This window comes from Pyrus communis, chromosome 11 (genome assembly GCF_963583255.1).
Source record: "Pyrus communis chromosome 11, drPyrComm1.1, whole genome shotgun sequence".
NCBI classification, from domain to species: domain Eukaryota; kingdom Viridiplantae; phylum Streptophyta; class Magnoliopsida; order Rosales; family Rosaceae; genus Pyrus; species Pyrus communis.
The window spans coordinates 3,048,237-3,109,184 of record NC_084813.1 but is presented as its reverse complement, the minus strand read 5'-3'; the positions used below and the strand labels follow the sequence as shown (position 1 = coordinate 3,109,184).

The 60,948-nt window shown below is 36.7% G+C and overlaps 4 protein-coding genes across 4 annotated transcripts; 3 read left to right on the top strand and 1 right to left on the bottom strand.

Moving 5' to 3' along the window:
- The first annotated feature begins 7,213 nt into the window (after window positions 1–7,213).
- Window positions 7,214–8,568, top strand: LOC137707990 (F-box/kelch-repeat protein At3g06240-like). The gene has a single exon (XM_068446950.1). It carries the CDS (start codon window positions 7,214–7,216, stop codon window positions 8,396–8,398), a length of 1,185 nt encoding a protein of 394 aa, XP_068303051.1. The 3' UTR covers window positions 8,399–8,568.
- Window positions 8,569–17,978: 9,410 nt separating this feature from the next.
- On the top strand, window positions 17,979–18,383 carry LOC137707759 (uncharacterized). The gene has a single exon (XM_068446675.1). It carries the CDS (start codon window positions 17,979–17,981, stop codon window positions 18,381–18,383), a length of 405 nt encoding a protein of 134 aa, XP_068302776.1.
- A 3,825-nt stretch (window positions 18,384–22,208) lies between these two features.
- Window positions 22,209–23,797, bottom strand: LOC137707758 (uncharacterized). Its single transcript, XM_068446674.1, has 4 exons — window positions 23,699–23,797; window positions 22,642–23,639; window positions 22,568–22,583; window positions 22,209–22,367 (listed from the first exon to the last, which is right to left on the bottom strand). Exons 1-4 carry the CDS (start codon window positions 23,795–23,797, stop codon window positions 22,209–22,211), a joined length of 1,272 nt encoding a protein of 423 aa, XP_068302775.1.
- Window positions 23,798–45,437: 21,640 nt separating this feature from the next.
- Window positions 45,438–46,652, top strand: LOC137708091 (F-box/kelch-repeat protein At3g06240-like). The gene has a single exon (XM_068447082.1). The coding sequence runs from the start codon at window positions 45,438–45,440 to the stop codon at window positions 46,650–46,652; it is 1,215 nt and encodes a 404-aa protein (XP_068303183.1).
- The last annotated feature ends 14,296 nt before the right edge of the window (window positions 46,653–60,948 follow it).

The following is a 60,948-nucleotide window of genomic DNA, read 5'->3' as shown; positions in this document are numbered from 1 at the left end:
TCCTCACCTCTGAGGGTGCACTCCCAGCAAAGGCTTTCGAAATACTCAATTTTTTTCTTCTTCCCCAAAGATGATACCAGATGCCTGGAGTACAGATGACCCAGGAGGAAACGATAGATTGAAGCATGTGCTGATTCATTCACCGCTTCTTCAAAAGCAAAGGTATCTCATATCATCAAGGTCAAAAGCAAAAGTATCTCATATCATGCTCTTTCCCTGTCTTTTTCTTTGTCCTTGTTCTTACTCGCATGGCAAAGTGAAAAAAGCAATCAGCCGGCACTTGGAGTCAGTCTTCTGATCTGGAACCGACTGCCTGGAATCTATTCCCTGGTTGCTTACCTTGCGTTGCTCTCGAGTAGTCATCTTCAACGGTTGATACACTTCCAGAGAAGGGACCACTTCTGCAAAGGGGAGCAAGTAAGGCAAGTAAAAATGATACATTGAAGCATGTGGAGACAAGCAACAACTGCATATGCTGAGCTATCCTCTAACCCTCTTCAATACGAATTGGAGAGATTGAACAAAGAAACAGATAAAAGGAGTAAGCTCAGACCTTCGGGGGAGACCAAAAGAATCCTGCTGCCCAGTTCAAGAGTAGCACAAAGGAAAATCAATGATTGGAGGAAACCAGAAAATCTTCCAGTCGAACTCAAGATCAAGCCTCGATGGCCCTTGAAGAAATCTCCAGCCCAGTTCAAGAGTAGCACAAAGGAAAATCAACGATTGGAGGAAACCAGAAAATCTTCCAGTCGAACTCAAGATCAAGCCTTGATGGCCCTTGAAGAAATCTCCAGCCCAGTTCAAGATTAAGCCTGTGGAAAATCAACGATTGGGGGAAACCAGAAAATCTTCCAGTCGAACTCAAGATCAAGCCTCGATGGCACTTGAAGAAATCTCCAGCCCAGTTCAAGATTAAGCCTGTGGAAAATCAACGATTGGGGGAAACCAGAAAATCTTCCAGTCGAACTCAAGATCAAGCCTCGATGGCCCTTGAAGAAATTTCCAGCCCAATTCAAGATCAAGCCCCGACGGCCCTTGGGTTGACATCTACATTAAGGGACTTCAAAACGCATCTTCTACACGTGACAAGCACATATCTACGACGCGCCTTGAAGTGGGGGCATTTGTGGACATCGAAATTTCGGTGAAATGAATGTTGACCAATAATTAAAATTTCAACGCTCACGTGTTACATAAATTTTACATGTAGCGTGTGACTCAACGAAAAATCGAAATAAATTGGAAAAGTCATCAAATAGGACACGTGTCAATACCTGGCAGAAATGATTTATTTCATCTGATTATTTAAATCCAAAAATCAAGTTTTGGAATTCTATAAATAGGAAGCCAAGGCATTCATTTTGGAGGAAGAAGAAGAAAGAAAGAAGGAAATTTACATTACACCAAAACCTTGAAGCCTTGAAACTCTAAAGCTCTCAAGCAAATCTCGAAGGACCAAAAAAGCTATCTTCGTTCTTCGTCAAATCTGAAGAGAAGTGTTCATCATTCATCATCCGTTCATCCTAAGATCAAGCCCCAACGGCCATTTGGATCAACAACCTCAATAAATCCACACATCCAATCGTTCTTCAAGATTAAGCCCAAAAGCCCTTGAAGATCCGCTCATCCATCAACCTTCAAGATCAAGCCCAAAAGCCCTTGAAGAAATCCATACACCCAGTCTTCAAGATCAAGCCCAACGCCCCTTGAAGATCCGTTCATCAACTGTTCATCCCTAGATCAAGCCCCGACGACCCTTTGGATCAACAGCTCATCCACAAACCTACACCCTACGAAGATAGAATCAGAGGATCAAATTACAAAGAGATTGTAACCCCAAAATCATTAATACAAAATATATTTTGTACACGGTATTCTTGTTTCTTGTTGCAGGAACTTTTCGTGTTTACAATATAATGCTAGAGTTTGCAACTTTTCGTGTTTACAATATAATGCTAGAGTTTGCATTTTTTAGTTTTGGTTTGCGGCCTTTGGAATATATTTGCTTATCATGGGCTGCCTCCAGTTTTTTGGGTTTTCCACATTTTGTAATTTTATTCTATTTGACAGTATTTTACTATTTTTCTAGAGTTAATGAACACTGACAGTTCTCTTATGTTTTCCTTTGTTCTTCAAAATTCCCTTCTTAAAAACCTAATAGCTTTCAAGTTTTAAGGTTATTTTTGCAATTTTCAGAATTTAATGTTTTGCTTTCTTTTTGATACGAGAGGTTCTTCTCAAACTTCTGGTGTTACGTAACTATCATTAGGTGATCTTTCGTACTTTCGCTAAACTATAATTTCCGTTATTTTAAGAACATAATTAGTTGCAAGTAGCCATTTACTACAGCGGTAGAAAGATGTTGAGCCTTTACATGACGGTGTGGGTTCGAATCCCGTCGGTGGCTAATCTAACAAAATCTATCATTTACAACAAAAAAAAAAAAAAAAAAAAAAAAAAAGAGCATAATTAGTTATCAATTATAATCCAATCATAGGCACCAAATGAGGCTTTTGTTAACAACTTAACTTTAATCCCCATTTGAAAAGTGGAATGAAGTAATGATACGGGTAATTAATTTCATTTTGCTAGCTTCACTGCATCCAAATTGTCTTGGCTTACCTGACTTTTGATTTTCAAAATAGTGTGCATCTCGGCTTATAAGTCAATCTTTCTCTCATGATGTGTGATTTATTTATTTTTCCCCACTTTGTGTTTTGGTGTTTCAAAGCTTGCTTTCAGGTTTTTATGTTTTAGGTTTGTTTTAGAGGGGTTAGGTTATATGTATGAGAATGTGAAGGTAAAATAATTTCATCTTGGTGAAAGGAAAAACCTTGTAAGAGTTTATAAGAGGTTTGGCTACTTTCCTATATTTCCAATTGGTTTTATAGTGGAACCTCAACTTTCTTTATAATATCATAGCAAGTTGACCCATATGTAAAGTCTAACGGCTATACGTACTCCAATTCACCTAATTCGTGTTGGTCATGTTTGTTCTTTCCAGTCAAAATGTGTACTGAAATTTTGTTTTTGTCCCTATATTATACACAACATGTGGACCTGTTTTGTTTATATATGCATATACATATATACATATTATATATACATATATACATATTATATATATATATATACATATTATATATATATATATATATATATATATATATATATATATATATAGAATGGCAGGTAGCTGGTTAATTTTCCGGTCAACAGATTACGATGTTGTTGCCAGCACTAGCTGGATTAGGCTGTTGTAAATTTCCAAGGACAAGTCATTATGGACCTCTGAGTTAATTTTCCGGTCAACATATATATATATATATGTATATATAATGATCAAAATACCCCTATTTAGTGTCTTGAGTAATTATGGACCTCTGAATTAGATTCTTAATTAGGAAAACTAATGAAAAGAGTTTCAAAACTTTTAATTTTAACCAAAAACCATCCATTAGTTTTTTTTTTTAATGATAAGGACAAAAAAAAAAAAAAAACAAGGGAAAAAAAACCTAAAAAAAGTGCGTGCAACTCGAACCCACTTGTCAACTCGCTCCGTCTCCTCCCATCACTTTGTTTTGCATCTAACAAATTTCACAGCCGAGTTTCCTCTCTGGTGCGAAAATCAGGTGCGGCGCAATCCAAACGCACTTTTCAAGGCCTTTGTTGAGCACTACTACGTACATGTTTGATGCCAACTGCACAGCCATGGCTAATCTATACCAGGAAAGCTCAATGTTGAGCTCCGAAGGTCAGAAGATTCAAGGAAGGTACTTGGTTATATTTGTTTCAGTACAACATGGAATATATTTGATTTGATTTAGCTAATCTATAATTTAGTTAACCTATACCATGAAGGCTCAATGTTGAGCCTCGAAGGTCAGAAGATCCAAGGGTCACAAAAGCATAATGGCCAAGCTTACTAGCTTCCCCTTCCAGCAGTGCCAGCACTACTGTGATTTTGGCTATGGTTTTAGTAATTTTGGCTTTTGTGATCGAGGTTTAGTTGATTTGCTAGAAACTTGATTTTGGCTTTTTTGATTTGGGTATCTCATGAAGAGAAAGTGAAAAAGAAGGGAGGAACGACTGGGTATCTCATGCAGCATCCATAGGAGATCAAATAAATTGCATGGTTCTTGAGGCATTCCTTGTAGTAAATTTTCATAAACAGTGTTTTAAGTTTCATAAACAATGTCGTAAGTTTTCATAAACAGTGTAGTAAGTTTCATAAACAATGTCCTAAGTTTCATAAACAATGTGGTAAGTTTCATAAACAGTGTACCGTGAGTGTATGTCAGATTTTTTGTTCTTTTTATTAAAATTATGTCTTTTTCATTAAAATTTAAGGGTTTTTCATCAAAATTTAAGTCTTTTTAATTAGATAAAGTTATAGCATGATTTTTTATTAAAATAAACTTAGCCCAAGTACTTTTCATGAAAGTTCCCTTTTTCATTTTCATATTTTTCTATTTATTTAAATTATTTTTCAAACCCACGAGTGTGTGGGTGAAAGCGGGATTGAATTCGGGTTACGAGAGTCGAGTTATGAAATTAAATTAGTGAAGGGAACAATAGTAATTTCGTGTGGGAGGAATTTTAGTGGGACGTAACCTACTCCTGCTTTCTTCCTTCCCATTTTCTGAAACATTCTCCCTCTCTAACTCTCGGTCTCTCGCATCCTCTCTGTTGTGCTAGGATAACACCAAACCACGCGGAACCAAATCAAGCTAACCCACAGAAATTTATCAAATGAAATGCAAGAACAATATAGAAAATAACACCAAGATTTTAACGAGGTTCCTCCACAGTCAGTGTAACTGGAATACGTCCTCGAAGCAGTAGGAGCTCACCCAATAATCCACTATCAACCAAATGGAAGTTTACAAAGTGTTGGCAATCTCACAACCCAAAAGCCCAATACACCCAATAGCTCTCACACACCAAAGAAACAAATAGAGAAAGAAATATAATGTAATAATTTCTTCTCTATACATATAGCTCAAAGCTATTACAACAACAACTACTCAGGTGGATGATTACTAACCAATTGAAGCAGCAACTTCTTCTTCTTTTTGGGCTCTCAGCAACTCTCTAATTTTGCTCCCAAAACTGAAATGAGCTCCCTCACTTTTCTCTACTCTCGGTGCTCTCACAAAAGGAATGCTGAAAAACAAATGGTGCCCTTCCTTCTTTTTCTCTTCTCTCGGCTGCACCCTTCATTCCCTTTTAAAAAACAACCAAATACAAATAAAATAATAAGGCTACTTGCTAGCCTTTTCCCTTTCTCCTCAAAACAAGGAAAGCAACAATGATTTTGTCCACCTTATTATTTTATTAGCCAAAAGTGGATGTGAGTTGGCCACTTGGCCACATAATCCAACACTCTCTTTATCAGCACCGTGCACTACCACCCCAGACCACAACAATCCGTCTTGAATCTCACCTCAAAACCACCAAATTTAGAATCAGTGTAACCTGGGTAACTCAAACATGTCCTTGCATGTGTGTTTTGGTGGCGGGGAAAGGGAGAACTCGAGTTTGAGTTCTCGGTGGAATTTTTTTCTGCGAGTTTGACCATAGTTGTGCGGTATTCTTGGTCCACGAGTCGAATCTATACACTGGATGTTGCCTCTGAGTATACCCCGTATATCTATACACTAGATGCAAATGAAACATTTGAGAAGGTAACAGAGCCTAAAGTTCCACATCTTAGTGCGACTGGAGTTTGTTGTACTTAACACACCTTACTACACCACACGAGAGAAACATGGTTAAGAGTTCTTGTTGAGAATATTTGAAGTACCTGTTTTTCATCCATCGTTGAGTTCCAAAAACGATCTTTGAAGACAATGCCACATGTATCTACCAAATCATAACATGATGCATCCAAGAAGCAAACGCCAAGCATATTGCGTCTACATCAGCATGAGCACTAGAAGATTGAAATCAAGCAAATTCAATCCCAAGACAGCTTTGCCAACCTCTTCACGAAGTCGCTGCCGATGTTCACCTTCCAAAAGCTTGTCTGAGGAATTAGTATACGTAACTATCTCATTTGCAATGCTTGTAGTTTTCATTTGGAAGTTTTCTCAAACTCAACGGAGTATTCAAAAGTGTACTCACTTGACCATAATGTACTCTTTTTCCCTATGATTAAGAACATTTTCTTCACTGGGTTATTGCTACCTGGCTAGGTTTTAATAAGGCACACCGATCCTGACTTGGTCATACCCTTGTGAGCATTCTACTTACGTTTTACCATAACAAGGTTTTGTGAGTTTTATTACCTATGCATTCTTTTATTTTTTTTGAGATTCGCATTCGCTCATTGAGCCTACGAGACAATACTAATTCCATTTTTTTTTTTTGAAGATCTGATGTGTCAACTACTTGAGTACTACACACTCAAAGGGAGTGTTGAGAACATTATTAGCACATATGTGATTGTCAAAATCCTAAGTAGAGATCAATTAGGAATCCTTTGGGATCTAGCAAATCTTTCCTATTATACTTGTATTATTTGGAGAGAAAGTTATTTTGTCCTCCTTATTACTATAAATAAAGACACAAGGCATGAGAAATAACATACAAAATTCTTCAAGCCTTTTCTCCATCTCTTTTCTATGTCGTAGCTTCTCTTTCTCTCATTAAATTTAAGTCACAACATAAACAGAATTTTTCATTTTTATAATTTAATAATGCTTTTGTGTATTTAGTCTCAAAATGATTTTTGAGAAAGAAAAATATTGGAAATTTGTCTAATACCAATATCTAAATGGAAAAACTAGGTTCCCTTCATTAATTTTTTTTATTTCATTAATTTAATATAGAATTAAAAAGAAAATTTTGAATGGTTAATTTGGTATCAATAAAATTTTTAAAAATAGTTAAATTTGAACGTATGATCCTCCATAACACTCGAAATTGACTGGCTCGCCCTTGTTTTCATTCGAAAACTCAAAAAAGCCAAATCTGGATCACCCCTATTTTCTTTGATAGCTATATATGTTGCAGTAATGGAACTCCAAGTTTATTTAGTATTGTTGGATTTTGGCATCTTATGTGGTAATTAATAAGTTTAGTAATTGAACGTCAATCTATCAGGCCTTAGGGACTTGGAGTTTGATTTAGTTTGTCTCTCAAACTGGTGGTGTTATTTCCTGTGTATTTATAAATGTGAAGAATTCCTGTGGAAAAAAAAACTGCCGAAATGTCCAAGGTGCGTGAAACTGAAACTTCTGAAGATAGGTTGGTCGCAGTCATGTCCAAGTTGCCACCCAAGTCTCTGATGCGATTCAAATGCATACGCAAGTCTTGGTGCACTCTCATCAACAGTCCAAGTTTTGTGGCCAAACACCTTAGCAATGCTGTGGACAACAAATTCTCATCCTATACTTGTATCCTCCTCAACCGTTCTCAGGTTCACGTTTTCCCGGACAAGAGTTGGAAACATGAAGTTTTATGGTCCATGATTAATTTTTTTAATGATAGAGTTGCACGCACCCTTTATTATGATGTTGAGGACCTAAATATACCGTTTCCAAGGGATGACCATCAACATGTACTGATTCATGGTTATTGCAATGGAATTGTCTGTGTAATATCAGGGAAAAATATTCTTTTATGCAATCCTGCAACGAGGGAATTCAGGCAACTTCCTGATTCATTCCTTCTCCTACCTTCCCCTCTCGGTGGAAAATTCGAATTGGAGACCGATTTTGGAGGATTGGGATTTGGCTATGATTGCAAAGCTAAAGATTACAAGGTTGTGCGAATTATAGAAAATTGTGAGTATTCAGATGATGAGCGAACATATTATCATCGTATTCCTCTGCCTCACACGTCTGAGGTATACACCATGGCTACTAACTCTTGGAAAGAGAGCAAGATTGATATATCAAGTAAAACTTATCCCTGTTCTTGTTCAGTGTACTTGAAGGGATTTTGTTATTGGTTTACAAGGGATGGTGAGGAATTCATACTTTCATTTGATTTAGGCGATGAGAGATTTCATAGAATACAATTGCCTTCTAGGAGAGAATCCGGTTTTGAGTTTTATTATATTTTTCTGTGTAATGAATCCATTGCTTCTTTTTGCTCTCTTTATGATCGAAGTGAAGATTCTAAATTATGTGAAATATGGGTAATGGATGACTATGATGGAATCAAGAGTTCATGGACAAAACTCCTAGTCGCTGGACCCTTTAAAGGCATTGAGAAGCCATTGACACTTTGGAAATGTGATGAGCTTCTTATGATTGACACTGATGGAAGAGTTATCTCTTATAATTCTGGTATTGGATATCTCACCTATCTTCATATTCCTCCGATTATCAATAGGATTATAGATTCTCAAGCTCTTATTTATGTAAAAAGTATTGTTCCAGTCAAGTGAGTTGAGGGCAAAGTTAAGTTCATTTTCTCCTATTTAATTTGTATACATGATATAAGGCTTGAGTTTGCATCTTTTAATGTAATTTGCTTTGTGTCCCTTGTACTATGTTTGCTTATCATGGGATGCCTTTAGTTTGTGCATTCCACATTTTGCAATGTTATTCTATTTGAACGTTTATGCCAACTACTTTTCTGTAGAGTTACTTAATGATAACAATTCTCTTATGTTTTTCTTTTATTTATTTATTTGTTTTTTTTTTTTTTTTGGTTTCGGACTTTCCTTCTTAAAAATCTAATAAATATTTACTCATTTAACATAATCAAGTTAAACCTTCTACTATAGGGGTGCTAAAAAAATTTTGGCAACAAAGAATATTTATAGCCTTATTACCCCTAACCATAGTTCGTAAAATATGAAACAAGTATAGTATGTGAAAAATACGCATGTGTTATTCGACAACTTTGCTAAAACTTTAATTTGAAAAATTCAATCACTTTTTTTTTTTTGTATTTTAATATCTATTTATTTATTTAAATTAATTAATTATTTTATTTTAAAAATACTTGTTGGATTCGTGAATTTTACGTGTATTAAACATGAAAGTATGTACATATATGTTTAAAACGTGTATTCTACGTTGGACTTATAAAAAACATGCAATTTAACGAATCATTAAAACGAGTACAAAAACAGACGTATTTTTTTAAAACACGTAAATACTTGTATAATACACGAATTTACTAACTATATTAGTAACCTCTCATCAATAAAATAGTAAAAATTATAAGAAGCTAGATTTGATGGAAATAAATTTGTGAAAAATCTATCAATATCTTTATTAATTAAATTATCATGTGAACTACTATGTGACCACCTTTTTAAGGGTATTTTTTTTGTCAAATCAACACCTCCATTTAACGAGAATATTGAAAGATTTTTCATGGAAGAACTAAAATGATTTACGGTGGACAAATTAAGAACTACTTCTATAGATTTTCATTATCAAGGTCTAAAGTGGAGATGTTACAATCCTAGGATTATTTGACTAAACAAACCATTTGACTAAAAAGCTTGTGAATTTCAAAAGATCGTATTAGTTATCGCAATTAAGCACATAGTATCATGAGAGAGAGTGTATATTGTTCCCAACAAGATCCTTTCTAGATCCTTTTGGTGAGGATCTTGGAGATTCGTATATCGTGTCTGTTTATCGTACATCGTGCGATTAGTTTTTGTCAAGTAATATTTATGTTTATTTTTAAATAAAAATACTTAAAATGATTTCTGACCCCATGATGTATGATGAACGAACACAATTCACGAATTTCCAGGATCCTCACAAAGAGGATTCAAACTCATATTGTTCGTTGCCTACCAAAAGTTGTCATGTCTCTGAGCGTGGTCAAATCAAACTTTACAAAAACGTGATACCTCACAACACTGCTACATTTAACAGTTTTTGCGATGAAGTTCGTCGCACAAAGACAAATTTTGTCGTGCAAAGATAAACTCTTTTATTCTATCCAAGTATTCATCTGCACATCTGTTTAGATTCTATATCCACTGCCCATCCATTATGTCTGCAACCACAATAAAAATACAATGTTTACAACAACTTCAACAAGATTTTGTCATCTTATGCCTCCTGCAAAGGCCCTATTCCATTTGGGAATGCACAGTTATGTGACGTAATTTATGGCTTTTATCAGATTAGATATCGACATGGGAAAGTTCCAGCAACATCTCCTTGCAGTTTTTATAAATACCTATCTAGCACTTGAAGAACGAGAAAAATGTTACGAACTTCCCATGGTTGAAACCTAATCTATGAACCACAAACTACGACACATAACTATGCATGCCCAAACTGTCAAAAGAATGGGACAATTCAAGAATCAATTGGACCGTAGTCATGCTTTAGCATCCATTGTGAAATTCAACTAATTCTTGACGGGAAACTAAGTTTTTTTATTTATTTTTTATTTTTATTTTTTTTTAAAACAAAAGCGTACAAAGTTAAGCACTATTAACTATGTACAACCAAGGTACTAAAAATGTTAGGCACTAGTCAGGCGGCGAGTTGGAGCCGAGCACCTAAACGGCTAGGCAGGTGCCTAGGTGGACTAGTGAATTAAGTATATTTAATATATTGTATAAATAAGCGAGCATCTATACTTAAAGGAACACATAATTGTATTTGGATACGTACATTGCAAAATAAATTGACTAGAGATTATCAAGTATTAGAACATATTAAAAACATAAGGAAAAAGCATATAATGAGTGTTTATCTAAGTATTTAAAAAACTCTTACATTTTATTCAAAAAAATACAAAATGAGAGTTATTGATTTTCTGTCTAAGTGAAAGTCACAAGCTAGGCAGGTTTAGGGGGGTTAGGCAGGAGCTTAGGCGAGTTAGGCGGACGCCTAAGCGGATCTAGACGTACTTTCTTAATTTTCAAACACCTGGGAACTAAATATTTCGCACACAAATAAATTAAATCACAACAATTATGTCACCCGAACTCAGGGTCGGTATAACAAACTCAAACCCGTATCTGAAATGTGAGTTAAAAACTCAATAAATAAAGGAAAATTGAAATGGGTTGGGCTGGAAAATGAATTCCTCTTATAAAAATAACTCATGATTCTTAAAAAAAAATCAGGAACTTTTTACAATTTTACAGTAAATAGATGAATAACTTTCTATTCTCACATCTAATATGATCTCATCATGCTTATCCTTTTGGATGTCTAGTTCATAAATCTGCATAACAATAGAGGGATGAGCTTCTACAGCTCAGTAGGGACATAACCTTGCTACAGTAAATTGACAATATTAAATTAAGTGTCATGGCATCATCAATAATCAAACAACAAATCATTATTGATAACAATGCATGAATGCAACGCAACCTTTTTGACTACACCTGCTAATATATATAATAAAACACGCGGACCTGCTCGTTATTTTACCATTTGCAGTGGTGGTTCGAATATTCTATTATGCAAACTAACCCCCATATGGTATCCCAAGTTCATATACCTATTTTGATAGTCACCTTATCTACTTCATTGATTTCCAGCCCAAATCACCCACATTGACAATTTATCCCGCCGATACCTTATTCTAATGTGCACCAGGATTGGTCCTGAGATTTTTGAGGTTCGGGGCAATAGCAAAAAAAGTGCCTTAGTATAACTCCACGTAAGAAAAAAAAAATTAAATTGTTTTAGTGTGCATGCCGATGTAACTTTTCTTTGATAAGATGGTAGTGGGATGTGAGGGATTATGCTAAGCAACAAGATGGGTTAGTCATAATTTGGTATCCAACTTGTCATTTAAAAGACTCAAATTTAAGACCTGTTACTTATAAGTTGTAAGTGAAAAAAAAAAAATAGATTTCACATCTAAGCCATAACATTACACTTTAGTTTGTAATTAGATAAGGGTGCACAAATATTTCACAAGCAAAAATCAATTAAAGTATGACAGATGTTTTTGTACAAAACTTATAGTTATTGGGATAATTTTCTAATTTACTGTCCCTTGGGGCCTCATAAGAATTGTCGTATTTTTCTATCTCTAATTTTTACATATAATGTTATAAACAATGAATGAATAAAAAAAATTATTGAAAAACCAAATACCGCATATATGTTATTTAAAAATATAACTCATTTTTTCTTGGATATGAAAGAAAAGTAAACACTAGCATTATATTGAAACAGAACATCATTGCTAAAAAGAAAAAGGCCCTCATTTTGATCTGAATCTGGGTGGCTATTATTACTATTATTTGCCAAATGGTGGTAATTAATTGAAAATGAATTTGTAAAAACCACTTTCGTCAAAGGCACATATAGAAATATAGCTACTTATTTAAACCAAAGATGAAATAAATGCATATAAAAAAAAAGAAAAAAAAAAAAAGAAGAAGCAGTTTTGGGATTCGAAACTGTGTTCGTTTCCATAGCAAGAAATCAGCGAAACACTGCTGCAAATAACAAATTATGACAAACAATCCATTTTTATGTTTTTAACGCTTACTGGACATAACATTATAATAATAAAAATTAAATTTATTTGTGCCCTCAATTTTTTGGGGCCTCATGCAGTTGCCTTGACTGCCCTGGGTTAGGGTCGGCCCTGATGTGCACACCGGCTCACCTAGAACTGGTTTCACAATGAATAGATTCAACTACACAAAATATCCTTTCCAACTACCCTTATTTCTAGAACTGCAATCTCAACACTGAAGTTCCAACCACATCTCACAACATGAGTGATGCACAAATAATATCATTTCATCTTTCACATGTATCATAGTATATTCTCAACGAATAGCATTTCAGCAATAATTTCATAACCAATAACAAGTAAACACATAAGAGAAGCATTTATTCAATTAGCATAAGATCATATGAATCAACCAATAAGATCAATAATAATAATATAAACATTTCACGATATTTAATAAAATTAATTTTTGCAAAGTCTGCTGTATTTTCCCTACCTGGATTCCAAAGCTAAATTGAAGATGCACGTCATTACCGTAATAGCTAAGTTCCACATACTTGAGCAAGGTCCTTGATCACTCCTAGGTACCATGCATTTCTTCCACTCTTATCTTTTCTAATCTCTCTCCCTATATATAAATATATAAAAATATGGACATAAATACGCGCACACATGCGCGCGCACACACACACACATTTTTGCATGGCTTCCTGAATTGCATAGCCACCAGTTACAGAGCCAGGATTTCATGTGAGGAAGGACCCTTCACAAATGCAAAAAGATATGACGAATAACAGTTACAAAACTACTAATCAAAACACCATAATAACACATACATCTATAATATTTTATATTTTCAATAATCATAATCGTCTTTCAAGAAATTTCATATTTTGAAACCGTTGCATGATAACCTCGTTATCTATACTGTTAAATTTAATAAGAAGAAGGGAAATTTTATTCGAACCCATATAACCTATCTCTACACCTAACTTAAACTTTAAATATGAATTGTCTTTTTTACTTTATTGCATAATTACCATTAAGTACAATATGAAATTAACAATACAACTAAAGTTTATCAATAAACCCACCCCAATATCAAACTCTTAGCAATCTTAAGATGAAACCCTAAGACTTGAGAATAAAAATAAAAAATAAAAAAAAGTGTACTGAAGTTAATGAAATCGTGTTTTTGAGGATTGGAAGTACTCTGCAAATTTTGAACTTGAAATATGAATTGAACGGTTTGTCACCCTGTAAGAATTCATTGGTTCCAAGAAAACGATGGCAGCTAATGTTTGATCCTTATAGATTGCGTCTTCTGCATAATGTATGATTTAGGCAGGAAGTTACAAGAACTTTACATAAGGTTATAATCATTTGAAGATTGAGATTTACAATTATAGTCTACAGTCCATATTATCGTAAACAATTCTCAAAGTGACACGAGCTTAAATGTATAGTGTTCGTTTTCGAATATTCTGATATGTCTCTAGTGTCCCTTGTAAATGTTAGAGTAAAATCCGGTTCTCATAAGATTTTGTGGTCTCACAATCATTGTACGTTACTTGAGGATCAAGTTAGGATTAGGAAATTAACTTGGACTTTACCTGTTGCAAAAAGGAATGTAATATTAAATTGTTATTCTTGCTAAAGGGGTTCCTAATCCTGATTGGTTAAGGAGATGTAGATATATTTAGTTGCCTATTAGGTCTCAATGATGGGCTAAGCCTATTAGGTTAACAAGCCTATATAAGTGAAGGTCCTTGCGTTTGCTGAGTTAATGCAATATTCACAAACTCCCCATACGGTTTGATTGCTAAGGATCAGTACAACGTAGAAGACTCTTTGCGCACCAAGTTTTCGTCCATGGCATCTTCAGGTTAGTTACTTAATTGTGTTTTAATCTATATAGGCTAATAAAGTTTTACATGTGGTATCAGAGCGTAGGTTGTATGATTAAGACCTTAAAAGAAAATTAAATTAGAAAACTCGGTAAAGTTTTTTTTTCTGTCGTTCATCATGTTATAGTTTATAGTTTTCTAGTTCAGTTTTTGCCTTCAAATAATTACGCATGATGGCTGCTATGTTTTTCAATTGTCTGGCATGCAAATTGGATGAGGGGCTTACATTCTTATATTGATGTGCATGGATGCCATGTTAATTAACGTATGGCCAATATAAGGACTAATTGAAAGACATTGAAATTGGACATATATTTGCATGATGGATTGTTTCCAGGTTCTAGTAAGACATGTCTGATATAAAGATTAATAATCCGACATGCATAAAGTAATATCTGATCAAGTTTTTAGGTATCGCTTGTTTGATATCGATTAAGCAAGCCATAGCGGCTTAATTGATTTGAGTGGTCTCTGATGCGAGATTTACTTGACACTCAAATTAAACCCTCGTTTGACAATTGTAGTAGAATGGATAAGTGAGGGATCGTTCTAGACCGGGGATTAGGAGGGCTTGCTAAAACCTTCTAAATTGACTTAAAAACATAAAAACTAAATTAAAATACTCTTAACAAGACTACTATGACTTAGAATGGCTTTAAAACTAACTTTTAAAACACTAAGACAAACTAAAAGACTCAAAACAAGTTCAAAAGACTCCAAATACTTAAAAACATAAAATAAGACAAATCAAATGATTAAGACTTCAACGAAATAGGGGGGAATTGGATTTGGACGAATTTAAACTAAAATGAATACTTGGAAACAAAACAAATTGTAAATATGGATTTGACGGAAATGAATGGATGGGAAGCTAGCTAAGGGTTCTTTCTCTACACATGATATTTATGCATATGAATCAATTTCCAGTTATTCCTTCATTGAATTATGAACGACAATGCCCCAAATTAACCGTGACATCACTAGTTAACCCTCAGATTTTCCTTATATTATTGGATTGGATGACATCATTCGACAACCCAAAACATTCTCAAAAGTTCCCTACATGTCATCATAATAGAGAAACAATCGAAGATCATTAAGAATAATGAAAACCATAAGCATTGACAAAGCATTTGCAACTATGACATCATGTTACTCATGCTAAGAATTAAACTTAACGCGATCGTGACAAGCGACCTTAATGGATGGGAAGCTAGCTAAGGGTTCTTTCTCTACACATGATATTTATGCATATGAATCAATTTCCAGTTATTCCTTCATTGAATTATGAACGACAATGCCCCAAATTAACCGTGACATCACTAGTTAACCCTCAGATTTTCCTTATATTATTGGATTGGATGGCATCATTCGACAACCCAAAACATTCTCAAAAGTTCCCTACATGTCATCATAATAGAGAAACAATCGAAGATCATTAAGAATAATGAAAACCATAAGCATTGACAAAGCATTTGCAACTATGACATCATGTTACTCATGCTAAGAATTAAACTTAACGCGATCGTGACAAGCGACCTTCACTACCTTCAAGTATAAGTTAGTAACGATTATGTGAAACCTTCTTAAACTTTAGCCACATATTCATGCATGCTAATTAAGTGTCGACCCTCAATCAACAAACACAAATAAGTTAATCATCAAATAGTTAAGCCAATTGCATTCACGAATCAAGAGTTCATAACCGGAATTCATCAATTCATATCACATAAATAAACATGGTATTCAAATCACCCCTAGCCAAAAAGGGCTTAGTTCCTCATAACTTTGAAATCAAAGAAACACCTAAACATTCCAACAACTCAAACTTGAATTGTATGAACGTTTAGGCACTCTTCTCTTCCATTCCTCATATTACAAAACAAAGAGAATTGAATTTAAACATTGAAATCAAAGAAACGCGTAAACATTCCAACAACTCAAACGTGAATTGTATGAACGTTTAGGCCCTCTTCTCTTCGTCTTCGTTGTAGCACAAGGACTAAGGGATGTTGTTGGTGTGTTGAATGGATTGGGGGATTATGGAAATGGAAGAAATGGAGGAGAAAGGGAAGGGAATGGTGCAGAAAATGGAGAGACTCACGGCTAGGGAGAAGATGGAAGTGTTTGTGGTGTGTTGTGTATGAAAATGAGATCCTCCTTAAATGAATGAATGCAAGGGTATTTATAGGAGGAGTGGAGGTGTAAATGGCTGTTTGTTTAATGTGTTTGTGTGGAGGAATGATGAGAAAACAGCTAGGACACATGTGAAAATCTGGAAAGCAAATGGAGTGCACGGCATTGATGTTGGAATTGCATGTGTGTGCTGAAAAAAGTGTGTGTATGCATGTGTTTGGGAAGCTTTCTTGCTCATTTTCTGGATGCAATGATGAAGATATTAATAATTAATGCATGTAGGTGGCTGAAATGATGAAGAATGAGTGGTGGAAATGAAAGGGAAAGCTAGAAAAGCATGTGAAGATGCTGGAATTTCAAAGGGAACTCACGGCATTGAAGGTTTTGGTGCATGTGTTGGCTGTTTTGTGTTGTGAATTATGATGAATGCATGTGAGTTAAAGAGGGAGAATGTGGTGAAATGATGAAGTAGGAAGGTGGAAATGCATGTGAGATGTTTGGAAAGGAAATGGGAACCCACGGCATTGAAGTTGTTTTGTTGATGTGTGAATGCATGTGACTTGTTTGTGGAATAAAGAATGAATGGTGGAAATGTGAGTGAATGATGTGCATGTGTGAGAATGCATGTGGAATTAAGAGGAGTATGGAAGTGAAATAAATGAATGATATGTTAAGTGATAAGTGAATGATATGTGGTGAGTGATAAATGAATGGTTTGATAAGTGATAAATGAACTAGTTTAAAGGGCTAGGGTTTAAGTACATAGAATGGGCCTAAAATAGGTTGGTTTGTATGGCATAATGTGTTTGATTGGGCTAGAGGTTTTCCATGGCTCAAAGGATTTGTTTGATTGGGCTAGGCCCTTTGTTTGATGTCCCCAAAGAGCATACAAGGCTTCAATTTCGTCCATCCTCTTTGCTCCATGATTAAGCTATCCAAATCATGCACAAAAATGCTCCAAATAGCCTCAAAATGCACTTTCTTGCTCCCTAAGCCCTTAGAACCTGAAAACACACAAAAGAAGCATAAAGGACTAAAATAACTAGAAAAACATAACGTAAATGCACGAGAACAAGCCATTTAAGTCGCATGAATATGCTCCTATCAGTCTCTAAATCCAAAGTCCTATTGATCAAATTGTATTGTTTTAATTATAACAATTACAATTATCTTCTTGCTCGTAAGTGTGGATTATTTTAATTGGTTCAATTAGACAATAGCATGGTATGGAATATGTACTGTAAGAATTTGTGGAAGGTTTTCTTCTTGCTCGTAAGTGTGGAAAATTTTTCATGAAAGTAATTCTTATAACTATGTATTTTAGTGCCACATACATATTAACTTTCTTGCCCGTAGGTGTAAGTTAATTATGTTTTGAAGTTTATGGGGATTAAGTATGTATTGTTTGTTTAATCTTCAACTGTCAATGCTTATTTGAATTTCAATTCAATCCAAGCTTTAACTGGGACCAACTATAAAAAGTGGAAACAAGACATAGAGATTGTTCTAGGTCTCATGGACTTAGATGTTGCTTTGAGAGAGGAAGAACCAAATGTTCCTGAAGAGGACGACTCGACCAAGATTAAAAACAAGTATGAGAAGTGGCATAAGGCAAATAGGATGACAATTCTCATTATGAAAAGGGCAATGTCTGACACTGTGAGATGTGGTATTGCTGATACGGATAGTGCTAAGGAATTTTTGGCATCAATTGAGGCTAAGTTCAAGGAATCTGACAAGGCTGAAACTGGAAATCTTATGAACTCATTGATGACAACCAAGTTTGTCGATGGAAGTGTGAGGGAGCACATATTGGGGCTGATTGATATTGCCACTAAGTTGAATGCTCTAGATATTGCAATTAGTGATCCATTCTTGGTTCATGTGGCTCTTAACTCTTTGCCTTCGGAGTACTCTTAATTGAAAAGTACCTACAATGCTCAAAAGGAAAAGTGGGATCTTAATGAGCTTATAGCTATTTGTGTCACGAAGAGCAGAACATAAGACAAGAGAAAAGCTAGGTTGCCAATTTAGTCCACACCCCTGCTAAGAATTCAGTCAAAGAAAATTCCAAAAGCTCATCCTTCAAAACTAAAGGGTTTAGCAACTTTAAGGCAGCAAGCAAGCCAAATGGTTTGAAGTGTTTTTCCTGTAAGAAATTTGCTGGGCATTTGAAGATGGATTGCCAAAAGTATAGACGTTGGTTGGAGAAACAAAAGGCTAAAGGTAAGAACATTGTGTTTGTTTGCTTTGAAACTAGTTTGGTTGATGTTCCTTCTGATACGTGGTGGCTTGATAGTGGTGCTTCTGTGCATATTACAAATACCTTGCAGGGGTTCATAAGCAAGAGGGTGCCAAACAAGGATGAAGTAAGCGTGTTCGTAGGCAATGGAGAAAGAGTACCGGTGGAGTTCATTGGTGTAGTTCGACTTGTTTTGGATTCTGGTTTTATTTTAGATTTAGAAGATGTTATTTATGTACCTTCCATGAGAAGGAATTTGGTTTCCGTTGGCAAAACTCATTAGGAATAAAAATTTTCCGAGTTTTAATGAAGATGGTTTCGATATTAATCATAAGTTGAATTCTGTTGGAAGTTGTCTATTTGTAGATGGTTTATTTAAGATAAATTGCAAGATTCCATTTGTCTCCATGAACACTGTAGGAATTAAGAGAAGGATTTCAACCAATGAAACTTCATCCAAGTTATGGCACAAATGGTTAGGACATATATCAAAGGAACGAATGCAAACTTTAACAAAAATTGAAATTTTGCCACCACTTGATTATCAAGACATGGATGTTTGTGTTGAATGTATAAAAGGAAAAATGGTTAATACCAAAAAGAAGGGTGCAATTAGAAGCCAAAATCTGCTAGAACTTATTCACACCGACATCTGCGGTTCGTTTCCTACACCAACACATGATGGTTTTAAATATTTCATCACCTTCATTGATGACTATTCAAGGTATGGCTACATATATCTTTTGGCTGAAAAATCTGCTGCGTTTGAAGCTTTTAAAATATATAAAGCCGAAATGGAAAACAAATTGGACTTAAAGATCAAAGTTGTTAGATTCGATAGAGGCGAGGAATACTATGGCAAGTATGATGAAACTGGTCATCGTCCTGGACCTTTTGCACAGTTTTTGGAAAAGAATGGCATTGTAGCACAGTACACTAATCTTGGAACACTTGAACAGAACAGAGTTTCAGAAAGATGAAATAGAACTCTTAAAGATATAGTGAGGAGTACGATGTGCTGCACTAAGTTGCCAATGTTTTTGTGGGGTGAGGCTATAAAAACGGCGAACTACATCTTAAATAGAGCTCCTAGCAAATTTGGTCCAAGCACTCCATATGAATTATGGTACAAGAAGAAACTGAGTGTATTTCATCTAAAAGTTTGGGGTTGCAAGGTAAAAGCAAGAGCTTATAATCCATTGGAGAAAAAGTTAGACCCAAGAACCATTAGTTGTTTTTCATTGGATATCCTGAAAGGAGCAAGGGTTATCGGTTTTACTGTCCAAATCGCACCACAAGAATTATTGAAACTGGGAGAGCTAAGTTTATAGAAGAGTTGGTTGGTGATTTAGAGGTTGAAAGCTTCAGTTTTGAAGAGGAAAATGAAGTAAATAATGAACAAGGAACTGTTGTACAAGAAGATATCGTGGTTAATCCCACCATGGCAGTATGTGTAAAAAGTCCACCTCCTAATGCTCACGTGGAAAGTGAGCAGCAAGAAATTGCACATGATCACCATGATATGCCAATCCAAGTAAGTGATCCCATAGTCCCTGCTAATAATGTCGATGACCAAAACCAAGTCATTTTGAGAAAATCCCAAAGAATTAGAAGGCATGCAATATCGGATGATTTTATTTGTTATCTTCAAGAATCTGAATTTAATCCAGGAGAGGTTGATGATCCAATTACATTCAAGGAGGCCGTGACTAATTCTCAAAATGAAGAGTGGTTGAAAGCCATGAAATCTGAGCTTGAATCAATGAGTAAGAATGGAGTTTGGGAGTTAGTACAATTACCAAAGGGGTGCAAAGCTATGGGATTGCTCTAGCCCCCTTCTTACTTAACTTTGGAGTTTCCACGGAACCCGAAGCCAGTGAGCTCCCAAAAGGCCTCGTGCTAGGTAGGAATGGGAATATACATTTAAGGATCACTCCCCTGGGCGATGTGGGATGTTACAATCCACCCCCCTCAGGGGCCCGACGTCCTCGTCGGCACACCACGGCCAGGGTTAGGCTGTGATACCAAATGTCACATCCCGACCCGGGGCAGATCACTTCCCGGGTCCGTAGGAACTCCGAAGTTAAGCGAGAAAGGGGCCAGAGCAATCCCATGATGGGTGACCCACTGGGAAGTTGCTCGTGAGTTCCCAAAAACAAAATCGTGAGGGAATGAATGGTAAGCCCAAAGCGGACAATATCGTGCTACGGTGGTGGTGCGGGCCCAGGAAGTGATCCGCCCCAGGCCGGGATGTGACATACGAGCTCATAATAATTCCTACTATCTTCATATACAAGGACCTTTTCGAGAAATAGTTTCCAAATACCTCTTTTCTTTGGTAATAAATTATCGGGGTCTCACAAATAAAATTAAAAAAAAAAATAAACTAAGTTAGTGTAAAATGTATTAGCTTTGAAAATACTTTCAAATGTGTTATTCCCTGATAATCGTATACAACAACCCTATAGAAAACAAATTTAATTTTTTTTATATGAATTCACAATGAAAAATTTAACTACAAAATCAAATCGTTTACCGAATAGAGAGGGATAGATCGAGGACGATGAAGGGAGTCGAGGTGGAGGTCGAGGTGGAGTTGGAGATTGAAGAGAGATGGGGAAGGGAACGTAGAGGCAGCAAATGCAAAAAATGTTTTGCAGCTCTGCGTCTCGCAACTGAGGCTTTGTTGCAAAACATATATCGTTGATAAACCTAATTCACATTATTCGACGAATAGTTCGTCCCGCGAAGAAGCTCTGAGCGACGAATGTCTACTTGCGAAGACAATATATGCGACCAACAGAGATACTTATCGCACAAGTTATTAATTGTTTTTAAAGTATTTTAGTATGGCCTAAATTTTACTAAATTAACGAAAATAAAATATTTATATAAGCTATCCAAATCCAATACTTAAAGTAAATATTATAGTGTTTAGAAAAAACTTAAAAGCTACCGTCCACGAATACATACAAAAAAAATTTATTTTATTCGTTCATAGCATCTAAATCAAACATTTATTGAGGTGGTGGTGCTTCTCCATTTTGCTCGGCGTCATACTTTCACTCCCAGTAGCGCCTCTTGAGTATGTCATCAACGAAATCATTAGGTTATAGTCTATTTCATCAAGAATATAATTAGACTGTTATGCGAAAAAAGTAATTAAATACTAAACATAATGATTAAATTACTAATTGGCACTTTTTCCAAAACGCCCACTTCGTAGGATATTTGTTCCGCAACATTGTCCCAACATGGTGCGCAATCATGGCGCGCTCCATCTCAGATCCGCTGAACGACTAATAGATGATTCACCTTCAACAGTCATTATTCACCTTCTAGCCCGCCCAAACATCAAGACGCTTGATAACCTTTTTCTTGACAACCTCCATCATGAGTGGGTTCAAACGGCGTTGAGCTTCCTTTGTAGGTTTTGCACCTTCCTCCAGCAGAATCCTATGCATACATGTAGCTGGATTTATACCTTTGATATCTGCAATGCTTTAAGCTATGGCAGTTTTGTGATCTTTCAGTACACGGATCAGTTTCTCCCCCTCTTCTGCTGTGAGTTGTGACGATATGATGACCGGTAATGTTTCATCCTCTCCCAAAAATGCATACTTCAAATGTTCAGGAATCGGTTTAAGCTCCAATTTGGGTGCCTGAATCACAGAAGGAAGAATTTTTTCGTTAGAAGTAGGAAGAGAAATAAAATAGGAAGAAGACTCACCACGAATTGGTGAAAGAGACTCAAGGGCTGCCACTGTCTGGATCAATTCTTCTTCAATGTGTTCGGAATAATTAAGTTTTCCATGTGTAATGCTATGCACTAACACCTTCTATAAAATGTCTTGTCCCACACCTTCATTAAAACAATCCTGCACAAAATAGTCAAACGCATCAATACACAAACAAGATTCAAAATTACTAGGGTACCTCATAGCATTGAAGATTTTGAACTTGATGCTTTCTCCATCAATTTCCATGGTTAAAGTATCATCGTAGACATCAATCTTCGTACACGCCGTTTTAAGAAATGGTCTTCCTAATATAAGAGGAAGTGCAGTAGGCATAGGGTCATGTTCCATCTCAAGAACAAAAAAGTCAGCGGGAAAAATAAGCTCATTCACTTGCACAAGTACATCCTCCAATAGGCCTTTGGGATATCTATTTGAACGATCTGCCAACTGGATTACTACCTTTGTTTCCTTCAAGTCTCCAAGGTTTAGTGATTCATACACTGAATATGACATCAGATTGATGGATGCCCCCAAATCACACAATGCTCTCCCAAACTCTTTCCTTCCAATTACACATGGAATGGTAAAGCTACCGACGTCCTTCAACTTCGGTGGTAGCTTTCTCTGCAAAACAACTGATACTTCCTCGCTTAATGCCACAGTTTCTTGATCATTGAATCTCCTTTTGTTCATACACAGCTCTTTAAGGAACTTTGCATATTTGGGCACTTGTTTTATGGCATCTAAAAGAGGTAAGTTCACTTGGACTTTTCGGAAAGTATCCAAGATTTCCTTATCAGTTTGCTCTTTCTTAGACTTCATAAACCTATGAGGAAAAGGAATAGGGACACGTGAGTTAAATGAATTTTGAACTTCTTTACTTACCTTATCAGAATCTTTTTGGTTCAATTCTGTATCTTTAGGAGACTTTTCAGTTTTTGTTGAAGCCTCATTTTGCTCAAGATTTTTGGTTTGTTGTTCCCCTTGCTCATTTGTATCTTTTCTAGGCCTCTTTTGCATCCTTGGCTGCTCAAAAACTTCTTTTCCACTCCTTAAAGTAACAACATTCATCTGCTCCGCATTTGGATTCACCACGGTTTGGCTAGGCAACCTTCCTGGTTGATGTTGTTGACCCATCAAACTTGCTAACTGACTCATTTGGCACTCAAGGTTTTCAATTGCTTTGTCTGTTTTCTATTGATGAGATTGAGTAGAGTTAGCTAAAGAAGCAATTAAATCCTCAAGAGATTTACTTGGAGCTTGTTGTTGTTGAGGCTGAAATTGTGTCTGCGGTCTTGCTTGAAAGAAGCCAGGTGGACGGTTATAGTTGTTGGGAACAGATTGATGTCCATTGTCTTGATTATTCCACTTTAAGTGTGGATGATCGCGCCACCTCGCGCTATAGTTGTCGGAGTATGGATCATACTTTTGCCTTTGTTACCCCTAAAACCCTCCTAACACATTAGCTTGCTCAAGACCCATGGAACTTAGGCAAGTAGTGAATCATGCTGAACTTAAACTCAAATCCTCCTTCTGCATTTGGATATGTGATGCACAATGGTTGTTGATCTATATTTGGCGTTGCTAACTCCCTTAAAGTACGGTTATCAGCCATGCCTTCTTGTGGTTCTTCCTCCTCTTCCGAACTTAAATGTGGTGGAGAAGATGGCGGTAAAAACACCGATGCACGCTTCTGCTTGATTGTTCCTCGAAGCTTTCGAACTGTTCGTTCAACCTCAAGATTGTAGGATGCTAGATCAATGCTCTTGGACCTTCGAGTATGCATATACTACGAAGACTACCTGAAATAAAAACAAAAACAAAAACACTAATCAGACAAGAAAAGAAAACAATTAAAAAAAAAAGTAATTAGAAATAACAATCCCTGGCAACGGCGCCAAAAATTTGATAGAAGTAAATGCACACCACAAAGTAGCACACAAATGTCCTATTGATTTTCCTTATTAACACTAAGATTTGTCAATTGTAGCATATGAAAATAAGGGTCTTTCCCGCAAAAGATTGTTTTATCTAACTGCTTAAAATGTAAAAAAAAACTGTGTTGATGTCCCTACTGACTAGCCACCGAAAAATAATTATTAGACCGACTTACACTTATCTAATGTCTACGAAATTTTATATGAAGACACTAGACACACAGAGCTACACTCACTCAAATTTTTGGGATTTTTGGAGTTGATTTGCTATTTAAATTAAATCAAACAAAAACGGATTTTAAGTAGTTCGTAAATTAAGAAAAACGAGTTAGGGGAATTGCTATCCACTACCAAATAATCATGCAAACATGTTATGTTTCATTCAAATTCCTTTCATTTTCGGATGAAGATGCTCAAGTTGGCTTAATGTTAGAACTCAACCTATTACTCTTTCTTATGTAGTATGTTAAGAGAATGATGTTTTCAACTTAACTTAGTCCCTAACATGCAATCTAGAATGGTGTGTTCATAGATTTAACAAGTAGAAATCATTAAGAACGAAAAGAGTTTGAGTCATCACAAGGCATCGTAAGTACTAGCGTTGTCTTACTTATCCTAGAAATTGATTCACATGTTAATCGTAATTAAAAAGTACTACTCTAGAACATATGTAGGTCCTCATTCGACAAGGGCAGATACACACATATTTATAGCATTAGAATCCTAGATATGCTTACTAAGTATGCATCCGTAGAAAACACATAAAGAATTCATCAATGAGACAAGTAGTGAACCAATTTTCATCCATTCATAAAAGTAATTCAAACGAAATGTCATAACAAACTTGCAATCATATTCGGGGCTTCAAAACAGCCCCGAACTACTAAAAATTAGTTACACAGAATTCTCAAATTAAACCAAAAGAAAGACATGAGTTTGAGAAGATAAAACTGAAAGAAAAGAATGCCAAGATTTCCTCCTTCCTTTCCTTCCTTCCCTAACGCATCAGCCTTGCCTTTTTATCTTGCTTTCCTTCCTTTTTTCCACCTTTTTTCCACTCTTTGCCGCTGCAACCTGCAGCCCTTTTCTTCTTTTTTGCTGCCATAGTTTTTTTTTCATAACTCACCCCACTAACAGCCATTTAGTGATGACAATAAGTGAGAGGAAATACTAAAACAATTGTAACTCTTTGGGCAGCCCTTATGCCCATTACTCCCACTTAATTTTCCATTTCCTCTGATATTTGAATAGGTATCAACTGGCTTGTTCTTGGCTGCATCAGTTTTGGCTACTAGTATTATTGGATTTATTTCTTTCAATGCTTTCTTGTCAGTTACAAACTGCTCAGCCTCTTGGGAACCTTTCAGTGTTAAAACGGCTATAACTTCTTCTAGAAAAATAATATTAACAATCCGCGAAATGCTCCAGAAACTAGATATCTGTAGCTTTCTAAGAATATAAGGCTCATTCTCTAATTCATTCTGAGCTATCCGGAACTTGCTTCCAAAGTCAGCTGACCTGCACAGGCAGTTTTGACGAATTTGTTACTTAAAATTCCACTTGTGTTATTTTTCTTTTCTTTACTTGACAAATCCTACAAAACACAAAAACAAAGTAAATAGTTCAAAATATAAGGAACTAACTAAGAAAAGACAAGTGAATTTGATGTAAAATTTATATAAATATGAGCTTATCATTGAACTTATGCAATTTTTTTTTAAACATTGCCTAACTATCTTTATTACCTTTTGCGGTTGTATTCACAACTGCCCAAGACAGTCTCCGGAATTTTTTTATAACAAAAGGTCAAATTTTCCTTCATTGAAAACACCTCAAGCTAGAAACAAGCCTCTAGTATCCAAGCTTTCCATTCAACATTGTTTAGCATGTAGCAAGGTTTGTTGACTGGTATACTCTCAATAGTGCATTTGTAATTTATGCAATTATCATTAGTCCAACTTTTTGAATAAAAATTATCTTCTTTGCACCTTGAAAGAATAGATTTTTCTTCTTTACCGAAAAAAAGAATAGATTTTTCGGGAACTTTACATTAAAAAATCAATCATGGTACTATTCAATTTATCCTTTATTTTGTCTTTAACGTTAAAACTCAATGTTTTCAATTAGTTTTCCTTTTTTCTTTTGGTATCTAAATTTGTTCCGGCATAGGAGATCTCAAGGCTACAACCAACCTCACGAATTCTTGAGGAAGTTACGGCATTGCCATTCGTAATTCTCGGGTATACTAGATACTCGAACCAAAGCCAAGCCCAAGGTTATTATGTCCATGGGTAGTCTTTAATCCATTTTGATTGCAAGTGAGGAACTCTCACTTATAAAGCCATAATGACTTAAGGTTTTGGGCGATGTGGGACTTCCATACCATATTAATCCCAATAACAGTAACAAGAAACCCATAGCATGTTCAATGAAACAAAAAAAGTTTTGGTGTGTAAATACTGAACTCCCTACCATCACAATTCTTGTACTGCACTTTAAGTAACTTTCTGCCTAGGATATATTATGAGTTTTGAGATAAACGTAAAATCTACCAGGGGTGGGCAAACGGGTACAGGAATCGCGGGTCGGGGCGGGTAATTAAGGTTCGGGCCGGTTCCTATTTTGTAAAAACAGAAATGGTGTGGGGTGGGGCTGGCCTTTGAAATTTTCAGTTCAGGCCGATTCTTGAAGTATAGGAACCGCAAGATTGAAGAGATTGAAGAGATCATCTCTCCATCCAATCTGAATCCTTGGTTTTAGGTTTGCTTGTCCTCAAACCTATCGAATTCAACCGTCACTTTCACTCTTTCGATCAAGTATCTCTCGTCGTCTCCAGTGCGTCAACCCTTTCCCTCCACTACCCCGACAGCACGACGACCCAGGCGACCACCATCTTCTCGATTTGTCACCTTTCTTTCACCTCTCTCTCGCAATCTCGATTTAACATCCCAAGAACCCAGACTTACAGAACCCAGCCACCCCACCACCCATCTTCTCGATTTGTCACCTCTTCTTCGCCGTCTCGAGTGCGTTGTCCCCTCCTTTCATCGAGGAAGACGAGATTCAGATCCTGCAGGTTAACTCCAAAGAGATTAGCAAGTGCATGCTCGACACCATCAAGTCTAGGAACACTGTTGCTTCTGCTGCTCAAAACGGCGCCACGGAGTCTAAGACTGCAAGCTCAACGGTGGAATCCACCGCTGCTGAAGCCAGTGAGGATGCTAAGGCCGAAGAGTACTGATCTCTCCATATGTGTTAGGTCACTCTTAGCTTCGTATTAGGGCTTTCATATCGAGATCTATTCGTATTTATCATGGATTTTTTGTGATGCCTATATACCTAATGACCTGCTAAATATTTAAACTTTGTTAATTTTGCTATGCGCTTCAATTTTCTGTGGATTATATTATCTGAGTTTCTGTTGTGAGTATTGATCTACTGAGTCTTGATTTGCTTTGTTCAGAGATGTTTATGCTCAAGAATTTATAAGGAAGTGGGTGCATTTGGAATTGGAAATTTTTCGAAATCTTTCCTCTTGCATTATCTGCGTTTCCTATTGCAGAATCTGCTGCACTGGTGAATTTGTGCAATCTGTGCAAATTCCATTTTTTTTTTCATAAAAAAAAAAAAAAAACCAAGGATCTGTGGACCCAGCCCGAACTGTCCCAGGTAAGGTCTGGTTCCTATATAAGAAAATGTAATCCCCGACTCAGCCCGGCCTGTCTCCTTTGCTTCCGGGTCCTATTCTGTCCCTTCAAATTTAAGTTTGGCTCGTGCCCACCCCTAAAATTTACCAACATATATAAGTCTTATCTTTATTAAAAAGGTAATGTAATACAAATAACACTTTTGTTCAACAATTAATATTGGGATGACTGAATTGGTTGAGGTCGATCTTTGCAATGATCACAACTGAACACAATTCACAGACTACCCCCACCCATTCAAACAATCATCAAGATATTTATGCCACGCCAAAGGTATCCAGCATTAAGACTGTGCCTATCTAGTACTGCTATACCAATAATGGCCTAGAGACGTTGGAGTCGTTTAATATAGTTTAAATTTATAAGAATAAATTACATTTTATCTTTTTAAATTTGAATGTTATTGCAACTGTATAAAATATTTTAAAAATATTTCAATTTCATACATTAGTTATTATTTTATTTTAATATCATACGTCCATTACAAATTCTATTAATTTTTCTGTTTTCTTCTCACATGAACATCATGGATCCCACAATAGGTGTTCCACGTAGATAAAAGTAAAAAAAATCTCGTTTAAAAACAATCATTTATTTTAAACTTAAGAAAAAAAAAAAAAAAAGAACCGCAGAACTTCATCTACATTCCCGTGCTCTCCGTCGTTCATCCTCACCATCCTTTCCGCTTGGTCCTTCTCTCTCCCTTCGCCACCAAAATCACAACTCAATGATTTCTTCAACAATGAGAAATCAACTTATTAAACAGTGAGAAATCAACTTCTTTTCCCTAAATAAGAAAATGAATATTGAATTTTTTTTTTTTTTGGCCAAACAAAATTGATTTTGAATGAGAAATCAAGTTCTTCAACAGTGAGTTGGAGTTGCTGTTAGGCTTTTTTCAGAACTCAAGCTACTTTTCCATCCATAAATCAAGGACTTTAGGAATTTAGGAATTTTTCTCTTCAGATCCAGTTCGCGATCCGTTTTCATCAGAAGGGCACTCAGATTCACATTCGATAGTCTGCACAACCCCACCCCACACCCACCCTACCCAAATCCCAGCTTCTTTTCAATTTTCCAAACCTACAACCATAGATGAACAGACCCATGGCCAAGGATCTCTCCCAACCCATAACCCCCCTCACCTTACGCCACCTAAACCCGACTAAGATCATCCTACTTCCAATTCGAATTTGGTTGTGCACTCTAAGCTTGTATGGCTCGGATCTAGCCGCGGTGATGCAGACGAAGACGGAAACGCCGTTCTTCATGGCGTGTCGGTGTACATCGAGAGCTCAATGAGCCATGATTGCAGAAGTGATTGCTGTTGGGGTTGTGGCTACGGAGTCCAACAGAACAGAGAAGACGACGAAGGGGGCCTCTGGTGACGCTGGGAAACCAGAAGCTGGAGAACGAAGAGAGAAATGGTAGAGAGACGAGCGACGGGAGAACGCAGAAGATGAAGTGATGGCCCAATTTTATTTATTTATTTTGTGAGTGTAAAATTGAATATAACAAAATTGAAACAAGTATGTGTGTGTATGTGTGTGTGTATATATATATATATATAGAGAGAGAGAGAGAGAGAGAGAGAGAGAGAGAGAGAGAGAGAGTACTGCTGGCCGTCATCGAAAGCAGGAGTAGGAGGTTGCTCAGTGGTGTAGTGAACAAGGAGAGTATCGAAGCAGTAAGGGCTTGGGGAAGGTGGGGGTGGGATGGGGTTGGTTTTTGGATGGGAGGGGAGGTGGTCGGGGGGAATGGGTTCTTGGGCTTTCAGGTTTTTATTTATTTTTATTTTTCTTTTTTTAATTATTAAAAAATTATTATTTTTTTCACGTGACACAAATGTGGCAGACACGTCAGTTTTTAACAGATCAATGGATGAAAAAATATAACAGATGTATTATATTGAAATAAAATAATGCTTAAGGTATGAAAGTGAAATGTTTTGTAAATGTTGTATGAAGTTACGATATATTTCAAACTTGAGATGGTAAAATATAATTTATTCAATTTATAAATTTGAAGAAATATGTGTATAATATAGTAAAAGTATGAATAACAATTGAAATAAACAAATATACAGTAAAAGATACCCTCATATTATAGCGGCAATCATATAACTAAATTATATTGGTCTAGTCCATGATCATTCTTATATTTAAATTCAACAATAAAATTTAAATGAAAATATTCTCACTGTAATTATGTATTTAGTTAATTAGGTTTTGGGAAAGCGTCATTGGGCCAAAATTAGACCACATATTTCGGCCCTAGTATCCCAAGGGTTTGCCAGAATTTTGTAGGGCTAGAATTTAAGTCCAACTTGGTATCCATCTTTAGATCCCACTACTTCAAGGAATTTTATTATCCTTAATAATTAAAATTCTCAACAATTAAGAAATCTAATTCAATTAGAAAATTGTTGCAAGACATTTATGTCCGTCCATTAATTGGTGATGAATAGTTCATTGAATCATCAAATAAATTGGACATTCATTCCTTAATTAATTGTTGTAACCGTTATGCCATTTATTCCTTAATTAACTGTTGTAACCGTTAGGCCATTCATTTCTCAATTGATTATCCCTATTGAATTATGGATATTTGTGTAATTTTCCAAGATAGTCACACAAGGTGGCTATTGTAATACCAAGTGTTGGAACCAAATTCACACACATTCTCGGATAGAGGCGAAATCCAGTCGGAATTGCCCATAATCTCTGGCAAGGGGAGAATGGGGGTTAATTGGGAAGAATTGTAACATCCCACATCGCCCAGGGAGTGGATCATGTAAGCCTTATATGTATATTCCCATCTTTACTTAGCATGAGGCCTTTTGGGAGCTCACTGGCTTCAGGTTCCATAGGAACTCCGAAGTTAAGCGAGTTCGCATGAGAGCAATCCCAGGATGGGTGACCCACTAGGAAGTTCTCGTGTGAGTTCCTAGAAACGAAATCGTGAGGGTGTGGTCAGGGCCCAAAGCGGACAATATCGTGCTACGGTGGAGTCGAGCCTGGGATGTGGTGGGGGCTTGGGTCGGGATGCGACAATTTGGTATCAGAGCCAATCCTTGGCCGAAGATGTTTCGACGAAGACGTCGGGCCCCCAAGGGGGGTGGATTATAACATTCCACATCATCCAGGGGAATGGATCCTGTAAGTCTTTTATGTATATTATCATCTTTACCTAGCATGAGGCTTTTTGGGAGCTCACTGGCTTCGGATTCCGTAGGAACTCCGAAGTTAAGCGAGTTCGCATGAGAGCAATCCCAGGATGGGTGACCCACTGGGAAGTTCTCGTGTGAGTTCCCAGAATCAAAACCGTGTGGGCATGGTCGGGGCCCAAAGCGGACAATATTGTGCTACGGTGAAGTTGAGCTCGGGATGTGACAAGTGTGGTTGAATCCAAATAAGACTGCCTACATATCTCCAAGAAGGCAATTCAAACCATGGGTGTAGTTCCAAGGAAGAATGGTGTGATGTGCAATACATGGTGAACCATCCTTGACGAGTAGCCTATGAAGGGGCCTTAGAGCAATTCCACCCCTAAAAAAATGCGCCAGCACCCATCCCATTTAATCCACTTTGTGAACAGTGATAGACCCCAATGAACAGTAATAGGCCAAATGCATCTCCACCCCTAAACAAATGCGCTGGCATCTAGTTTAAAAAATGCAATGGCACAAACGATCTCCACCCTTACAAAATACGCTGGCACCTAACCCATTTAAAATATTTTAAATTTTTTATAAAAGAATAAATAAATAAAACAGTTTCAATTTTGGATAGGATTTTTAACCAATCTCCTAATGCCACGCGCCATTATCCGAACGTATTATTTTGTGAATAGATTTCTACTAAGATTTTCAACCAATCCTGACGAGTCACATGTCACTATCTGTTTACAACAATTTAGCCAAGATTACAATAAGATTTTCAACCAATCTTGTCACGCCACGTGTCATTATTCGAACGTACTATTTTGTTGATAGATTCTAATAAGATTTTCAACCAATCCCGACGCGCCACGTGTCACTTCCTGTTTACAATAATTTAGCCAAGATTTTCAACCAATCACGTAGTGCCACATGGCATTATCCAGAACCTCATCTTTTCTTTTTTTGTCCATATAAACCCTACATCCTTACATCTATTCTCACACTAAACTCAATCCTTCTTTTTAGCTCAGAATCCTTCTTCATCGTTTTCAAATCTTCAGTTCTTACAATGTCTTCTTCAAGGAGAGTGTATAAACAGTTTGAGGAGAAACAGAAAAGATTGTTGGCATAACAAGAAGAATTGGTCAATCTTGATGAAGGTGGAGGTAGAGATGAGGCTTTCACAATGGAGGAGGATGAAGATGATGACCATAGAAGGTAGAGGGCCCCACATTCCCGCCGTGTCATGGAAGTTGTGAGTCAGATAGCCAAACCCAGATGTACCGCAAACTTCGATAGAAAAAGGGAAAGACGAGGTAAAGATCTCTGGGAAGATTATTTTATTCCTAACAACGTATTCCTTGATCATGTTTTTAGACGTTGTTTTAGAATGCAAAGAAGTTTGTTCGACAAAATCATGAGTGCTATTTACAACCATGATTCATACTTTGTGCAAAAATATGATGCTTTTCATGTTTTAGGTCTTCTTCCTGAGCAAAAAATCACGGCTGCCTTGCGAATGCTTGCATATGGAGCATTTACAAATCAAGTGGATGAGATTGTGAAGATGGGAAAAACAACTGTTTTGGAGTCCCTGATGCGGTTTTGCTCTGCAATTGAAGCCCTTTACACTAATGAGTACCTCCGGAAACCTATGCCAAGGGACATGAGAAGGCTTCTGAGGAAGGGTGAGATGCGAGGCTTCCCTGGCATGATTGAAAGCATCGACTACATGCACTGGACTTGGAAAAACTGTCCAAGTGCATGGCAATGAGCTTATGGCGATAGAAAAGGAGCCAAAAGTATCATTTTGGAAGCGGTGGCTTCATTTGATACATGGATTTGACATGCTTTTTTTGGTGTTCCAAGAGCTCAGAATGACTTAAATGTCCTTGCCCAATCTTCAGTATTCGATAAACTACTGCAAGGAAAATCACCGAGATGCATATATTGGGTTAATGGTCATAAATATGAGGGACCATGCTACCTTGCAAACGACATTTACCCAAGGTGGTCAACGTTTGTCAAAACAGTGCCACATCCACAGAGTGAAAAGGAAAAACACTTCGTAAAATCTCAAGAGGGGTGTAGGAAGGATGTGGAGCATTTGTTTGGTATTCTGCAAGCTCGTTGGGCGATTATCAGGGCTGCTGCTAGAATGTTTGATGTCGAGGCTCTTCGATCCATCATGATGACATGTATTATTCTCCACAACATGATTGTGGAAGAAGAGTACGATTATGATGCCGTTGATGAATACGAGCTGGATCTGATGAACAACTCAACAACATGTATCTATTGTGCTCATGACTAGACCGAAGATCCCGTGCAACAAGAGCCGTTGGAACGTGATGGATGTTACAATAAATTGATCGTTGAGCGGTACACTTCAGTGCAAGAGCCATATTGGCACATAACCCACCAGAATGACTTGATTGAGCATTAGTGGGGATTGCAAGAAGGTGAAGATAATTAAAATGAGCTTGTGGCTGAAGAATAAAGTGTATTTTTTTAAGTTTATGTAATTTTATTTAGTGTGTGTTTTTTTTTAAGTTTATTTGGTGAGGTTATGTAAATTTAATTGGTGTTTTTTTTTCTTTAAGTTTATTTGGTGAGGCTATGTAACTTTATTTGGTGTTTTTTTTTTTTTTTTTTTTTTTTTTGTGGTTTTAAGTTTATTTGGTGAGTTTATGTAATCTTATTTGATGTGTTTAAATAAAGTACAAAAATAAATAAGAAATTACATAAATTACTAATAATAATTAAGAAATTACACAAAGTACTAATAATAAATAAGAAATTACATCTATTAATAAAAATAAATAAGAAATTACATAAAATTAAGACAAAATTACATCTATTTTTAAAGTACTAAAAATAAACTCGAACTTACATAAAAATTAAAAAGAAATTAAATAAAGTACTACAAATAAATACGAAATTATACAAAGTCTGTGGAGCTAGGATATGTGGTGCTAGGATCTTCGTTTCTAGGATTTGTGTAGCTAGAACCCCCTCGACTTGTTTCCGCATCTCTTGCACGCCTCATTCACACTACGTCTCATTTTTCCGATGTCCAAAAATATTTTGAATTCGGAGACAGTCCTACTAGAGGCTTGTTCATAGTGTCACGATTTTCTCGAGCCATCCTTTCTTCTCTAAGCATCTCATTTTCTCGATTAAGTGATTCTCTATTCATCTCATTCTCTCGATTAACTATTTCTCTTTATCTCTGAGCTGCCGCATCACGTCTTTCAGTAGCTGCTAATATTGCTGCCATAACAACATCTTTTTCCTTATCTCTAGCTGCTTCCCTTGCCATGTTCAGTTCACCTTGGCGAGCAAGTTCGTCCATATATTTAGGGTAGTCATTTTTAGAAGAACTACCTTTTTTCTTTGATGCCTTTTTAACTTGAGGCCTGAAGGACTGACGAGTCAGTTGGGTCTCCGGTAATTATTCAGGCGTCCCGTTTGTCTTTTCAAATGTGTCTCCTTCTTGTTCGGCCATGTCTGCTTCTAGTAAATTGTGTAGACCTATGTCGTGCATGACAAATTCTGGACTGGTTGCCACAATTTTGTATATGGGGCAATCTTTGACAATTTACCAACATTCCCATTTGCTGAATGAGTTGTTGTGGTTCTTCGCATTATAGAATGCTTGTGCCAGTAGTGTCTATAAATGTGGGATAAGACAGTATTATAAAATGCGGGTGTAACACAAATAAATAAATTAAAATATTGATGCGGGTGGAATGCATATAAATAAATAAAAATATTGTCACCTGATCCGGTAAACTTGTCCCATTACGCAGATTACCCGAAGCATGAGAGATGGCGTTTTTTTTCCAACAAGTAAAGGATGTGTTGATTTTTTTCCAACGACCTTGATGATCTTGACTACTTCTGGCATTTTTTCCATGTACATCGCAAAACACTTTCGTAATTTTACTCCACATTTCTCGCTTATCCATCTCATTACCCGTAATTGGGTCATGAGTAGTGTGAACCCAACATTCACACAACAAAACATCTTCAATGAGCTGCCACGAAGTCATTTTTTTTCTCTAAAAGTGTAGAAAATATTGAAATGTAGAAAGTGTAAAAATATTGAAATGTGGTGTAAGGTGGAAGATGAGGGTTAGGTATTTATAGGAAAAAAAAATTAAAATTTTCTGTATTTTTTAACAAATTTTCTATAATTTTTAACAATTTTTCATAATTTTTATAAATTTTAATGTAGTTAATTAATCTGGACCGTTGGATTTGAAAAATATTCAAATCCAACAACCTATAAGTTGACACATGGCCAACGGTCATAATTCTGATCATTGTACCTTTTTTTTATTTTTATTTTTGGGGGAAAACATGGACCGTTGATCTGTGATCGGACAGTCTAGATAAAAATTCAAATTTAAAAATTTTTGACTGTTGGAAATCCAACGGTCTAGAAAAACTAGCTATCGGAAATCCAACGGCCCAGGACAGGCCACATGGCCTCCCATTCCGTTCGCTGGGTGCTTCTATGCATGCGAGCCTCGACTCTGAATCTTTCGGCGACATGTGCCTAATCGCGTGTGTTTCCCACACATCTAGCGCAAAAAAAATTCAAACGCCCGCCGACGCTACGCTAGAGTTAAATGGGTCGTCTCCTTCCTCTGTCGATTCTAGGCCGGCCTGTGGCTTGGGTGCCAGCCTAAAGGGCTGGGATGGAGCAAATTGAAGGGAACCGGTCTATTTTTTGGCTTGGGTGTGGGTCTAAAGAGCAGCAGTGGAACTGCTCTTAAGAAGATTAGTTTCCTATGGACGTGTTTACATGTATGCGGCGGTGTATATGCAAGATGAGACTTTACTATGCATAGAGAAAATGAGTGTGTAGTGGTCATGTAGAGAAGATAAAGAAACTAGAGAAGGAGTCAGAGAAGGTCTTTAATTATATAGAGATCTCAAGAATCCTTGTAAGGAGAGTAATCCCGATTAAATTGGGAGACTATTTAGGAGAGAATCGAGGATAAGATATCTAATTCTCAATGGACCATGATTATGTTGCCTAATCCCCAAGATATCCTAATTTGACTTGAATTAAGGTATCTTTACGTGGGAGACAAGTAATATATTCAATGGGCTTAAGTCAAATATGTCGCACTAAGGCTGTCAAACTACAGTTTATAAGCTAAATGCATTTCGGTCATACTTTCCATCAGAGGTGCCTTGTGTCATGGGCCCAGAAAATTATGGTCCCACAATTGCCGCTAGCTATGCTTTTACGGGTGCACCCCACTATGAGAATGGATGGTTACCAATGGATCATGAGTGAATCATCCCAGAATAGCTTATTCGAACTACTTAACAAGATAACATTTGAGTTACTTGCTCGATTCGGAGCTAGCCAAGTCTAGCTAGTCCTGCTTGCTTGTTTATCATATATTTTTTATTCTGGCGTTCCAAATTATATTACAAACCTTTGCTTGGAGTTCTAGGTTGGATGCAAGGCGAAATACGCATATATATATATATATATATATATATATATATATATATATATATATATATATATATATTCCTGAAAGGACTTGGACTTAGTAGGATTGTATCTTTAAGATGCTAGGATATCATAAGGATGTTTGAGGAATAATCCTTTTAATAATATCCTAATAATTATTTTTGGAGAATCCTTGATTGATTGCGATGGTGTTTCCTTAATTAGAGGAATTTGTAAGTTTCAATGTAAGAATTAGTTATTAATTCAACCTTTTATTTCCTTGTCCTTATTGTTGGAATCAAATTCGCACATTGTCATGAGTAGTGGTTGAGCATAAACTCGAGCAACCTGCAAAATAGTAAACAACTGTAAGTAAGCCTAAGAACTGCGGGATGGGGGAAGAGGGGGAGGAGGGGGTGTGTTTCCATGCAAAGGCTTTCCTACGGTCAAGTTAGTGAATGATTTTAGACTCAAGTAGTGGGCAAGAGAATTCAAGTGTTTAGATTGCTTTACAATAGATGAATCCTAGATGAATATATTTATACTATGGGAAGAATGACCTTTTTAGGATAGAATTCTCATTCTAAGCCGGGAGAATCTTGGAGGATATCTAGAAGTAGATATTGCATCCTCTTAGGAGTTATGATTACCTACAACGAACGCTAATTCCTAGATTGTAGGAACTCCAAGACTTATAGGATCTGATTGTGTCCATATTGGAATCAGATCGTGTGTCTTGTATAACAAGCATGGTCATCCAGCGGAGTCTCTAGGACTCAGCTTAGTGCCCCATAGTAGAGTAATGGTGGCATCGATACTTTGTCTAATACAGTTCGCCTGGAGTTGGTGAGTCTATACCTGACTTTTGATATAACTGTATTGTGATCAACCATACTCCGACCTAGAAAAAGTATGGTCCCACAATTGCCCCTAACTATGTGTTTGGGAGGCAACCCATTCCCCATGAGGATGGATTGTTATCCAAAGACCATGCCTTTTGGAGTAAATTGGAGTATGTTCCGTTTGGACTTCAAATTCTTATGAGCTGGTCCAGTTCATTAAAGAAAGGTAGTTAAGTTATTCTTAACTTTGGTCATGCTTTCATGTAAACTTAACTTTCATGATGATATGTGCCTCCATTTTGCGTGCACACTTATAAAAAAGAAACCACATATCTCATTGATTGGCCTTGATTCTCATCCATGTCGATCTCTAGGATAGCGACTCTTCATTTTCAATGGTGAGATATTTTCTTGGTTTACCTTTAAATAGCCTTCATAAGTTTCAGTTTTCTTCATTCCTTTCTCGTTTGTGCCATGATGCCTGTTTTTACCTTAAATTATTTCTCCAACCTTAGTCGTCCTATTGCTTCTTTGTTAAAGAAAATTTCAATCCCAGAAAATCATGCCATGAACAGTAAATCCCAACGCGTTCTCAGAAAGGTTTCCTTGCTTCCTACAACTTGCTCTATAATATTTCACACTTCTTGCAACTCGTTCTATAACATTCATCCCTTCGTAGGATTCTCTATGCAGGCTTTGAGGAAGGTTAAGATTTGCACGAGGTTTGAAGATCCACCGAAGGGTTTTTCGTCATGGCATTCTTTTTAGCAGCTAATTGACAGTGATAGTGGCAGCCTTTCGTTCAAACATTCGCCCATGTGGTACTCATGTGGTTTGAGTGTTGAGATCTGTCTCTGTTTCTTTCCATTTCCTCTACATGTGGACGACGATTATGGAAGATCTCTATTGGAATGCTCGCCCTCAATGTAGTGTCGTGTCCAAAACAAAACAAGGTGAGCGTGCACGCTGCTAACTTGATGGTGGTATTCTCTCTAGGATCAATGATTTCAGTCCAAGATGTCGTTCTGCCTCTAAATTTATTTATTTATTCATTAATTTTTTTTGCTAGGGGTAAGGGTTTGTCTCCCCTAAACTACTTTACTAGTTTGATCTTCTTTGTGACTTTGATAATAATCATTCATTTATGTGAGATTCTTCTTGTCTCATGCATCTTTTGGCATAAAGAACTTGTAATCTGATAATGTTTCCAAAGTAAACAAACTTTAAGAAATAAAAGAAGCAACATAGCAGAATGTGAATAAGTTTGTAGGCTCGCGACAGAGTTTTAAGAAACCCCCTAGGTATGTTAATTTAGCAAAACATTACCTCCCAAACTTTGCATCTATTAACAATTCTCATCACGATAGTCGGAGTACCACCTTACTCCGGTACCGGGAATTAAACATTAATCCCACGAGGAACCTTCTACTCTGATCTCTCTTATGCATTTATAAGACCTGAGATAGTTATGTTGTGTTCGAAATATCCTGCAAGAGATAAGTTAGCAAAATCTTCCATACCTTATCTCCATTCTTAAGCTAAGGATTTCAATAATTGCAACATAGCACAAGGAAAGATCTTTCTTCCTGGATTGGATTGCCTGTCTGTTTTCGGTGAATGTTAAATGAAAGTTCATTGGAAACATGGTCATCCGCATGGGGTCGAAAACGTTTTTTGAATCCTTTTGCCCGACCCTATGCGTTGGACCTGAGCGTTTCTAATCAGACTACCTTGGGTGGCATAACCAAAGCATTTCCACATGTCGAAGCTTTATTAGAATAAAATTCCTTTTGGGGATTGTCTAGTATGGATGGTATCTTCGAGCCTACTAACACACATTACTGTAGAACATACTTGGCTTAGTATGCTAGTTCGGGATAAAAGTAGTTGTACTTGGGGTCGGAGTTCAGAGCCACCATCGGATGATTTCCGAATCACCATTTTCAACTATTCCATAGAATGGCATAAAGCTCGGGTTTGAATGTTATAACCCACAACCTTGCTGGTTGTACAAACTTTCTAGAGGCTAGATGGTGCATTGGACTACCAGGTCAGGGCGCCATGTGCCATGCCTATAGCCTGCTAACACACGGTACTGTAGAACATACTTGCCTTAGTATGCTAGTTCAGGATAGAAGTAGTTGTACTCGGGGTCAGAGTTCAGAGCCACAATAGGATGATTTCTGGATCGCCATTTTTGACTATTCCATAGAATGGCGTAAAGCTCAGGTTTGAATGTTATAACCCACAACCTTGCTAGTTATACAAACTTTCTAGAGGCTAGATGGTGCATTGGACTACCAGGTCAGGGCGCCATATGCCATGCCTACATCCTGCCAATTGTTACTGTGCTTATTACGGTTCAAGTCTCCTAAGCTACTAACTGTTCGAGACGGACTAGGCTAAGAGAGATTCCTCTGATATCATTACTTTGAACTTTTTTAGACTTGCATTTGTGCAAAGTTTTTCAAAGTTTGTACCGTGTTTGGAGCGAGTAGGGTACTCTTTTGCATCACAAAAAAAAAAAAAAAAAAAAAAAAGATACTTAAGACATATAACCTTTCTTTATTCATGATACAAAGTAAAACGATATTAATAAAAGGGTGTGATTAAATCCTAAAAGGATTGCCTTCATATCTCTGAGATGAAGAATCAAATAACTGGTGTAGTTGTAAGGAAAATATGATATAATGTAATAATTACACTAGGATCACTTTTGACGATAAGCTTATGGTGGGGTGTGATGAGATGAGTTCTTCGTGGAATTGTCTTCACGTAGACTGCGGCGTTGCATTGGGTCCGAATGACTGCCTACATATCCAGAGAAAGGAATCAAATCGCGCGTAGATCGTGTGAGACATTTACGGATATTATTTTCTGAGCTTGGTGATGTGCCATTTCTTGGCGATCAGGGTTCCATCTATGTGCTCCTAGTGATAGGTTTCTTGCTTGCCTTAAATTGGAGTTTTAAAGCCTGTTCAAGTATGGATGTGTCTAGTGCTTGTAGCACCATCCTCGCGCCAACCCCGTGTATGTTGGATGACCCATCTATGTAAAGCTTCCAAAATGCTGGGATTTTCTAGAGGGCATCGGGGACTTGTTGCATCTGCAGTATTTTGAGCTGCTGTGTGAATTCATTTACAAAGTCCGCTAGGGCTTGAGCCTTGATTGACATCCTGGGTTGGTAGATTATTTCATGTTGACCTAGTTTGATAGCCCATTTAGTGACCTTGTACAAAGCATTGAGGTTGTGCAAGATGGATCTCAATGGATATTTTGTCATGTAGACTACTCTGAACGATTGAAAAATATATCCGAATAAGATCGCATGTCTTGCGGAACAAGCATAGTCATCCAGCTTAGTCGCTAAGATTCTACCTAGTGCCTCGAAGTAGAGTGATGGTGGTACTGCTACTTTGTCTGATATAGCTCCGCCCGGAGCTGGTGAGTGCATGATCAGACTTCTGAGGTAACTGTATTCTGATCATCGAATCAGCCTTACTCTAGCCCTAGAAAATAATAGTCCCACATTTATCTTCCTTGCCATGGCATTTGAGCTTGCAGTAGTTGTAGTCAGCAGATCATGGCTTCTATTTCGGCCAAACTACTAGTGGAATAAATATGAGCCTCTCCAATTAATGAGGGCATTTTCATCAATAGTGAATAAAAGTCCACTATCAACTCTGTGATTTTTCAAATTAGTTTTGAGAAAGCCAAGCTGTTAAATTTACAAGGAAAAATAATTACAAGAAAAATTCTCTTATGTAACTTAAATTGAAACAGTCCCGCAGTCAAGTTTATCTTGCCTCATTAGGAAGAATTCGCCACCAAACGATTTTACACGAAGAACACATCATCGATCAGAGTATTTGCCACAAAATTTGTTCCCGATAAATATGACGACTCTTGAAATCTACAAGCCAACTTCTTAATGTTATCCACCAAGGAATTAAAATGGCACCTTAATACAGCATCTATAAGGACTTCAATATCTCCCTCCACCTCTATGGTGATGTATCTATAGTCCATCTTATATATATATACGAAGAATGAATTCAAGAAAATGTTTCACTACATTTTTCCTATAATGAGACACACCAATGATAATTGGTCTCACTTATTTTCAAAGTTATAATGAAAATTGTACATATAAAATAAATAAATAAATAAATAAAATAAAAAAAAAAAAAACCAAAAACGGAACTGAATTTCATACACCAGTTTTAATATCACGCACACCTTACATATTTCCTTATTTTTTGGTTATTCGACAACAATAATGTGTGTGTTTATTAATTCTAAAACAAAGCAGATGACACTTACTACAATGGCGGAAGGGAATACTTCATATGCTCCCTTGGTGCGGGTTTAATCCTCACCGATTCCTTGCCCCCTAATATTTAACAATTTACTCCACTAACACTATCATTTGTAAAAAAAAAACAGAAAAAAGAATTCTAACATAGATATGATGTATCACAATAACACAAACATATATGTGATAACCCGTCCCTAATTTCCTATGTAAATTCTCACCAAGTATGTAAATTGACATTTATGCCCTTGTTGGCAAAGTGACATGGATGTGTTTATGCAGCTTTAAATTATTTTTCTCACTATTGTAATTAAATAGTACTCGTTGTTATGAACGTGTGAGCACGAGTTAGACCCGAATTGGATTTGTAACGAAAAAGTTACGCTCATTTGAAGTACGTTACAACGAGTAAAATTGTACACGCATGTGTACTAATCGATCAGTGTTAGAAACACTATATTAGGTAACAGGATAGATTTTCTGAGTACTTGTTACTGTGTAATCTGAAAACCCTATCTCTTTTTCCTTTTTAAAACTGTCTCGTGTTCGCCCTTTCTGCACACAAACCACCAATCAAATCCCTTAAAACCCGCACTTCCACTCCTTTTTTTGAGTCCCTATCGCCCAATCAAGTGCCATCCCTTAAATTTGGCACCAATCAGACTTCACACCCTCACTCTCACTCAAACAATCAGAAAGCACTCATTCTCTCTCTGTCTCTCTGTCTCTCTCTAACTCGTAAGCTTTCTCTCATTCTCTTATCTCTGCAACTCACGAAACCAACCATCAAGGCTCCTAGTTGGAACCCAAAAACACCACCATTGAACTCACCTCACCACCATGAGCATAGCCGTACCATCAGATCGCGATTTGATTGAGTTTTGGATGTCCAACTAGGGTTAATTTTTCCCTGACGAGTTGTGAGCGAGTTACAAGCTTTTGGGAAGTCTAAAGGCCTCTACTCAACTCCTCGAGGTCTTTAGTCAAGGTTTGAGGAAGAAACAACTTCAAAACAGACAATTTCGAGAAGTCGATTTTTGGCCGAACCTTTTCGAGGCTTTTTAAGGCTAGTTTCCGTCCACTTTTGGACTTTTGGAAGGTACAGCTTTGTTATACTCTTCATAAGCTTCAATTCCATATAAATTTCGTGAAAAATGCTTGAGAAATGTACAAGGTATGAAGTTTTGAAAATTTCTCAAAAAATAAGCGAAAATCCCAAGTTTCTGGTGAAACCAAATGGCAGCGGAAGGCGATGACCATCGAAAAAGAAGATGAATATTCCGTCAGACTTGATGGAATTTTCTAACGACGTCAGGTAACGCCGTTACTATTTAACGGAATATTCTGTCAATTCTGACGGAATATTCCTAATGTCTGTTAGGGTTCTGTCAGACGCGTGCCTACGCGTGACCGTGCATATGGCCGTGGGTTGGGAGGTGCGTGACGGCGCATTCGGCGTCCGGCTGGTGAGTGGTTGAGTCGTGCGGGTATGTGACTTCGAGTAGAACATTTTCATATATTCAAACCTTCCGTTTGAGCAAATTATGGGGAGTTTTTCCTAGCTTTTTCGTATATGTGTTAGTTAAGTAATTATTATTAGTTGTTTTGTATGTAGAGGAGACTCACCCTGAGGACGTACTTGGACAAGCGAGACTAAGGGGCTACGATCCATCAACATACTAGTGTGTGGGCACTTTGTTTTCGTGTGTGCGTGTGTGTATATATACATACATACATACATACATACATACATATATATATATATATATATATATAAACTTTATAGTTTCCACAAATGCTTTTAAATTGATTTATGCATTTTATGCCATGTTTTATAAATTTTTAAAATGTTGTTATGTGGTGGAGATATACATATTGTCATGGCATATTCATATGCATTTTACCTGCTCATAAATGTTGTACTGTTGTGAAATGCTAAAATAATTACGAGATGCGCAGGCAAGTTCAAGTAAGGTTCTTATGTTGTTTGGAATTGTTGAATCATTATGGCATGCATATATTCATGTAGTGCTCATCATTGTTGCACCCAGGTGTTATTGCTCAGACCAGGGCCAGGCTAGTCTTTCACGTGTTTTTCACATCAGCACTGCACGCTCGCCTTGAATCCAAGTAGGTGTTAGTCCTGTCACACAGATTGCAATAGGCCATTCCGACTCGTATGTGACGGCGAATAGCTTTAGTCTTCACATGATTGTAGCACTAGAGCGTATATTATTACACTTAGTCCTGTTGTACAGGTCACATTAGGTGACTTCGACTCGTGTGCTAACGTAAATTGATGAGTCATAGGTGCAGTCGTACATGTCACATTAGCTGACTCCGACTTGCGTGCTAGTATAGATTATTGAGCACATGATTATATTTGTATTGCTGATGAGACTTTGAGCTGTGTCATACTCCTGGTTTTACTGTTAGCATGCATTTGATTTCATACTTATAGGTAGTATGATTTGTTGGAAACTTTACATGTTTTACAACGAGGGGTTAGTATGTTCAGAAAACAAATGGATTCTACAAACCTTTATTTTTGTGCCCACTCACCCTTCTATTTTTTGCCCCTCCAGGTCCCCATATTGCTTAATCACTCTGTGGCGTGCGAGGATTTGACAGCGATTCTGACATATCTCTTTTTTTAACGTAGGAACTTATTTCCAGCGATTCTGACATATCTCTAGTTCGACTGCTTTACACTTTCATTATCTATGCTCTAAACCTTTGTAGTTTATGGGTTTTACCCACTACTGCGCACGCACTTTATTAGTTTAAATAAATTCTAGTTCAGTTTTAATTTATTCACATTTTTTTTTACATCACTCACACTTTTGGTTGCGTCACTTTCGGGTAACGGCCAGCATGCCTCGACTTCGGTTGAGGTGTGTCATATACTTGTGCCTAGATCATATATTAACTTTGCATTTTCTGTAAGGTGGGTTTACATTATTTTATTTTAATTTTTTAGTTTGTCATGTACAGAAATAAGATCGAATTATACAACAGATTCTTTAAAATATGCATGAAAAGTCTATGCGTATTCTGCGTAAAGTAAGGGTCCTTTCTGTAACGTTTTACAAAACAATTTTGGAATTACAATTTTGTAAACGCAACGAATGCTTTTAATATTTAATCTCAAAAATGGTTTTTGAGAAAGAAAACATTAAAAATCCGTCCATTACCAATATCTAAGAGGAGAAATTAGGTTTTCATCCCTCATTTTTTTAATTTCATCAATTTAATATGGAGTTAAACAGTAAAAATTAGAATGGTTAGTTTTATATCAAATAAAAAAAAAAATTTAAAATAGTAAAATTTGAACGTATGATTCCCCATAAAACTCGAAACTGACCGGGTTCTTTTGATAGCTATATATGTGTGGTTGTGGAACTCAGTATTGTTGAATTTTTGCATCTTATGTGGTAGTATGCTTAGTAATTGAATCTCGATCTACTAGGCCTTAGGGACTTGGAGTTTGATTTAGTTTGGCTCTCAAACTGGTGGTGTTCTTTTCTGTGCATATATACATGTGAAGAATTCATGTTGAACAAAACTGCCGAAATGTCCCAGGTGCATGACAGTGAAACTCCTGAAGATAGGGTGGTCGAAATCCTGTCTAGGTTGCCGCCCAAGTCTCTGATGCGATTCAAATGCATACGCAAGTCTTGGTGCACTCTCATCAATGGTCAAAGTTTTGTGGCCAAATACCTCAGCAATTCCGTGGACAACAAACTCCCATCCTCCACTTGTATCCTTCTCAACCGTACTCAGATGCACGTTTTCCCGGACCAGAGTTGGAAATATGAAACTTTATGGTCCATGATGAATCTTTCCAATTATAGTGATGAGCACAACCTTCATTATGATTTTACGGACCTAAATATACCGTTTCCAACGGAAGACCATCATCCTGTGCAAATTCACAGTTATTGCAATGGTATTGTATGTGTAATAACAGGGAAAAGTATTCGTATTTTATGCAATCCTGCAACACGGGAATTCAGGCAACTTCCTGCTTCATGCCTTCTTCTACCTTCCCCTCCAGAGGGAAAATTCCAATTGGAGACGATCTTCGAAGGATTAGGATTCGGCTATGATTACAAAGCTAAAGAATACAAGGTTGTGCAAATTATAGAAAATTGTGAGTATTCAGATGATGAGCGAAGATATTATCATCGTATTGCTCTTCCTCACACGGCTGAAGTATACACCACGACTGCTAACTCTTGGAAAGAGATTAAGATTGAGATATCAAGTAAAACCTATCAGTGTTATGGTTCAGAATACTTGAAGGGATTTTGTTATTGGCTTGCCAACGATGGCGAGGAATACATACTTTCATTTGATTTAGGTGACGAAATATTTCATATAATACAATTGCCTTCTAGGAGAGAATCGGGTTTTAAATTTTATAATATTTTTCTGTGTAATGATTCCATTGCTTCGTTTTGCTGTTGTTATGATCCAAAGAATGAGGATTCTACATTATGTGAAATATGGGTAATGGATGATTATGACGGAGTTAAGAGTTCATGGACAAAACTCCTAACCGTTGGGCCCTTAAAGGGCATTAATGAGAATCCATTGGCATTTTGGAAAAGTGACGCGCTTCTTATGGTTTCCTGCAATGGAAGAGTCACCTCTTATAATTCTAGTACCAAAAATCTCAGCTATCTTAATATTCCTCCTATTCTCAATGAGGTTAGAGATTTCCAAGCGGTTGTTTATGTGGAAAATATTGTTTCAGTCAAATGAGTTGAGCGTAAATGAAGTTCCATTTTCTCCTATATATTTGTATGCATGTTGTAAGATGCATCGGTGGAACATTGTTTTGTTGAGATTATATCCACAGATGTAGTACTCATAGCCTAGCGCTGTTCAAAATTTCATTTTGTGTTACATTTAACTTTCATATATGAATTTTTACTGTACCCTTCCCCATGCAGTTTTATTTTATTTTATTGCATTTTTTCTTGGTCCCTTAATCTCATTTCATGTACATAATAAAGTTTTATTTTTATTAATTTCCACAACTCATATTTTTCTATGGTCCAGTGGCATTCATATTTACTTGTAAGTGAGAGGTCTTAGGTTCGATTCTTGCCAAAGGTGAATTTGAATCACATTATTAGTAGCTCATTGTGAGGCTTAGCCTGTTCCCCTACCCCTTAATATAAATAATATCATTTGTTAAAAAAAAATCATTAACTTAATTAATCGTAGTAATGCATTCCTGCATGACACCAAGGTCTATGTATCAAAACATCCTCAAGAGCATCAATGATACTTACATCTCAAATCACAATTCTTTAGACCGAAACCAAAAGATTTTCCGTAGATCCAAACCAGGGCATTTGCCACAAAGTTAGTTCCCAATAAATATAATGAAATTCAACGTCAAATGAAAATTACACCGTTAATAACATCAATAAGGACTTCAAAATCTCCCTCCATCTCCATGTTGTTTTAGATTTATTGAAGTGTTTACTTACTGTATACAGTTATGCTAGAAGGTGGCATTAAGAGGTTGTAACGACTTAATCATAAATTCAAATCTCATTTGAAAGAGAATACTATTTTAGATAGTATAAAGCCAGCACCTACACCAAGAAGAGGACCATGACTTGGCTCACCAATCACCTTCTTCTATATGATCATTTTGTCCTTCTATTTTTTCCTTCAATAAAATTGTAATATATAGGCATAGGTTATACACACAATAACATGTAATAAAAGAGTGTGACAAATAAAGTTTTTAGTGGAATTTTTTGGAACAATCAATCGGGCTAGGTTTAATTCTAGTATGATCAAGCTATTATGATTTTAAAATATAAAGTTCATTAAATAAATTTTAAATATACAAAACGACCGTGTGAAAACAAAGCATAAACATAGTATTTTACCTCATCTTTTTTGTATGTTGTCATTGAAACTGTCACATCCCGTCCAGGGCCCCCACCACATCCCGGGCTCGACTCCATTGTAGCACGATATTGTCCGCTTTGGGCCCCAACCACGCCCTCACGGTTTTGTTTCTGGGAACTCACATGAGAACTTCCTACTGGGTCACTCATCTTGGGATTGCTCTCGCGCGAACTCGCGAACTCGCTTAACTTCGGAATTCCTACGAAACCCGAAGCCAGTGAGCTCCCAAAAGGCCTCGTGCTAGGTAGAGATGGGAATATACATATAAGGCTTATAGCATCCACTCCCCTGGGCGATGTGGAATCTTACAATCCACCCCCCATAGGGGCCCGACGTCCTCGTCGACACACTTCTGGCTAGGGATTGGCTTTGATATCAAATTGTCACACCTCGACTCGAAATGTCCACTAGGACACTGAATCGAGCTGTGTTGGCCGACACCTGGAGGTGATGAAGCCATAAAGTACGGTGATGTGGAAAATGTGATTAAATTTAAACCTAAAAGTGCCTAAGGACCAGAGTGCACTGCGAGCGGGAACGAGCTCGTTTCACACGCAACATCAGAGTATAAGTAAAGTACAGTAGTGTGGGTAAGGATCATACCCTCATAGGTAGCCACCTATACAGAGATTCGCTACAAATCCTCGTCAATACAAACATCCAACAGCTAAAACTTGGAAGGGCGCAAAAACAAGGGTGAGTGGGCCTGAAAATAAAGTTTTTAATAAAAACCTTTTGAAAACATTATAACCCCTTGCCGTAAAACCCGTATAATTTTCTAGAAAATAATAATACATACGTACATAGAAATCATGCTCGAGAGTAGTGAAAACCAAGTATATGCCATGTCAAGTATCTCAACAATGAAACAAGTAAGCCAGGTGAAATAAATCAATGTAAAATGATATGCCAGGCAGAGTCACCTAACATGACATGTACGGCTCTAAACCTGCACACGAGTTGGAACCACTTAATATGGTCTGTACGACAGGCTGGGTGTAAATAAATACGCTTAAGTGCTACGATCACGTGAAGGTTGTGAGAAGTATCGCAAATCACCTATGAGTCGAAACCACCTAATGTGGTCTGTACGACAGGTTGGCACCTGCCTTGGATCCAAGGTGAGCGTACGATGCGGGAGGTGAACAATCACGTGAAGGTTGGCCCTGACCTCGGGCGGAGCACTAACACCGGGGTGCAGGACAATGAGCTCTACGTACATCAACTCATAATCAACTACCATGCAACCATACTGTCAATATATACTCATATGAACTTACCTGGGCCTCCGCAGCATCATGCAATATTATGTAAAGGTATACTAATGCATATGCTAAAATGTAAAGCAACCATGACATGGCATTTTAAATGAAATTCCATTTAGAACCACTTTTGGGGAAAATGGAAAACACATATACGTATATATAGAAAACCAAAAGCCCACTCACTTGGAGTCCGCGCTACAACTCCCTAGCACAACACCAACGCGTCACGAACGATTGGCGCCTAGACCAATTATCAAATCATGTCTTAGAATTCTTATCAATATAACATATAACTTACATATCCTATTCGGGAAAATCCGTATGTCAGATTCCTTATCTGTAAGTTTCTAACAGCCTCAAATATTACGTATTATAACGTATCAGAGTTTGGTGACAATCCAACAGTCGGATCGTCGATTGTTATAATAATCAAGCGGCGGATCTTAATGAAAATACATTCAAATGATGGAAATTCATCAATCGGACTTCACCAATGGAATCAGGGTACTCAAATTTAGCCTAGGAAGGTTAGGGGTTAGGGAACGTCTCGGCCCACGCGCCGCCGCATGTGGCAATCGGCTGCCCCGACTCGCCGGAAAATTCAACTATTTTTAAAAATTCTCAAACTTCAAAGAAATAAAGATCTCAGTGAGTGAAGCAACTTTCATACCTGTGACTAAGGCCAATTTGGCTGGAAAAAGCCTTAATTTCATGAAAACCCGTCGGAAACCCTTAAAATTGGGTAGTTGTTGATTCGCCACCAAAACGAACTCCGATGCCTCCACCAAAGCTTGGGCCTTGCTCCTGGGGTTGAGAGGAGTCTTTTGGTGGCGATCATCGATGGTGAAACTCGCCGGAATCACCGGAAAAGGTTAAAACCACCGGATGCCCCCGTGGGTTTGTGGCTTCAATTTGTGAATTTGGTTAAGAAATTTGGAAATCTAACACTACAGAGATGTAGGGCTCATTAAGGGCTTTCCATGGATACCAAGATCACCCAAAACGGAGTTCGTATGAAGGAGATATAAGCTGGTCAACTTGGTAGGTCGGGTGGAGAAACTGGGTTTGGCCGGTTCTCTCCTTCTCCCTTCCCTCTTTTCCCTCCTTTCTCTCTTCTCTGATTGGTCACCTTCTCATCTCTCCTTTTCTAATTAGTCTGGTTCCTCCCTCCTTTCTCTCCTTTATACTCCATCTGCACTAACCATCCTTTATTCCTTTTAATCTGGGCCACACACGTGGCATCCCAGATTTTGCTCCAAAAATATGGAATTTTCTAGATATTAACCAATTCACTAACGGCGTCAGGTTTGACGGAATATACTTAACAGTGTCAGGTATATTTAGCGGTATATTCCATTATTTAATGGAATATTCTTTAACGGCGTTAAAGATTCCGTCCAACGTGCCAGGCATGTGGCCGCACGTGTGGCCGTGCCTTGGCCGGCACGTGAGGGCGGGTGGAACGTCAAAAAATTATTCTAAAAATATGGGGATGCTCGTGGTGTTGAGTAGGCCACGATGGAATATTCAATTACCCTAATTGAGCAATGTATGAGAAGTTATTTCATAGTGATGGTTATGTGTTTTAAAATAGTGTTAAATTAGTTGTTTCACATATAGGTGAGACGTTTCCAGAGGACGAGCGCAGTCAGGCGAGACTTGGGGGTTACGACCTGGCTACATACCAGTGAGTGGGCTTTTGGTTATATATATATATATGCCTTGTGTTTCCCAGAAGCCGTTTGAATGTTTTTTACGTTTTAAATACCATGTCGTATGCATTACATATTAGAATATGCTTTATTATAGTTGTGCATATTACTGCTTGACATTGTGGACGCTCAGGTAAGCTTCAGGTGAGTATATAGTGATGATTATGATAGTAGCGAGTATGATATTGATGAGTTGCTTTTAGTGATTTATATCCTGCACCTTGGTGTTAGTGCTCCGCCTGAGGGTAGGGCCTAGCTTTCACGTGATCGTTCACCTCCCGCACCACATGCTCACCTTGGATCCAAGGTAGGTGCCAGCCTGTCGTACAGACCACATTAGGTAGTTATAACTCGTAGGTGACTTGCGATTTATCACACAGCCTTCATGTGATCCTAGCACTTGAGCGTACTTATTTACACCTAGCCTGTCATAGAGACCAATAGGGGGTTCCGACTCGTGTGCAGGATTTGATTTGATTGTTGAGTTATTGATTCAACCATACAGGTCACGTTAGGTGACTCTGGCTGATATGTCACTTTATATTAGTGCAATTCACCTAGCTTACTTATTCATGGTTGAGATAATTGTCATGGCATACACATGGTTTGGTTATTCTTGAGTATAGTTTTCATATATGCTTACGGTATTATTTTCTAGGAAACTTATATGGGTTTTACAATGAGGGGTTATTACATTTGAAACAAGGGTAAATTTTGATGTAAGCCAATGAAAGGCCACATATGATTTTCGGTGCAGAAGATCTGCACTTCTGATTTCTAGTTGACTGATTAGTTTGATTATTGTGTTGGAGATTGAAATGTTGTTCAAATTAAAAAAGGAAGACTAAAGAAAAATCTTTAAAAAATTTAATTTTTAAGGAACTGGATCCTCTCCTGAGCTCAGGATAGGGATCCTTTTGAGCAGCTCATTGGAACCGTTAAAATTTGATCCAATGGTTTCAAATAGGGGGTTCCCTTAAAAGTTAAATAATTACCATCGTGGGATCAAGTTTGAACGGTCCTGATAGGCTGCTCATGAAGATCCTCATCCTAAGCTCATGATAGGATCTAGTTCCAATTTTTAATCAAAAGGACAAAATAAAAGTGTAAGTGAATAGTACTAAGAGTGACTTTTCAAAGTAAAAATGTTCTTAACGTTAAAAGTGAACAGTACCAGAAATGTTTCATTAATATTTTCAATTAAAAATTAGGGTTTGTAATGTAAGTCTGGTAGTGGCATATGCTTTCTTGATTTACTCAACATGTTGTATGTTTCTACTTTATTCACACCAAGGAAAAAATATGGTACATTGTTCGCATTGGGTATATTTGAAGTTTCATATATAGTACTCTTGTTTAGTTTCGGAAATAATATTCATATTCAGTTTCATACATAGTTTTCGTACTCAGTTTCATAAAATAGTACTCGTGTTCAGTTTCATAAATAGTTTCCTTGTTCTGTTTCATAAATAATTTTCGCGTTCAGTTTCATAAATAGTTTCCTTGTTCTGTTTCATAAATAAATTTCGCATTCAGTTTCATAAATAGTACCCATGTTCAGTTTCATAAATAGTTTTCGTATTCAGTTTCATAAATAGTAACCGCGTTCAGTTTTATAAATAGTTTTCGTGTTCCATTTCATAAATAGTTTTCTTGTTCAGTTTCATAAATAGTACTTTTCTTGTTTAGTTTCATGAATAGTATTTGTGTCCAGTTTCATAAGTAGTTCTCGTGTTCGGTTTCATATATAGTACTCATATTCAGTTTCATAAATAATTTAGTACTTGTGCTCAGCTAAAGAAATTGTCGTGTTCAGTTTCAGAAATAGAGATAGTTCCGATATTTAGTTCTAAAAATAGTTAGTGTTTAGTTTCAAAAATAGTTTAGTTACTATGTTCAGTTTCATAAATAGTCAATTTAAGAAATAGTGTGAGACCTCGTATTTTAAAAATATATGTTTAAATAAAAAGAGTTTTATTGAGTTTCTTTTATATATTTATGGGTGAAATGCCGATATAGTTCATCAACTATCACCTAGTGAAAATTAGGTCTTTGAATTTTTTTTTTTGATAAAATAAGTCCCTAAATTCATTAAAAATTGCTAATTTCATCCCTACTATTATATTCAAAGCTATTTTATCTAATGTTTTGTCAATTTAAGTCACTTGACATACTTTAGAGTTTAATACCGTTATTTTTCCATCTATAATCCCTTAACATTTCATATAGGTTGTGAATCTAACGTGTAATTTAACCTCTAAAGTTAACTTACACTATTTCTTTTGAAAAACAACCAAATTACTCTCTAAAGTTGACTCCATATGCTATTTTTTTTATGAAAAACTACCAATCTACCCTCTAAGGTATATCATATGCAATTAACGTGACTTAAATTGACAAGAAATTAAATATATTAGCTTTGAACATAATATTAAGGATGTAATTGACAGGTTTTTATAATTCAATGACTGATTTTTTTGAAAAAAAAAAGTTTAGGGACCTAATTTTTATTGAATGATAATTTAGAGACTAAATTGGCAATTCACCCTGTATTTATGAGAGTATGAATAAATAGATATACATCTATTATTATGATTGCATTTTTTTTTTTCCATGTAAACCCTATTATTTTCTATTAGTATCATAGTTTTGTGAGCAGTGTGGTATCGAAAGTCTTAAGTCTATTCTTATCTCTAGCTCCAGTTCAAGGGAAACTAAGTGGCAGGTGGTTTACTTTAAGCTGGAGGGGAACCGAATCCCTTATGGACCCAATTATACTGAGCCTGCTGAGTAAGGAATCCAAACCGTTGAAATTTGATCAAACGGAACAATTATTATAACTTTTAGAGGGCCCTCCTGTTTGTAGCCGTTAGATCAAATTTCAACGATGCAAATCCCTTGCTTAGAAGGCTTAGTTTTATTGGATCCAAAGGGGGTCCGGTTCCAATTGTATTAAACCTATTGGTGATGTGTCAACCCTATTATTAGGATGTGGCATGATATGGAGCCAACCATTTCAGTCACCTTTTCATTAGCTGGAGGTGGCCTAAACTTTACAATGCAAATTACGGAGGTAGCAATTCTGTTAGGGGAAAGGGATGGAAAAAAAAGTTTATTTCTTCAATGTTTATAGGATCTAATATAGAATAGTTGTGTCCTTATGATTAAATATGATTTTGGCTAAATTAATCCAAGCTCTTTTCATTAAAGCTCCTTTATTTTTAATTATCATAATTATGGTTTAAATTTGAATAGACTGACTTCGTATTCTTTGATTTTTTTGTAGGCTTCAATGGTATAGAAGACGGACGAGTACCGCACCATTCTCTCCTAGCAACATCTTGACGTGCCTATGGAGAGTTGACACCCGATCCATAGGTGTCTCTACGTGAAGGAAGGGCAAGGAAATCTGCAGCCTTACGGCTGGTCGGTCAGGGAAGTCGGGTTTTGCTCTTTGTCGAGTTCTACTACAGCGATGGAGACCGGCTTTGGATTTTCACAAGTGAAGGAGGAGCTGGCACGTTAAAGGAAGTTAGTCAGCCATGGTTGCATGCCATAGCTTTTCATCTCCTGGCATTGCGATTCCACCGCTGTTGCTCGAGCTTGTGTCGCCATCCAGGGAGCCTCCCCATTAGGCGTCCTAGGAGCCCCTTATGCATCCGTCCAATGAGCCGCCCCAACAGTGATCAAGACCTCTCGTAGTTTACAATTCCTTTTCTTTTTTTTTTTTTTTTTGGTAATGTATTTGAACGAACAAATTTTTTTGGGTTGTATATATTTATAGTCAATTTTACAAATATCTTTTCGGATTGTAATATGTTTTTTTAATCTTCATATGTAATATTTTTTATTTGCAATTACTTTTTTAATTAATTAATGAAGCAAAAAATTTATATATTTTTTTAATATCAATCTATCCTGCCCAACGGAAGTGCCGCCTCTTGAACAATTTTTGCTTGACGGACAGTTCGTCGGATTAAATTGTTGTATTATTATGTAGTTGCCTCCGTCACGTAATGTTTGTCTTACAAGACGAGTCGGTAAGTATTAACTTAGCCAACGGACGTAAATGTATGTCGAGTAAAACTTTGGGTGACGATCTTGACCCTACAAAACTTGATTGACGATCCTCCGTTGTCCAAATTTTTTGCAGACGAATCTCTATTGTCTCGTAATGTATTTTTTCCTGTAATGTGTAGTTAGCCCTCATCTATTCTTCAGATCACGTGTATGTTTATCAAATTGGAATCACCTCCAACGCAAATCTTTTTGAAACCTCTATTGCATGCCGTAATGAGAGCATCTCTGAGTCCATAGCTTCTGCAACTGAAATCGTATTTTCTCCTAAGTACTTTGTGATGAACTTAATTATATACTTCATTCAGAGATCGAGATCAACCCTGCATGATGAACTACAAACTGATATACACGCATGCATTTATACTAGTCCTAATATTCATTAAATCATCATTCTGCAGAAACTAGGGATGCAATACGAGATGATTGAAATGAGATTTTGACCTTACTTTCTCTTGGAAACGGAATATAACTCTTTCTCTCGATAGGCCGAGCATTCACATTATGAGAACCTTGTAACTCACCCAAGAAAGGGGATCAAAACCTGACTTATATGATGCAACTGCTCCACCTATCATGGTAGCAGTTGCTGTCAGTTTCTTCAAGTTTTATAACTGTCTTCCATTCATAATTTGTACAAGTAATATGGTTTTCTCGCTTTATATTAAATGTGTACTTAATGCATATAATGTATACTGTAACCATATTTCCTTTATTAAATGGTTTGGACCATTTCTCACACAAAAGTTCTTACATTCTCCCACATGAGAATGGCCATAACCATTTACAACATTGTGTCCAACTAATAGTAAGTGATCACTTAAATATGATTATTATCAAAAGAAACCTTTCATTCATAATCAAAGATTCATTAGTTGAATTCTAGACAATATAATACAACAATAGTATCATTTGTGCTAAAACCACAAACTAATCAAATCCAAATGAGACTATATTTAGAGAAAACTCAAATCAGAAGACCTTCAACTGCAAGCATGACTCCCACATTGCTTGACATAACAATAAGGACACTGCAGATGTCATCCTTTATACTTTGTTTATGCAAAATGCAAACACGAACATGTATCCGATTAGTGTTAACATGAACATGTATCCGATTAGTGTTGAGCTTTTACAAATGAATTACATCGTCATGTAATACAAGTGAACATTATAAGCACAATTTCTAATCAAAACATACTTAAGACAGTGGAAAATTACCTTACTCCCACATTCAAACATGATCTATAATTGTTTGTATTCTTATATTTGGCAAAATGCCTTTGAAATGTTGTTAAATGTAATGCTTTTGTCAATGGATCTGCAACCATGTGATAAGTACCAATATGCTCCAAATCGACAGTTCCTTTTCTGATTTCATCTTGGAGCTTCAAATACTTAATATCCATGAGTCTTGAAGCTTCTGACCTTTTGCTATTCTTGGCAAAGAATACAGCTGAGGTATTGCCACAAAAATCTTAATTGGTCTTTCAACACTTCTCACTATCTTCATGTCACAGATCAGGTTTCTTAACCACATGCCTTGCCTCATTGCTTCAAAACAGCCTATATACTCTAGTGGTTTGTTTTCTACTTCTCCATGAGACTACACCACCAGCTAATATGAAAACATACCCAATTCTGCATCACTATAACAAATCACTTCCAAATTCTCAACTCGATGAAAACCTAGGACAGAAGTTTGTGTCTTCTTTAAGTATCTCAATACCTTTTTAGTTGCGTTCCAGTGTGCAATGCCAGGATTTGATTGAAATCTACCTAACACACTGAGTGCAAAGGCCAAAACCGGTCTAGTGCAAGCTATACATACATCACACTCCCCTTTGGCAATGGGAACATCACCCCCACTGCAATATAATTCTTTTCATTCTATCACTTACAATTTCAATGCCTAATACATAATAAGCTTCACCCAAACCCTTCATGTTAAAGCTATTGGACAACATTTGCTTGGTCTCATTTAACAATTGGACATTAGAGCTTGCCAACAGTATATCATCGGCATTATATAAAACCATAAATGCAAATTAGAGCTTGTTTTAAACCATAAATGGACTTGTTGAGTTTGCATACCTGATTCTCCTTCCCCTTTTCAACAAATCATGGTCGTTGCTTCATATAAATGTCCTCATCAAGACTTCTCTTTGTGTAAATCCTTTAGCCACAAGCCTTGCCTTTAATCTTTCAACTTTCCCTTGTGCTTTAAACCATAAAGGCTTCTTCCTTCCCTTGGAGATAAAACATTTCACATCGAGTATTCAAAAAGTTTTCATCACAAACTACGAACTCAGCGTGCAGAACCTTCAGGTTCATCATATTCCGGTTCTTAACAAGTCAAGTAATTCCTAATGGAGAGAAACAGACAGGATCATCTTCACTAAACTTATGTGGGGGAAGAAAGATCTTGTGCATCAAGTATGGCTTCGTTTCAGAGTAGTAAGGATTCTGATCTGTTAACTTTTAAGTAGAAAATCCACCCAAAAATGAGGTGGATCCCTTCCCTTCTCGCTTACCTTCCAACTCTTGGGTTCTAAGAACATTACTTCCACAAGCATCGAGGAAAGAAGATCTGTCATTCGTCATGGATGGAATAATAGAATTATGTGAACCAGATATGTTAGAATATACCCTTTGGTGACCTATATCACAACCACCAACTTCCCAACCACCCAACATGCCTACCCCTAGGTGCTGAATATGTGGAAGTAATTTCTCATTTTCATAATACATGTCCGGTATATATATAGTCATCAGCTGAAATCACATATATTACACCATAATCAACAACAACAGTTATTAGGGAGGTATGTAAAGCAGCAATCAACCTTGTAAACATTCTCCTACCAGAATAATCACCATGTTGCAAAACTCGTTTGTAATCAACTCCATCAAATTCAGTACTGTGTTTCTCAAAACCTAGAGACAATGCTCCTTGCTTATGAAAATCCAACCCTCAAAGTTTGTGAAATACCTAAATGTGCAACATACTTACTGGACATTACTCCATAGAAAACAACTAGCCAGATGCATTTAGACAAATAAGAAGGTTATCAGAAAAATGGAAATCTGTTCATTGTACCACTGAGCCAATATTTGGACATTCGTCAAGCTTCACTGAGGAAACACACTGAATTCCCCACCTATCTAATCTAGCAACCAGAAGTACATTATTTTTCGTAGTATTTTCACTTTCATCACTAGTATTCAAAGTTACAGGATCAACCTATGTGAAAACAAATCCAATAAAGCAATGTGAATTGCTTGAAAACACTCTGAAGCAGCACTTGTATAAAAAGTTAATTCCAAAACCAAAAATATTAGACAAAATTTCAGATTTGACATGCAAACTAGATGAAATCAAATGTGTATTTATAGATTTATCACTCTATGACTCATGAACTGTTTCCTGCCTGCACTCATTTGACACTGAATCACTGTTAGAAAGGAAGTCCAAAAATGGTAAATTACTATAAAACAAACCAAATGACACGACTTTCGTAGAGCAAGGAAACAATGACTTTTCTGGGGATTTGGTCAATACATTACCATTGTATTCAACAGTTTCAACTTTTGTCAGAAAAGATTACAACCATTTCTTAGAAGCAACACTTTTTGGCAACTCGTCATTCCCGGGCACATTTCACTTGTTATGGGGAGTGTCACTGTCTCCATTAGATTTGTTTAAATCAATAATTCCAGTGGCATTAACACTCAAACTGGTTGGTTCCTCCACCACCATATTTTCAACTAAGGAGGCAGAAGGCCCCCATTCCACACACCTCCCCTGCACATACTCACCATGCAGAACATCAGAGTTTTCGGTGGATTAAAAAAAAATTGTACCACCAAACCTTGTTTGCCAGATAAAACAAAATTTCACTAAATAAAGAATCCTTGTGCTGATCGTAATTATCCCCACAGAGACCCCAATTGGTTTGATGTCATGAGATCCTGCAATCAAGAACCAAACATTGTTCTTTGCGATGTATTCCTTAGCCAAATCACAAATTGAAATTCCTCCCCTTGTGATCTTCCATCGCATTTGCATTATGAGAATGGACATTTGATTATCCCTTTCCCATGTTACACCTTTGTTGTGGCGTGCTTTCTTCAGTTAGTGTAGTCAGTTAAGGTAACTTGAAAGCAATGTCAAATTCCAGCATGCCTAAATGCATTTCAATCTTTTGTTTCCAAGCTTTAAAGTTATTTCCAATATGAGACTCAATATTGATGACACTCAACATATTGAAACTTGCATAATGGTTTCATAAGGATTTGTAAATTCATATGAGAATGACAAGAAGTCATACAAAATCTATAGAACCAGTGACATCTTTAGGCAAGACACTGTCTATATATACAAAAGATATGAATTTTAAATCTTGTATAGCCAAGCACAAAATTATGTAACACTATGTAAATTCCACAGCTTTAGGCAAGAAGATTTACATGCACTACATGTTTTTATAACTCACAATACATTGGTTTACAACTGACCTAGTAGATTCATTCTTTGGAAATATTCTACTTGTTAAATGTATATAAACCACAAACTGATCATCTTTATTGAAATCATATGAGCAAAAGAATAAATAGAACACTTTGGTGATTCATTTAAACATCAAATGATATCCTGAAATTAACAAAAAATTTGTAAAAGGACCCAGTGGGAATCTTACAAATTGTTCGTCCATGCTCCGATTTGGGACCATGATACCTTTCCGAAAAGAGAACGACGATGTGATTTAGCCATGCTCCGATTCTATAACTATGGCATGCATGTTATATAGGCAAGAGCAGTTTAACCAAGGAAATTAGCGTGGAATCCAATACATAAGTAAGCATATTGTAATATATGTGAATCATGAACCCCAGCACAGAAGCATAGTCAAAATTTATTAAGATCATATGGAAATAAATGATCGTTGAAATTCTGTATGTTACATTAGCAGATCGTATGAGTAAATGATTGTATATGGTTATAACTAAGAACAAGAACAGAAGCAGTGGTTTAAGTAGTTAATTCATCATGACTAAGAACAAAATTCAAAACACGAAGAAACAGAAGCAGCGGAAGCATATGTGAACACTATAACTAAGACAGTATTTCGATATGCAAGCAGTGTATTTATCATAATCAAGTTCTCGAGTTCATTGTAGAAGTTGGTGGCTTTGATACCACATGCTGAACTTAATTACCTACTTCATTCAGAGATCGAGAACAACCCTGCATGATGAACTACAAACTGATATTCACGCATGCATTTATACTAGTCCTAATATTCATTAAATCATCATTTTGCGGAAACTAAGGATGTACTTACTTGCTGTCGTAGACGAGATGATTGAGATGAGATTTGGACCTTACTTTCTCTTGGAAATGGAATATAACTCTTTCTCTCCATAGGCTGAGCATTCACATTATGAGAACCTTGTAACTGACCCGAGAAAGGGAATCAAAACCTGACTTATATGATGCAACTGCTCCACCTATCATGGTAGCAGTTACTGTCAGTTTCATCAAGTTTTATAACTGTCTTCCATTCATAATTTAGACAAGTAATATGGTTTTCTCGCTTTATATTAAACTAGCCTCTCTGCACGCACTAACGTGCGTGCGAGAGGCATTTTTGCATCACGGGCGCTACGCGCTCCAAAGATGTGTTGTTTTAGATATTCTTATATTTCTTAAGTGATTATTTTATAAAATGTGTTTGTGTCCATCACAACAATTTCTTATTATTTTCAATTTTTTATTATGTTCAATCATCTAACTTAGTCTTTTTGCACCTACCCATTGTACCCAAAAATGAAATTTATGAATTGTACACTAACCAATCCACCTTTTTTTTTCGTTTTTTTTTTTGCTTGCTAATTATTATGGTGTCTTTTTTTTTTGTTTGGCTGATAGAATTTGATTTCACGAAATGAGCTGATTGAATAAAAAACCATGTTATCTAAATCACAAAGACCTGTTAATATGTCTACAGAATATCCAATCTTGATTACGAAAGTATTATGACTAAGTTCATCGTTCACAGTCTTCTTCAA

What these genes read in the sequence shown, in the direction of transcription:
- LOC137707990 (XM_068446950.1), top strand. Translation starts at nt 7,214, where the DNA reads ATGTCCAAGGTGCGTGAAACTGAAACTTCTGAAGATAGGTTGGTCGCA.
- LOC137707759 (XM_068446675.1), top strand. Translation starts at nt 17,979, where the DNA reads ATGGACTTAGATGTTGCTTTGAGAGAGGAAGAACCAAATGTTCCTGAA.
- LOC137707758 (XM_068446674.1), bottom strand. Translation starts at nt 23,797, where the DNA reads ATGGACATCAATCTGTTCCCAACAACTATAACCGTCCACCTGGCTTCT. An exon ending in TCAACAACAACAAGCTCCAA is followed by an intron (nt 23,640 to 23,698) that starts GTAAATCTCTTG and finishes TCTCATCAATAG; the next exon opens with AAAACAGACAAAGCAATTGA.
- LOC137708091 (XM_068447082.1), top strand. Translation starts at nt 45,438, where the DNA reads ATGTTGAACAAAACTGCCGAAATGTCCCAGGTGCATGACAGTGAAACT.